The sequence below is a fragment of the Schistocerca cancellata genome, chromosome 3 (assembly GCF_023864275.1).
Source record: "Schistocerca cancellata isolate TAMUIC-IGC-003103 chromosome 3, iqSchCanc2.1, whole genome shotgun sequence".
Taxonomy (NCBI): domain Eukaryota; kingdom Metazoa; phylum Arthropoda; class Insecta; order Orthoptera; family Acrididae; genus Schistocerca; species Schistocerca cancellata.
The window spans coordinates 772,361,758-772,433,846 of record NC_064628.1 but is presented as its reverse complement, the minus strand read 5'-3'; positions in this window follow the sequence as shown (position 1 = coordinate 772,433,846).

Genomic DNA, 72,089 nt, shown 5'->3' with positions numbered 1-72,089 from the left:
AACACTGCATAATATAGTAAAATTTTAGAACCAGAAAATCTATTGAACTGATAGTTTCACGTTCTCTACTGATATGGAAAGACCATGAATACATAACAGTACACTATAATGTATACTACAAAGCTTCGGACTGTCTATTGATCTGATTAAAATCGGGCATAGGTTACCCAAGAAATAGCACTTTCGAGCCACACACAAAATGTCAATTTTGATAAAGATAAAACACTAATAAATTTTGACTTATATATTAACTTTAACTTTTGCTAGTGAAACCAACGTGGAACACTTCAGAATTCAAATGAATAAAGGGGGGGGGGACCCTGAAACTGTTATGATCACTATATTAACAAAATTGATTACTGAAATTATCATGCGTTCAAGATTTCCAGTATATGAGTTACTACTCTTTTTATCTTATTTACTTCTCATTTAAATACCTTTATATCTGTCTCGAAATAATTAAACTTCATTACTATATCAATATTAAAGTTATCTTTCAACTTCATTAGAACTTCGTTATTCACTTACGGGTTCATTAACAGAACAGTTCTTTAAACACCATTCTAACATAGTTAGTTCTGCAAGTAATTATTTGTAACACAAAATTTAATTTTTCATTTCGGGACACTCGGATTGCACAACATTTGGAAAGGACCCTGTCAAGGTTAGTTGTGAGGATAATTAAATGAGGGGAAAGTTCTGGTAAAATTTAGGTTATTATTGAACAGTTCACTCTATGGTCCATACGAGTACAGTACTAAAAGTTTCAACCTGCTTGTATCGATGCGGCGGATGGCGGGCGGCGCGATGGCGAGGCACAGAGCACACATACAACCACAGCTATGGCTCTTGACGTATCGGCACTTTAATTCTTCTTAGCGTCGCAATACTTTTCCATTTAGTGCCTATGGAATATTGCCATGCTGTGTGGGCATTGGAACAGCATACCCGAGGCTCAGTGAAACTACGTCTTCCAGGAGAGCCTCCTCGCTCCAGAAGGTGTTGCTCAGACCAATGCCAAACTCCAACTACTACTGCTGAGCACGTTGTGCCGTGTAGTGCCAGGCGCATTTTCCCGCGCTCGCCTGCCATCCACTTTTTACCGCTCCCTTACAGGCCGGGTATTCACCCGAGGTTTTGCATTCTACATATCCTAACACATTGTCTACGTATGGACCAGACGCACAATTACAATTTTAAACATCTTACAACAGTCTCAACATTTGTTACATTTCATTTCTATTACAATATTGCTTGACATTTGACATAAATATTAAAATTCGCATTGAAACTCGTTTACAGTTTTCTTAACACAGTGACACGAAACAAAAAAGAAATGAAATCAGAACATCAATTACACTAGTTTATCGAAAAATCAGATGGAAAAAAAATTACTTAAATGTACAATAGTACAGCGTCGTTGTTGTTGTTACATGATGACCTCAGATGTTAAGTCCCATAGTGCTCAGAGCCATTTGAACCTTCACCTACAACTGCATTCCAGTCCCCCATGACTATGAGATTTTTATCTCCCTCTGCATGCTGTTTTACCCTTTCAATATCCTCATACATTTTCTCTATCTCTTCATCCGCAGCTTGCGACGTCGGTATGTATACCTGAACTATTGTTGTCGGTGATGGTTTGCTTTCGATTCTGATAAGAATAACCCTAACACTGAGCTGTTCACAGTAACACACTCTCTGTCCTACCTTCCTATTCATAACGAATCCTACTCCCGTTTTACTATTTTCTGTTGCTGTTGATATTACCCTTATACTCATCTGACCAGAAATCATGGTCTTCTGTCCACTTCACTTCACTGACCCCTACTATATCTAGATTGAGCCTTTGCATTTCCCTTTTCAGACTTTCTAGTTTCCCTACCATGTTCAAGCTCCTGACATTCCACGCCCCGACTAGTAGAAAGTTATTATTTCGTTGATTACTCACTTGTCTGTCCCCTCCCGGAGATCCGAATGGTGGACTATTTCGGAATCTTTTGCTAAACGAGGAGTCATCATGATACTTCCTCATTTACAGGTCACATGTCCTGTGGATACACTTTATGTGTCTTTAATGCAGTGGTTTCCATTGTCGTCTACTTCCTCATGCTGTTGATCTTCGTTGATTTTTCGGCCTTCAGGGGCAGTTTCCCACCCCTGGGACAAGAGAGTGCTCTAAACGTCTGTCCGCTCCTCCGCCCTCTTTGACAAGGCCGTTGGCAGAATGAGGGTGACTTCTTACGCCAGAAGTCTTCGGCCGTCAATTCTTGATTATTCATCAAAATTTAAGATGCGGAGGGATTCGAAACCGAGACCGAGGACGTTTTCATTACGAATCAAATATGCTTTCCCAATACCACGGGTACGAATGATACTCCATTATTGTCATAAACTAAATGATGTCATTTCACCTGGTTAAATTAAGAAAATTTGGTAAAATGTGCTTAAGATGACTACGTAAGATTTTTGATGTTAAGTCCTTCCGAATTAGAATCGGCTGTCTTAAACATCACGCTACCGAAATCAATAAACACACCAGAACTTCTCATTTTCAAGCCAACAAAACATCACAAATACCTCTGTCAAGGAGAGATACGGAATACCGAGTTATAACTCGTCAGTTTAGATGCCGGCCGCCGTGGCCGAGCGGTTCTAAACGCTTCAGTCTAGAGCCGCGCGACCTCTGCGGTCGCAGGTTCGAATCCTGCCTCGGGCACGGATGTGTGTGATGTCCTTAGGTTAGTTAGGCTTTAGTAGTTCTAAGTGCTGGGGGACGGATGACCTCAGATGTTAAGACCCATAGTACTCAGAGCTATTTGAACCAGTTCAGACGTATAAGGATAACGTCTACCATCTCGTGACTAATACAATAATTATTTGAAGTATTTTCTGAGTGAAATACATAATTTTCCTGGATAATTATCATGTTTGCTTCTCAGTTACTGACTGACACAGCATTTCACGTATCTGAATGGTGTTAACCTATATGAGTAAAACACAGCGTACAAAATTACGATAAGCAAAAATGTTTTAAATTTACACTTGCTGCTAAAATTTCTGTAAGTGCTCAACATGTACGTTGTGAATCCTTTTATCAAATATATCTTATTGGAACTCTAATACCGGACTGTTTAATTTTCTACGATAACGCTTGAAGCTGATGAAGTGAATTAAAATTTGCGCTGCGTCCGGGACTCGAACTTGGGTATTCTTGCTTACTAGGAAGGTATGCTGACCATCACACCAGCACACCATTATTTAACTTTCATTCGTGTTATATATTGCAGTATTTGTCAGCCAAGTGTTTCTGCTACACCGACACAAGAAGAGTAAAGCAATTTTTGGTTCGCTTAACAGTTCCAACTTACAGTGTTAGATAATCCTAATTTATTTACAGGCTTACGACTATATTCCTTGCAGCTTCTAATACTTGCTTGATAATATTGTTTATAGCGACACTCGACTCTAAATATTTACACGAATTCATTATCTATGCAAATATTTTGCGCTTTGGTGCTTTAATCAACATGAGAAGTTACTAGCCCGGAAGAATAGGTGTCGCATGAGTGTGTTTCTGCGTTCCTATATACAAAACACCGTCTTCGACATACTATCTGTCAGAAATCTTTAGTGCTCAATGGTTTGGTTGAAATTGTAAAACTGCTATTTTCACGATGTGTTACCCACTGGGAACATATCGTATCCAAGTTTGTTTGTAGTGGTGATATTCTAATTTAGTTTTTAGTGTCATGTGCTTCCTAATACTGTGGCTACTGAGAACAGATCACATATCTGAAATGTTGATCGTTAGTTTAGTTTCCATTTAGCCTTACGGTGGGTGAGATGTTAATAACGAATTGTCTCGCTAATGATTTGAATAATGTTCTGTTTTTGCTGTATGTAATTATCTTGTCAAGGCAAGCACTTGTCATTCTCTGTCAGTCGTTGTCATCCAGCTTGACAGACAGGGGATGCGATAGCTGATCACATAACAGGAAATAATATACACTGCTATGCTGCGGACACTTGGGAATAGTTACGTGTATGACTGATAGCTTACAGATAACGCCACCCGAGGTAGCTCGTTTTACGTCACGTGATTGTTCTTCGGAATTACCGTAGTAACGAAGCTACATCTGTTATTCATTTCAGTGGTTTGTTACTCTATTAACATTTAAAATGACATGAGAATGAGAAAACACTGAAAAATGAATTATCTTTTTCCCATGATTTCAGTGTTACAGACATACAGGGTGTTCGGAAATTCCCGCTACAAACTTATAGGACTTCCAGAGGTGAGTGAGTATACACTTCTAATATTTTTAATAGAAAACTATGTCCGGAAGCGTCATCCAACGACGCTATAGGTCATCAAAGTTATAGGCGTCAGCGGCTTAAATGTATGTATATACAGGCTGATTCCGTGACAATGTTACATACTTTCTACGATAGTGGAGAAGGATTAATGTATCGGTCTGATGTAACGGTCTCTGTACAGGAAACGAACGAGTAGAAAGATGATACCTCTGGCAGTGGAATACGTGTACCAGTACTGTTGTTGTTAAGAATGTAGGGTGGGAAATTTTGAGATGTGGTAGCACGGACCAAAATAAGAAAAATATGTCAAATAAACATGAGCTCCAGTTTAGGTCTATGAGCACTTGTCCAATAGATTAGATGTGTTTCGCAATAGCGGAGGTGGACAAGGGCTAATAGTTCTTAAGACATGACTTTTAGAGCCCACGTTTACTAGATATTTTTTCTTGTTTTGGTCTATACTACCACCTCTGAAAGTTGCCTACCCTACAGTCGTAGCAACAACAATACCGGTACATGTATTCCATTGTCAGAAGTATCAGATCGGTTTTCGCTTATAACTTTTGGCACGTTTGTTTCCGGTACAGGGACTCTGACTTCGAACTGATACAGTTATGCTTCACCATCATCCTTGAAAGTTTGGAACATCATAGGATCACCCTGAACATACACTCCTGGAAATGGAAAAAAGAACACATTGACACCGGTGTGTCAGACCCACCATACTTGCTCTGGACACTGCAAGAGGGCTGTACAAGCAATGATCACACGCACGGCACAGCGGACACACCAGGAACCGCGGTGTTGGCCGTCGAATGGCGCTAGCTGCGCAGCATTTGTGCACCGCCGCCGTCAGTGTCAGCCAGTTTGCCGTGGCATACGGAGCTCCATCGCAGTCTTTAACACTGGTAGCATGCCGCGACAGCGTGGACGTGAACCGTATGTGCAGTTGACGGACTTTGAGCGAGGGCGTATAGTGGGCATGCGGGAGGCCGGGTGGACGTACCGCCGAATTGCTCAACACGTGGGGCGTGAGGTCTCCACAGTACATCGATGTTGTCGCCAGTGGTCGGCGGAAGGTGCACGTGCCCGTCGACCTCGGACCGGACCGCAGCGACGCACGGATGCACGCCAAGACCGTAGGATCCTACGCAGTGCCGTAGGGGACCGCACCGCCACTTCCCAGCAAATTAGGGACACTGTTGCTCCTGGGGTATCGGCGAGGACCATTCGCAACCGTCTCCATGAAGCTGGGCTACGGTCCCGCACACCGTTAGGCCGTCTTCCGCTCACGCCCCAACATCGTGCAGCCCGCCTCCAGTGGTGTCGCGACAGGCGTGAATGGAGGGACGAATGGAGACGTGTCGTCTTCAGCGATGAGAGTCGCTTCTGCCTTGGTGCCAATGATGGTCGTATGCCTGTTTGGCGCCGTGCAGGTGAGCGCCACAATCAGGATTGCATACGACCGAGGCACACAGGGCCAACACCCGGCATCATGGTGTGGGGAGCGATCTCCTACACTGGCCGTACACCACTGGTGATCGTCGAGGGGACACTGAATAGTGCACGGTACATCCAAACCGTCATCGAACCCATCGTTCTACCATTCCTAGACCGGCAAGGGAACTTGCTGTTCCAACAGGACAATGCACGTCCGCATGTATCCCGTGCCACCCAACGTGCTCTAGAAGGTGTAAGTCAACTACCCTGGCCAGCAAGATCTCCGGATCTGTCCCCCATTGAGCATGTTTGGGACTGGATGAAGCGTCGTCTCACGCGGTCTGCACGTCCAGCACGAACGCTGATCCAACTGAGGCGCCAGGTGGAAATGGCATGGCAAGCCGTTCCACAGGACTACATCCAGCATCTCCACGATCGTCTCCATGGGAGAATAGCAGCCTGCATTGCTGCGAAAGGTGGATATACACTGTACTAGTGCCGACATTGTGCATGCTCTGTTGCCTGTGTCTATGTGCCTGTGGTTCTGTCAGTGTGATCATGTGATGTATCTGACCCCAGGAATGTGTCAATAAAGTTTCCCCTTCCTGGGACAATGAATTCACGGTGTTCTTATTTCAATTTCCAGGAGTGCACATACATCTGCAGGCACCGGCGCCTGTAACTTTAACCCTCTGCAGAGTCATTGAATGACGTTTCCGAGCATAGGATCCTGCTCAAAGTATTATGTACTCACTCGCCTCTACAAGTCCTAAAAGTTTGTAACGAGTATTTCCGAACATCCTGTATACAGCGCTACTCCTGAAGGAACTGTGAATTATAGAAAGTGATATTGCAAATCATCATTGTAGCCCATGTGTAGTTACGTACTGCTTTAATTTTCAGTGCATCAAATCACCTTATTGGACTCGCATTTGGGAGGACGACGGTTCAATCCCGTCTCCGGCCATCCTGATTTAGGTTTTCCGTGATTTCCCTAAATCGTTTCAGGCAAATGCCGGGATGGTTCCTTTAAAGGGGCACGGCCGATTTCCTTCCCAATCCTTCCCTAACCCGTGCTTGCGCTCCGTCTCTAATGACCTCGTTGTCGACGGGACGTTAAACACTAACCACCACCATCAAATCACCTTACAGCATTGTGTATGCCGACGACATCAGTTTGCCTAGTTGCAGAACGTCGCCACCAAGGCTACGTGATAGGTGTTACAGTTCCGCTACGAACTAAGAGGTTTTTGGTAGTGGTCTTCGTTCTGAAACCATATATTTGGCAGTATAGCAGCCACAGTATACATACGAGTACTGAATTCAATTACAGTGAACCAAAAAAATTTTTGGTTAATTTTCAGTGTAGCCTACCATTGTATCATAAATGTCTGTTACTTTTCATTGTAGTACTGAGCCTAGTCCACAGGCAAAATTTCGTCCATTACATCTCTTTTCCTCAGTACTCTAGTTCACTGGTTGCAGAGTTATAACATACGTAGCTAACAATAGTTTTGTTTTATGACACGTATTCATGGTGTATTTTTTTTGGTTTAAATGTTTTCTAGTTACAAATAGAAACTTGTATTTGTGTTTTAATAGCTTGATGGAGAGGGAGAAGAAAAAAGGAAGTCATCAGCATTTTCTTTCAGCAAGCTTTCAAGAGATAATGCGTGAAATTTCAAACATGTTGTTGTACTTTTAAACTTGTGCACTGGCTGAATTGTAAACATCATAATGGTCGTTACTCTATTACAAGTTCAGTTTTCTAACCTGGAAATAGGACCTATGGATTTCACGTTCCTAGAATCTCGGTATTCGGTCACGCCTAACGATGATGACTTCGTGTACTCGAAAACGATAATAGAATGAAATGGTACAGTTCCATACAAGAGGAATGGATCAAAATGATATTACCAGTGGAGACAAATAAGCCTAAATTAGAAGCTATTTTTAAATGTTAAGAAATGAATTTTAAGGATTAAAACTTCGAAAATCTCCATAACTACCAACAAAGTGGACGCACAAGAAGTGCTTGTCAGCTGTATTAATATATGGAGGCTGATATTTTAGATAAACTTGCCTTTAACGATTAACTTCATGCAGCTTCAGACGAACTCTGGTATTGCTTTCGAAAGACTTATCTGCGAAAGAAAGTAGAATGAAGGCGTCTGCAGGCTTTAACAAACGTACATCAAGATTTTTTATATGAGTCTGGGAGAACAATGTGTAAGCAAATGAAAAACCGTATGAAATCACCCTTCCACGCATGCCACCAATATATCACGAAAACTGCGAAACTATTCCATTATAGTTGAACACATCTTCAGAAAAGTAGTTTTGCAGGACAGGCTCATGATGACATTATTTATGACTACATTGTTTAGAAGTAATTTTCCACTCATTTTTGACAAGTTTAATAATTCTTCAGGCCCTATAGGCACCGCTCCTACAAGGATATGAGCGGCCTGTATTTTAATATAATGGGAAATAAAAATGTATGTTTTGTGACATAAAACCAATATTAATAGTAAGTCTCATGTCAAACAATTTCCTAAAAGCTTCAAAAGGGAAGTGCACAAAATCCCCTACAACTTTAAATCCTATTCTACTTACCAGTAACTTTATTGGCTTAATGCAGGACTGACGCTGTATTCAGCACGCAAACGTATTGGACATGTCATTTTCTAAAACTCGGTAAGGGCTATACAAGGGACCAATAGAAAAATGATTAGAGGCACCATGTTCAAAGCTTATGTAGACCAAGAATCAACCAGACTATGTCTCCGAAATTAAGCGACAAAAACCTGACCTGCTGGCAATACAAGAAAAAATAGCTGGGTAAGGGTATTCACAAAGACGATGTACACGTACTATTTTGTGGTGGATGTATAGATAAACAAGAATTCGTCACTAGTTTTGTGATACATAACAAGGCAGCAAAATTGATTAAATGATTCAAAGCTGTTAACAAAAGAGTATCCTACATGGTCCCCAGAAACTGACAGACACGTATTTATCGATGTTCGTGCTCCGGCACCAGATAAAACACACGAGGAGAGGAGGAATTCTATGAGGAATTAGAACAAACATTTGAAAACACACCAACTATAAATAACAAGATAGTTCAAGGATATTTTAACAGAAAAGCAGAATTTATGTACCAACTATAGGAAGGCGCAGCTTGCATGATGAGGCCAATGAGAGTGGTCAGAGGATCAACTTAACTATCTCAAAAAACCTGAGAGTAAGTTCGACATAGCACAAGAGGATAAATAATTGAACCTAATGCTCACTGGAAGGAAGAGTTACCGACCAGATAGATCTTAGTGGGCTAGAGTTATAGCCATAGAGTCATGACCATCAGGTGGTATAGAGGCGCCGGCAGTGCAGCAGACCACTTTCTCGTTGTGTGTAGGCTTAAAATGATGTTCACCTACATTCATAAGCAGAAGAAGGAGACATTAGAATCTGCTTTCAATGTTGGGAAACTGAGAATGTGCAATTAAAGAACAGTATGCTACAGAACCAGGAACCGCTTTCAGGTCCTAGAAAACCTAGAAGCAAGACAGAAAGTGGAGCAAAAGTGTAGAGAATTAAAGGCCACTGTAATAAGAATAGTGGACGATACATTCGGAAGAAAGAAGTGAATGAAGAAGAGAAAATTATTCAATGAGACCTGCCAGGGGGCTGCAGAAAAGAGTAGGAAAATAAGAGAGGAGTGACTAGCTGACAGAAGAATCAGCATAAAAGACAACCGTTTCTCAACATCAGGAGGAGGACGACAAGAACTGTGAGGAAATAGAATAGAATATGTCCAACAAGTTTATTGGAACAAGTTGATCCACAGAGCCACAACAAGAACAAAAATTTTTGTAATGTATCGTAAATCACAAATGGGGATTTCAGAGACCAACCTTTTCAGTTAGAGATAAAAACGGCAACTTGATAAATGACAAGGAAAGTATTTTAGAGGGATAGAGAGAATAATTCTCAGAACTCTTGAGTCGATCAGACGCAGATGAGATGCCATCTGCAGACACCACAGAGAAAATTACAGATGAAGAAGAGTGGGAAGTGACGGAAGGAGATGTGAAGACTGAAATCAAAAAAACTAAGAAACAACAAGGCCGCAATGGAAGTCAGAATAACAGGAGAATTAATAAAATAATGAAGTGAGAGATTTCACTTAGAGGTATATAAAGTGATCCAAGTGATATGGGAGATGGAATGTGGGAAATGAGCCCTTGCCAGAAGAATTGAACCTAGTCCAAGAGTGCCTGATGTACACGAAAGAAATCAAAATGGAATGTAGAACCTACAGAAGAATCAGCTTGTTGCATGTGGTGGTGGTGGTGGTGGTGGTGGTGGTGGTGATTAGTGTTTAACGTCCCGTCGACAACGAGGTCATTAGAGACGGAGCGCAAGCTCGGGTTAGGGAAGGATTGGGAAGGAAATCGGCCGTGCCCTTTCAAAGGAACCATCCCGGCATTTGCCTGAAACGATTTAGGGAAATCACGGAAAACCTAAATCAGGATGGCTGGAGACGGGATTGAACCGTCGTCCTCCCGAATGCGAGTCCAGTGTGCTAACCACTGCGCCACCTCGCTCGGTATGTTGCATGTAACTTAGAAGAGACTGACTTCATTATCTTCAGAAAATTACAAAAATTCATAGTCAACAACTTACAGGAACACCAAGCAGGTTTACGATCATACCGATCAACAATAGATCATATTTTTAACGTTAAGACAATTGTTTGAAAAACACTGGGAATACGATAAAAATATGTATAGTCTGTTAGTTGATTTTCAACATGCATGCGACAAAATCGACAGGAATGTCCTATACAGTGAACAGCGTACTTCAGAATTCCTGAGAAGCTAGTGAGAATGGTGCAAACTTATATGGATGAGTCAAGGGCAACAGTACATTTGAGACTGGGACAGGTCTCATACAAGGAGATGCTCTGTCCTGTATTCTGTTCAGTGTGGTCTTAGAGTAGTACGGGAATGTAGACAGCAAGAATGGGCTGGAGTAAAGATGGCTCGCAGTAACAAAAAAATGGTTCAAATGGCTCTGAGCACTATGGGACAACTACTGAGGTCATCAGTCCCTTAGAACATAGAACTACTTAAACCTAATTAACCTAAAGACATCACACACATCCATGCCCGAGGCAGGATTCGAACCCGCGACCGTAGCGGTCGCGTGGCTCCAGACTGTAGCGTCTAGGACCGCTCGGCCACTCCGGCCGGCTTCGCAGTTTCAACAGTCTCTCATATGCAGAGGATATGGTACTGTTAAGTGAATCAAAACATCAGTTGAAACAAATGTGTGCGCAGCTCTTGGTCGTGCGGTGGCGTTCTCGCTTCCCGCGCCCGGGTTCCCGGGTTCGATTCCCGGCGGTGTCAGGGATTTCCTCTGCCTCGTGATGACTGGGTGTTGTGTGATGTCCTTAGGTTAGTTAGGTTTAAGTAGGTCTAAGTTCTAGGGGACTGGTGACCATAGATGTTAAGTCCCATAATGCTCAGAGACATTTGAACCATTTTTGAAACAAATGTATCAGAAAATGGACTGCTATGTACGTAAGGCTGGGATAAGGATGAATGAAGCCAAAATGGAGGTCATCTAATTAGGGAGAAGGCAAAAGTAACAACAATGCACTGAGGTGCAGAAGTCACCTTCTAATGTCTTGTACGATTTCTTTTTTCCCGGTGTAGTGCAGCATCTCGACGTCGCATGAACTCAGTAAGTCGTTGGAGGTCCCTCGCAAAAATACTGAGCCATGCTGCCTCTGCAGCCATCCATAATTCCCAAAGTGTTGCCCTTACAAAATTTTGTGCACGAATTGAGTCAATTACGTCCCATAAATTTTCGATGGAATTCGTGGCGTACGATCTAGCTGGCCAAATCATCATCTCAAAATATCCAGAATGTTCTTCAAGCAAGTCGCACAACTGTGGATCGGTGACGAGGTGTATTGTCATCCATAAAAAAGGAGTCCATGAATGGCTACAAATGACCTCCAGGTATCCGAACAAAACCATTTCCAGTCAATAATCGGTTCAGTTTGACCAGAAGATCCAGTCCATTCCATGTAAACACGGCCCACACCATTACAGAGCCACTAGCGGTTTCCATTATGCCTTGTTGACAACTTCGGTTCGTGGCTTCGTGGATTCTGCGCCACACTGGAACCGTACCATCAGCTCTTACCACCTGAAATCGAGACTCGTAAGACCAGGCCACGGTTTTCCGCTCGGCTCGGGTCCAACCGATAAGCTCACGAGCCCAGTAGAGGTGCTGCAGGCGATGCCGTTCTGTTAGCGAATGCACTCGCGCCGTCCGTCTTCTGCCATAGTCCACTAACAGCAGATTTTGCCACACTGCCTTAACTAATACGTTCGTAGTACGTTCCACACTGCTTTCTGAGGTCATTTCCCGCAGTATTGCTTGTCTGTTAGCAGTGACATCCCTACGCAAACGCCGCTGCTCTCGGCCGCGAAGTGAAGGCATTCGGCCATTGCGTTGTCGGTGTAGAAAGGCAACGTCTGCAATTTGAAATTCTGGACGCACTGTTGACACTGTGGATCTCATAATATTGAATCGTTAATGATTTATGAAACTGAATGTCCAATATGTGTAGCTCCAACTATTATTCCGCGTTCTAAGTCTGTTAATTGCCGCCATGCAGGATAAGGAATGTGTGGGGACCGATCTTCAAAAAATGGTTCAAATGGCTCTGAGCACTATGGGACTTAAAAGCTGAGGTCATCAGTCCCCTAGAACTTAGAACTACTTAAACCTAACTAACCTAAGGACATCACACACATCCATGTCCGAAGCAGGATTCGAACCTGCGGCCGTAGCGGTCGCGCGGTTCCAGACTGTAGCGCCTAGAACCGCTCGGCCACACCGGCCGGCGGACCGATCTTCGATGAAGGAGAGTGGAGATAGAGGAAACGAGGAAAACTTCCTCCTGATGCAATAAACAACACCACTACAGAAGCTGATGATCAGAAGTATTCAGTGAGTAGGCCATGTAGCCCAAATACCAGAAGAAAGGTAGGCGCAGAAAGCACTCGATGGGAAACCAAATATAGACGCCATATACACTCTTGTGTTCAAAAGTCTTCTGACATTCCCAGAAAGATACGTTTTTCATATTAGGCACATTGTACTGCCACCTACTGCCATGTACTCCATATCAGCGACCTCATTAGTCACTAGACATCGCGAGAGAGCAGAATGGGCCGCTCCGCGGAGCTTACGGACTTTGAGCGTGGTCAGGTGATTGGGTGTCACTTGGGTCATACGTCTGTACGCGAGATTTCCACACTCCTAAATATCCCTATGTCCACTATTTCCGATGTGATACTGAAGTGGAAATGTGAAGGGACACGTACAGCACAAAAGCGTACAGCCCGAACTCGTCTGTTGACTAACAGAGACCGCCGACAGTTGAAGAGGGCCGTAATGTGTAATAGGCAGACTTCTATCCAGACCATCAAACAGGAATTCCAAACGGCATCAGGATCCACTGCAGATGCTATGACAGTTAGGTGGGAGGTGAGAAAACTTGGATTTCATGGTCCAGCGGCTGCTCATAAGTCAAACATCACGCCCGTAAAAGCCAAACGACGCCTAACGTGGTATAAGGAGCGTAAACATTGGACAATTGAACAGTGGAAAAACGTTGCGTGGAGTGACGAATCACAGTACACAATGTCGTGATCCGATGGCAGGGTGTGGGTATGGCGAATGCTTTGTGAACGTGCTTTGCCAGCATATGTAGTGCCAACAGTAAAACACGGGGACGGTGGTGTTATAGTGTAGTATATAGTGGCTCTTGCACCTCTTGTTGTTTTGCGTGGCACTATCACAGCATAGGTATACATTCATGTTTTAATCACCTTCTTGCTTCCCACTGTCGAAGAGGAATTCGGGGATGGCAATTGCATCTTTCAACACTATCGAACACCTGTTCATAATACACGGCCTGTGGCGGAGTGGGTACATAACAGTATGATGCCTGCAATGGACTGGTCTGCACAGAGTCCTGATCTGAACCCTATATAACACTTTTGAGATGTTTTGTAACGCCGACTTCGTGCCAGGCCTCACCGACCGATATCGATACCTCTTCTCAGTGAAACACTCAGTGAAGAATAGGCTGCCATTCCACAATAAACCTTCCAGCATCCGATTGAACGTATGCCTGCGAGAGTGGAAGCTGTCATCAAGGCTAAGGGTGGGCCAACATCACATTGAATTCCAGCATTATCGATGGAGGGCGCCACGAACTTGTAGGTCATTTTCAGCCAGGTGTCCGGATACTTTTGATCACATATTGTAGGGTGACCAAGGAAGCGCTGGATGAACGACCCAGCAAAAGAGCTAGCAGTCCTGAAGTTTTAAGGCACCTGAAAAACCGAAAACAAAACTGAAAGTAACGTAGTCAGTATGTGGAAGCAGACCTGTGAAGACACGACTGGAAAATAAGGAGCTGTAATGGACACACAGCAACATAAGTTAAGTACATGATATCAGCTTCTTCTGTCATTATCTTGTTAGAGAAATAACAAAAATGGAAAATTTATTACTTGTAGTACTATCTTTATTGCTTGTGAATGGATTTTGCTAATGAAGTTTGGTAGTCAAATTTTCAGAATGGCACTAAAGAAAGAGTAAAATCTCTCAAATGACGACAGTTTTGTGGTAGACAACTCAGGATTAGGAATTCGGAATCAGAGTCAGGAAACAAACCATCGTTAAATCAGATTCTGAGATAAATGAACTCAGTTATAAATTTTGTAGCAAGAAACAGTAACACTACAAGCAAATAAATGTCTGATGCCAGTGAAACTCTGAACAGCAAATATCTGATACCAGAGAAACTTTGAACAATAGAATTTCTGAAGAAACAAACAAAATTCCTATAACAGCGAAGCTTTGATAATCAAGTTAGGATGTGAGATTGCTGAAAATTGTTATGCTGTTAAATTGGAGGTAAGAAATCAGATTCTAGCAAACATAGATGAACTGAAAATACAAAGTGAAACTACGAATTCCAGAATCACAAGATAAAATGACATAGTCGCAAACACTGATTCCAGTGCTCAGTTTGTTAATCAGAAAATAACTGATATGGAAAAAAAATTTGAGGCAATATTTAAAAATGAGAACGTAATTTTAATAGTGAAGTTGTGTCTGTTAAAAATACTCGTGAAACAAAATGTACTGAAAGATCGTTTCAGAAAATGATAATGAATGCAAAATTAGTGTGATGTGTTTAGACAGTAATTCATTAATGTTCAAAAACAGGCACGTTGATTACAGGAAGGTATGTCGACAAAAACACTTTTCATAGATATTACAATGGATTGTTTTGTATGCCAGCGATAAGTTTTTGTGCAGATGGTTGTTAGCATTCTTTGATTCATTACAACACTGTAAATACAAAATTAATTTCTCACTGGATGAAATTACAGAGGACCCAACTGTGGAACAATCAATTATGAAACTTGTTCATTTAAACAAACCTATCGACAAACTGACACAAATTGATATTTTAAATCAGAGGTCTCCTGATTATGTGCAGTAGGGATTAGTGTATTGAAATGATTAATCAGATACCTTAGGTAGAACACTTGACAGAAATAATAGTCATGGTTTTGGTTCAAATCATTTCAGACAGGGGGGTTATAATGGAAATTATAAAAACAACAATTATGATAGGAGAAATGATGATATTAATCGTAGTTATGCCAGAAGAGGACAACCAAGAGATATTGATCACAGAGGGAGATACTACGGTGTATATATATATATATATAAAGAAGAGTGTCCATTCCTTTGCTTGTTTATATTTCAGACAAATCTACTCTTTTATTCCGACCTTGATGAAATTTTTCACTCTTTACCTTCAAGACAAGGGAGTGATCACTGCCTGCATGAGATTCTGTAATCTGATTTGAAACAAACATGTATATAATATATAAAGGGGCAGCTTGGTACCAAAACTCTCTAAAATTACTTGACCGATTTACTTCAGATTTCTACACGATCCCCCAATGAATATTTTGGCCGCATAGGTTATAGTTTTTGTAACATATATAATATATAAATATGTATAAAATATCTAAAGGAGAAACGTTGTTACCAAACACCTCAAAAGGTATTTGACCGTTTTACTTCGTAGTTCTTGGCCGATTTACTTCGAATTTCTACATTCTGACGAAACAGTGAAGAAAATTAATGGAAAGTGAAATGCTAAACTGACGAAATAGTGTCAAAGTTACTGTAAATCCTATTGGAAAATAAATTATAGTAGCAACACCAATCTTGGGGATAGTATCATCAGATGTCACTAGATTACAGAATTGGAGAGAAACGTGATTGCAGACTGTTGTTTATAGATTAATTTCTGTTCTCACATTTGACATATACCATAGAAAATATATTTTAGTCTCTGTTTTTCAGTTCTTTTTATTGTTAAAATCCACAACACCATAAAAACGCTAGGGCAGGTTGTGAGTTGAGTACCAGAAAACTCACTATATCACTGCCTGATCAAAAGATCGAACAGAACTCAAGATTTACGGAACTGTGACGTAAACTGTTCGAACAGCCCTACTTGAAACAGTGAAAACTGACTTGAAACAATACAAGTTACATTTAAAGTGGCATGCGGCTTGCATTGGCAATGAACATCAACAAAGCAGTTGTTAAATATCCTCTTCAATGCTTGGCACTGCAGCAAATAGGAAATATGAACGAAGTAACAGAAACTGGAACCATAGTCAACATCCACCTCAACATTTCAATCAGGGTGCGAAAATCACTGAACAGTACAACTAAAGGTCGTTCCAATGGAGGTCTTCATTGTTGGAATGGGGGTAATGATTATAAGGATCATCAAGGGTAACATAATGGCTACACAAAACCGTTGCCACAGCAGAGAGATAATTTCATAAAACTGTAGGAGTACATCAGGAGCTTTGGTTTAGTATCTGGCAAGACAGAGTTGAAAAACAAAATGCAACAAACACTAAAAATCTGAAATATGAGTTACAGAAAGGTGATTTAGGAAACTTCTACATTTTTGATGAGGGAGAAAACAAGGATGAGATTAATGATGATTGCTTAAATATTTGTGAGAACTTTTCTGATTTTAAAGAAGAAGTAGAATATGAATGTAGTGGAAAGCATATGCTACATGGAGATGGAACAAAAGTTTGTGATATTGTGGATTAGGAAGGGATTAATGGCAAATTGGATTATTTTGCTGGATATGAGGATGCTCTGTTAGATGAGGAGGAAAAGGAGTGTCTGTTATTCATGAATTTGACAAGATAAAACTGAAATGAAAATGAGTTGCTAATGAAGTGACTAAATCTATTATATGTGTAAATATAAATGATGCTCATGACTCAGTTGAAATTATTCAAAAGAAATCTGTGAGATGCCTAGTCAGTCTTTAATTCTAAATGGTGAAGTTAGTAATGAAGATTTTGGTACACATAATAGCAAATGTTTGGGAGTGTCACACACTTAATAAAAAGTCAGAAATCTTGTGCAAAGGAGTCTACCCTTATTGCTAAGGCATTTATGAATCATGTAAAAGATATGTAGGTGTAAATGGTGTTTCAATTGTGATTTTAGGGAACTTGTGTAACGACCACTATGATATAAATAGCAATGATGACTCTGACATAAACATCAATTGGATGAAGAAGGTAAGTGATGTATTGAGAAACAGGAGCATTGAAAATAACAAGTGTAAGAAGTTCAGTAAAGATAAAGAGATCAGTGTAATTGAAAAGCACCCACTGGATGAAGACATTGATAGAAAGACAAGTCATGAAGCAGGGAACCCATACACTCATGTTAAAATAGGAAACTGGAAAGGAAAAGCGTTACTGAATTCAGATAGCGGAATGTCTGGAGTATCAGAAGCTTTAAGTAATGAAATTAGACACAATAATAATTATATTGAGATGCCAGTGATACGAATTATGATTAGAGGAGCAACTGGTAGACACATAACTTATCTAAGGAAAAAAAATCATCTTGAATTTAATTTGGATTCAGTTAATCTTGCAATTTCAAAGATAATGTCCTAACTATACATCTAGGAATCAAAACTGCTTGTAAGTAGTGTTTGTTAGATGTGGTATGCGTTTATTAAGCGGCACGTCTTCCTGGTACTTCTGCAGCTCTAGGAGATGGTCATACTCATATTCGGCCTGACATCATGCTGCTAAGTTCGTTTCAGGTTACATTATTACAGACCGGATTCTGATGAGCACTCCCCATCCTACAAAAACTTCGAAAGGGGAAAAAACACATTTGCAATGAATAAAAATTCTCTGAGAAAGGAAATGACCTTGTGGAGGCTCTTAGATTGCTACCAAAATCCATCCATCTGAATGTCTGTTTTGACGAGGAACACGTCAGGATTCATATATACCAGGTAACTTGCAATTGGATCAGTTACCTTTCACATAAAAAAGTAATATTTTTTTTATGTATCTCATACAGTGAAAAACCTCTTTCATATCAAACTTATTTGGAATTTAGCAAATCATTAAATTCTCTTAGTTGCAAGGTTAACAAAATGGCTGACTTTCTACAATGCAGTAAATTATCTTTAGGTTAGAACTCATTACACATCTATTCAATCAAAGACTTGCACCAGAGTGTCCTTTCGTAATTGGTTAATCACTTGTTAGCAAAATCCAAAGAGCAGTGTCGCACACCACAAGGCACTTGGCTTCCCTTTTGCATTCAGAAATCAGAGGATTTCCTCTATGTAGGAATTTTATTTAATGTTTATACTATTCTCATGACACTATACATTTCACATTATCGAAAAAATAACACATTATCCCTAGAATCTAATTCATAGAATGAAAACACTAGCACTTTAAGTGTGGTAGACGCTTAAATTGCTATGTCACACAGAGTACATTGATGAGATGTGTAAATTTACTGACATTTGAGACAGTGGGTGCAGAATCAGAAATTGGTTGTTTAATAATTTGAGAATTATGTGATGAATTTGTTTCGGTACTGACTGGTTACATAACATTATTGCATACGGAGAGAGAAAACATTATATAAGAGAGACAATAAAGAGAATACAATCCAAACAAAATTCGTGGAGGAAATAGGAGATTATTATAAAAGCATGAACAGGTTGGCATTAGTGAAAGACAAAAGCTGTGTAGTATAGTATAGTTTAGAACTAAAATTTGAAGAGAAGGCCTAGTGAATGTAACTGAGGGGAAGGTATCTGAACTGCAGGGCTGAAAGCTGAAGAAAAACATGAGCTTGAAGATTTATTATGAGACTACGTAAATGTGTTCACTGATGTACTACGATTTGTGCAGAATTTTGAACGTGTACTAATATTGAGATTCATGAACCATTCTTTAAAAAAGCTGTTTGATGTACAAATCGCAAGAAGACTACGTGTTGAAAGAAAGAGTTGCAAAAGGTACGGCAAAATTCAAAGAAGTAGTAGTGATAATAATAATCTTTTGGTGATGCAGTTGTTCATTCTTTTAGACTCTAGACTTCTGAACAAGTGCGCGTTAGGTGGAACAGCCCGCTGTGACTAATGACGTGTTTACACTGTATCCACTCTTCACCAAACAGGAACTAGTTGCTAGCGGAATACCGTGCCTGTGACAGACTCCATATACATTCGTACACATTACGATTTTCTTTTTGTGTTAGACTAAAACAGTGAGGTAGACGGATGGCACACACACAAACGATGAATATGTGGTATGTGAGTGTGCTTCTGGTCCTTGGTGCATCTGATAACCAGGCTGGTGTAGCTGCTCCTGAATATTCTGGTAGATATCCTAGCCGACGTCATCCAAATAAATATGTGAGTCATTGTCTGGAGCTTCACTTTCGGTAGACAGGTTCTCGCCTTCACCACTGCTTGGCAGAGGTCTTCCATGAACTTGTGATACTCCAGGTAGTGAGGAAACTATTCTGGAGATCATTCACTAAGAACCTTAATGAAGTACACATATCGTAGCAAGGCAGCTGTGTGTCTCACAAGTGCTACACTAGCATGAGCTGCACCTCTATCATCATTCTTCAACGCAACGCCTGCATCCTGCAGACTTCTGTCTGTGGATAGAATTCTGTGAATGCTTAAAAACAACACGAAGCCGACGGCGGCTTCATAAACACTGTAATATGATCGCATGAAGCAGTGTTCACTCGTGAGGATGTCGTCAACATGCACAGTACCCACCATTTGTATGACGTTAACCCACATGTCACCAGCGAACATGGATATCAAGTTAGATTTGGCAACAACGTCTGGGCCGGAATGGTGGGAGGAAGGAGTTTGGGACCCTACTTGTTGTCTGACTGGCTGATTGCATGAAGATATAATGCATTCCATTCAACTGTTTTTACTGACTCAGTGGAAGATGTTCCACTTAATGTTCGGCAGAGGTTCATGTTCCAACATGATTGTGTATCTCCACACTTTGGAATAAATGTGTGACGATATTCAGACATAACGTTTCCAGTGAAATGCTCGGATAGGGAGGTCCAGTTCCATGGTCACCACTTTCACTGTACCTAAATCCCCAGGATTTCTTCCTGTGGGGACACTTGTAGGAGCACACGTATTGTACTCCAACGACACACATGGAAGAACTTACAGCGTGTGCCCAGGCTGCTCTAGTATCTGTGGATGCAGCCATGTTGCGAAGAGTCCAGAGCTATATGATGCAGCGGGTCGTGCAATGTATGGAAATGCAGTGGAGTTGCTTTGAGCATCTGCTCGAAGGACAACGTATTCTTTTGTGAACGTCATGTGGTCATTAATATGGAAATTATTATTATCACTGGTTGCTAATGTGTTACAACTGATGAGATGTACTACATGTAGTGTAATTTACTCTTAGTTGTTGTGTTATTTAACTGTGCAGTCATGTTTAGCATCTCGAAACTGACATTGTTTTTATAGTTATTCTGTCCTATGACAGGCCATTTCTTTCAAATGTCTGTTTCTGACTTGTCTAACCACGTTACTTTCACCGTTACAGAACACTGTACTGTATAAATGAAGGACACATGCGACCTAAGAAACAGTGTATACTACAGTACTATACAGCAGTATGAAATTGGCAAATAAAAACAAATACACTTCGACCCAGAATCGAACCCTTGACCGCCTTCATGCTAACATAAAATGCTGTCCACTGCATCAACTGCGCAGCACTACTCGTATTTGTTGACAGACGTAATTACTGTACATACGATTACTCTGTTGCCATATTGCTGTCACATTGCCAATGTTTAATTGCCAGAAATATTCTCTGAATGAAATTTTGTGATAAATGTTTTTGATTGTTTGTATGTGAGGCATCGCGGTGGGAATTCCGAGTGTAAAGCAAGGGGTGTCTATTCAGCAGTTTCTAGAATGGAGAAAAGTGTGTGTGTGTACTTCTTTGTATGTACAAGAAGAAAAACAATTATTTTCGCTGATGATTCAAGTATCACAACCTAGCCTAAAGGGAAAGTCTTAGCAGTTGCAAATCCAAACATTATTTTTGTAATTTATTCACTGCAAACTCTGATCTTAGTCACAATAATTGCTGTCTGCGCTACACAATGTCTAACCACACCGTAGAAATGAAGCATGTGATAAAATCAATAAATTCAATAAATGAAATACATCTTCTTGAACGTCAAAGATTTTCAACTTTTCCTGTACTGGTAATAATAGAATTTGAAGACGATAATCCCCAAAAAAGTACTTTCCCTAATTTTACTTAATGGCTTGTGCATTTATTTTTAGGGTTACTCTTAATCGAAAACGGAAGTATGACTTGTATGAGACCGTGTAATCAGGATGACAGATAGTGTCGCTCTAGAACCACTTGCAAATAGCTCGCCAAACAGCCATTATTCCTGCGCATTGAGGGCAGAATTTTTCTGATCAACAGCTTCATATAACATTTACTAGCTTATGAAGTTCTGCGTCATCAATCAAGAAAAATTCTGAAATAAAAGTACGGTTCACGAATACAGGGTGATTAGAATTAAAGTTAAACTTTCAAACCACTGTACGAATAACACCATTGGTCAGAATGACGTCATGTTGCAAAGGAATATTATCGGAGAAGGGGGAAAACGTACGGCAGAAGGAAAATAAATAGTTACAAAAAACAGCAATAGATGGCGCTGTAAGCATCATAATATAATAGTGGTCGACTGCAACTGACAAATGAATCATGCAACAGTGCCTATGTTGTACGTTTGACGTTAAACAACTGTGCTACTCAGCGTGCATAGGTGTACAGGTGAGATACTATTAGTTACGTAAGCCCATCCATCCTGGCAAGATCATATCACAACGGATGGGAAAAATCAGTTTTTAATTGTCCTAAGCCAAAAACTGGATAAATACCATCAATCAAAATCAAATCGGATTATTAATTTTCGCGTGACTGGCTCATAACATGTTCAATATGCTGTCCATCGTTTTCTGAAATAAGTTGAAATCAAGAAACAGCATGTTCCACAACTGATCTAAGTGTTCCTGTGGTCACGTTCAGAGTGTGTTGCGCAATGCGTGCTTTAAATGCAGCTAAGTTTGCAATTTAACAGTGAATGCGTCATCTATCAGATAGCCCCACAGCCAGAAGTCACACGGATTAAGATCAGGTGATCGGGACGTCCAGGCTGTAGGGAAATGGGGGCTGATAATTCTAGTATTTCCGAAATGGCCCTTCAGCAGCTGCTTAACTGGATTTGCAATGTGCGGAGGTGCGCCATCTTGCATAAAAGTGATCCCATCCACACATCCACTTTATTGGAGAGCTGCAATGACGTGGTTGCGTAAAAGACACTCATGGCGCTTACCAATGACGGTACAGGTAACAGGAACGGAAGCACCTGTCTCTTCGAAAAAATATGGCACTATGATAAATGATGCCGTAAACCCGCATCACACTGTGACCGTTTCAGGATGAAGTGGTACTGATTGATTTGCGTGTGGATTTTACGTTGCTCATATTCGACAATTCTGTGTGTTGCCCACTTCCATCCTGTCAGATGGAAGTGGGCTTCGTCTGTCAACAATAAGTTCCACGGCCAATCATTGTCCACTTCCATGCGACCAAGAAATTCTAAAACAAAGGTCTGTCTTGCTGGCAGGTCTACAGGAACCAACTCGTGCGTATGAGTAATTTTGAATGGATAGCTAAGAAGGATGTTTCGTAGGATTTTACGCACCATGCTCACGGTTATGTCCTATGTTCGGGCAATTCTTCGTGTACTACTCGTTTGCACACCACCACTCGTCTCCTCTTGCATTGCTGTAGCCACTGCTTCCACTGACGTCCAATCAATTCACTTCCTCCGTCTACCAGGTTGCACATCAAAAGAACCCGTCTTTTTGAATTTCCGTATAATTTTCTCCAGACCCATGGCAGTTATCGGACCAACGCGTTTTTCAAAACTCTTCAGTGCAGAGCGACGTGTGCACAGTCATCATTTCTGTAACATAGCTTTACAAGGAGACCGCGATACTGCATTGAGACAGCCATGGCAGACATCGAAGGCGCTAAAGGAGGAAAAGCCGTGTACCCAGCGTGTTTATACCAACTTCAATGGGTCGTGCACATGACAGGTGTTTCCATTTACGTATTCTGACACATATAGTGCCATCTACTGAACAATTTTCACACCGTTTCCTTTCTGCTGCCATAAGTTTTCCCATTTCTCCAATAATATTCAGTTGCAATTTGACCTCATTCTGATCAGTGGAGTTATTTCTACAGCGTTTTGAATGTTTAAGTTTAGTTATAACCACTCTGTATATCTCTGGAGAAAGAGATTGTTGAGCCTCAGTGTGGACATATAGAAGTGAGTAACCCAACAATAAGAATTTTGCTCAGTTAGTCAGTGACAAGAATGTGACATGTAGCAAAGTTAACTTTGAACACAAATAATAGATATTTGCTTCACAACTCCAGCTCCATCGAGGAATATTTTGAAACGGAATTCCATCGAGAAACGTTCAGAGATGGTAGTATGGACCAAAACAGATAAAAATTTATATTGGACATGTGCTCTAATATGCCTACCTTCAGAACTGTGAGCGCTTTTGCAGCGGAAGATATGTGTTTTCAAATGACTTAACTTCTGAGATCATCAGTCCCCTAGAACTTAGAACTACTTAAACCTAACTAACCTAAGGACATCACACACGTCCATGCCCGTGGCAGGATTCGAACTTGCGATCGTAGCGGTCGCGCGGTTCCAGACTGTAGCGCCTAGAACCGCTCGGTCACACCGGCCGGCAGATATGTGTTTCACAGGAACGAAATTGAACAAGTGCTCACAGTTATTGGGTCATGTTTACTTGACTTTTTTCTTCTATTGGTCCACATTAACACATCTCAAAGTATGGAAAGCAAAGAGCTTTCGGTAGAAGAGTTGGGTCTCAGAGCATCAAAGTTGAAAAAGTGCTCAGAGCTTTTAAGTTAATTTCGAGCCAATGTATACCAAATATTTTTCCTTGTTTTGGCCCATACTACAATCCCTTTAAGGTTGTCGGTGTTGTTCCGGTTCGCCGTATATGTACAGGATGTTATAGGTAAAAGTGCTGCTATTTCCTCCGGTGACTGAAGACAGAGTTCTGAATAACATCACATCAGAATTTACTGCATTTGTAGGCAGGTAGTTGTAGCCATTACGAGTAGCTTGTTTTTAGATAGTTTATTACCTCCAAGTGCGAGTGCACAAGCAAGCCATTGATATTAATTTTTCTTGGGCAACAGGTCAGGTACTGAAGTGTGGGCACATGGACACGAAACGGAAAATCTGTAATGTGTGTGTGCGTGCGTGCGTGTGCGTCTGTGTGTGTGTGTGTGTGTGTGTGTGTGTGTGTGTGTGTGTGTGCGTGTGCGTGTGTGTCTGAGAGAGACAGAAAGAAAGGAGAGAGAGAGAGAGAGAGAAAGAGAGAGTGGGGGAGGGGGGGGGAGAGAGAGAAGCAGACATTGCACATAGAGAATTAATTATTACCATGTGATAAAGCTTATAATTATTGCAAATGACTATCATGTAAATGAGCAGCATTTCTGCATATTGTTCATTTGGAAATTGTATGAAATTTGCAATCTAAATAACACGTTCCACATGACAGTGAGAGAGCGTAGTAATGATCTATGGAACACAAATAACTTAATGAACAGTGTGTTTCAAGTGACAGAGTGGTTCTAGGCGCTTCAGTCCGGAACCGCGCTGCTGCTGCGGTTGCAGGTTCGAATCCTGCCCCGAGCATGGACGTGTGTGATGTCCTTAGGTTAGTTAAGTTTAAGTACTTCTAAGCGTAGGGGACTGATGACCTTACATGTTAAGTCCCATAGTGCCCAGAACCATTTGAACCATTTGAGTATGTTTCAATGATAATATTTAACGGGACGAAATGAACTCTTACATTCGAACAGACACTGATTTGTTGCAAAAAACACAGTGTCACACTCATTTACTGATGGTGGTATGTTGATAGCTAATGACACTTGCAACCACGACAAGTCATTAATGTACGGCTCGCTACACCGCAAGATTATCCCCGTGAAAACTCTGATTACCTGGCGGAAGGAGTCCCGTCCGTTGAGAATCGTATTAAGTGGATGAATCAGTCTGTGTCACCTGGCCGCCAAGAGCTGTTGCAGGACAATTTGATTCACGGATCCAGTTATATGGCTTCTTCCGTGTATAGCGATTTTACGACTATGACCAGTGGGGCCTGAAGATGGCATCAATGTAATGCCGAAACTGGTAGCTCATAGATGTTCACAAAATAAAATAAATTTCTACAATACATACGGCTGTTGGTAAATTATATCAAGAAAATTTTATTTTTGAAGGTGTGTTCCTTGTATGAGACGTCAGAAGTTCCTGCAGTGTTCCTCCGTTTTTTCCATGAAATAAGCAATATTTTCGTCAACTACATTTTGCAACAGCATTGAGTTGTGCCCTCCATATCAAGTAGTCACTGGCGGAGAGAGATCTTCACTCCGTGGTTTTCCTGTCACTATGTGACATGAGAGACACACTTCCCCCAGCCACCACTAGTGCTAATGCATAGATGTTTTACTGATTTTTGGCATATGTAAGTGTCGCTGTAGCAGCACACAGTCCATATTCTCAGTAGCTCACTACTTGGTTACTTTTCCAATGACGTTCTGTTGCTTAATTTGGTTATGATTTGTGGTACCTTGTAGTATCACTGACATTCGCGAGCTGCCCCCATGACCAGATGTCATCAGGCTATCTTCATACAATCTACCATTCTTTTTTTGTACCACCTCAGAGTGTGTCATTTTGTAATGTGAGGCGAGTTTGAGATGACTTTGTTTTATGTTAATTAGGGTTCCATAGCTCAGTCTATGAAAACAAAAACGGATCTCCTAGAGGATGCCTTTGCTGTCCGTCGAGCTGTTTGTCTCTCTGTCTGTGATTACAAGGAACCGTTTTCCTCAGGAACGGGTAGACGTGTAGAGTTCGAAGTTACGTCACATATTAAAGTCTATAATTCTTTGTAAGTGTAACAATTTAAGCTTCTAAGTCACTTCAATCACAAGATACAGCCATTTATGTAACATATTCTGATACTATAAAAGACCTATAGGATGCTCCCATTGACATAGAATCATGAAATTTGGGACGAAGTGAAGTTCCATAATACAAGTAAAGAAAAAAAGTCTAAAATTATTAATCTGTAATTATATAATACGAAAAAATATTTTTCGTCACTTTTTATGCGTCAGTATAATCTACGCATTGGTTAAGGCCCCTTTTCTCTGGAATAGTTTGGCATACCAGGTTCAAATTTCCGTTATCTTCTAAGGTCCATGGTAAGTTTTCGGTGTAAAAATTGTAAGCTTCTAAGTCACGGCAATCAAAAGATACGGCCATTTATGTCACATGTTTTGATAGAAATTCACTCATCGAAACCTACAGGTTGCTTACCGATGACCTAGAATTATTACACTTGGAAAGAAGCAAGGTTTCATAGCGCAAGTAAAAAAAAGTCTGAAAATTGGTAATTTTTAATTGCATCACACAACTTTTTTGCTTTTTCTTGTCAGCTTCTATCCGTCTGTATTTTTATCCCCCTTTTAAGTTACATTTTTCTCTGGGACTGGTTGAAGAATCTAGTTCAGATTTGTGTCACATGCCAAATTCGATGGCGGTGGCGGTAGTGGTGTAAAAAATGTAAGTTTCTAAGTCAACGCCATCAAAAGATTCGCAAATTTATGTCAGATATTTTCATACAAGCAAACTCACTAATTGGAATGTACTTCCGATTGACCTAGAACCACGAAATACATCAGTTAACAAGATTAACAATACAAGTATAGCAAAAAATTCGGAAACATGTTAAATTGTAGTTATATCTTATAAAAATCTATAAAATGTATATATGAACCATCAGCTGTTTTTATTTTAAATCGAAATTCTACCGGTTTCGGTCATAGACTATCTTCATGGATGTATACAGAGCAGTACTAACCTGCTCTGTATACATTTAGAATTCGGATCTTTGCTTTAAAGTCTTGTCTCATATATTTACATTCATGGTATGCACTACACATTTGAAGTAATGACCAGTGCAACATGGAGGCTTAAACCATTGTAACCCTTCATCCGTGAAGAGAGTCCAAGACAAAAACTGGTACAGTTTTATTTTAAAATAAAAATACAGGATGGTTCAAATATGTATCTTATACATTATTTTACGGCTGTTGGCAGTCATCTTTCAAAAACACATAAAAATATCTTTTGCCATTGGAATCGCACATTGCATTTATCATGTGTCAGAAACATAACAGATGAACATTATTATATGAAAAAAGTAACTTATAGTCATGTTTTTGTATATATATCAAAAGCTTTTTATCAAATCTTCTCTCACTACATATATAAACTGTAGACACCCACTCGCTTCTTTTTGCATGACCCAGCTAGTCTGAGGAAGTAGTGTAGAGATTTTGATATGGACTTGGAATTCCCAGGACCAATATTAACAGTTGAGATTCTCGATTCCTAGGAGAGATATATATATTCGTACAAACTTTATATATAAGTTTATACAGAACATTCGGTGTTTCGACTCCTACTCGAACCTGTAAATTTTTTTTATTGTGACTTTTGTCATTAGAACAAATACATGTCTGTTACACTCAGCTCTAACTTGAATCCCAAGATCCTTCACGTTCTCCTACAACTTTTCCATTTTTAGATGACACACTAATAATAAATATAAACTGGTGCACACTAAACTTGTTGTTCTCACTTTGACGGAGTTATCGTTGTGCACAGTGGCCCAACTCAACGATCACTTGTATTCAGAATTCAGAGAAGGGAACGAGGACTGCAATCGCTAGTCATGTGTGATCGAAAGTTTGTCTTATAGTTGGCTCTTCGGCTCCGATCTAGAGCTGGAAGCCAGGTTTTATGGCATACGAAACTTGACCACATTGCTGAAAACCAGAGAAACTGAGTTTGAGTCACAAATCTAGCACCGGGTTTTCCCTGTGCAAAATATTTCAGAAGGTATGGATGCTTCAATTGATTGATATTAACGAATTACTTGTATCGAGGTATTTAGACATAGAGCATTCTACATGGTTTTTCAAGGAAAGCGTACACTGAGCAGCGTTTTCGTATTGGGCGTGGATGCAGCTAGTTTGTGGGTGGTATCCAATTCAGAGGCTATAACGTGACTATAAAGAAGTGGTTCCGGCTTCTACATCTACACTGCTGCTCTGCAGTTCACAATTAATTGTTTGGCAGAAAGTTCATAGAACCACTTTGACTATTTCTTGACAGTTCCACTCTCGAATAACAAACGGAAAAATGATACTAAAAGGCTTTCGTGCAAACTCTGATCCCTCTCATTTCATTACCATGGGTATTTACACCTATGTAGGTGGGAGCCAACAAAATATTTTCCCATCTGAAGGAAAAGTTGATGGCAGCTTCATGAAAAATCTCGCCACAATGAAACACCCCTTTGTTTCGAATACTGCCACCCCAAGACGCGTATAATATTCGTGTCCCTATCTGTCGTATTTCGCGATAACAGAATGCGATCAGTCATTCTTTGAACTTTTGAGACGTCTGCCGTCCGTTCTTTCTCATAACGGCCCCATACCGAGCAGCATTATTCCAGAAAAGGACGGACATGGGTAGAGTAGGCAGTCAGTTTAGAAAAACCTGTTCTAAGTGTTCTGGCAATAAAACGTAGTCTTTGCTTCGCCTTCCTCACGACATCTTGTATGTGATGTATCCATTTAAGGCGATCATTGCTTTATTCACTAGATAATTAACCGATCCGACAAACATTAAACTGGTGTTATATAGCTTTGGACAGAAATTTAAAGGATTTGCTCAGTATTCATGTCTAGGTCCAGGCACTTTTTGTTGTTCAGATTCGGTTGCCACTTTTCGCTCTACATAGATATCTTGTCTAAATAAATTTGGGATAAATTTTCAACTTCTTTTGATTTTAATACACCATAAACGACAGGATCTTCTGCAAACAATTGGCGAAAGGTGCTGAGATTATCTGCTAAATCTTTATATAGTTTAGGAAAACAGAAGGCCCATAACAGTTCCTTGAAAAACCTCATATATCACTTTTATTTCATTGGATGGCTTTCTGTCAGTTACCACGATCTATAATATTTCTGAAAGGAATTTAGGAATCAATTCGTACAACTGGGATGACACTCTATAGGCACGTATTTTGATTAGAGGCCGCTTGTGAGGAACAGTGTCAAAAGTCTTCTCCAGAAGAGTCTGTCGAATCAAGTTCAGATTTGTGTTACATTCTCCTCAACCGCCTCGTCTTCGCTCTATTTGTCTATGGTCCCTTTGCTCCGTAAAAATTTTAAGGTTCTAAGTCAAGGCAATCAAAATATTCGCTCGAAATCTAGAAATACGGAATCTTTTTGATATCCTCTGCCGATACCTTGTATGAATTAAGAATCAGACGTCTTTCACAAGAACTATATTTTCTGAGTAAGTTACATACTGATACAGAGCTTGCTTCGAGGTATTTCATTGTGTTCAAAGTCGGTGTAGTTCTAAAATCTATTTAATAACTGTTAGAAACGTCGGGATAATTTCTAAAAGTTAAACGAAATAAGCAATCATTAATTACATGTAGGATGGTAGTGAACCGTATACAGCAAGCTATCGAGTATCTAGTTTAATGTGTACCTGAGAGTGGATGGATAATCCGAATTACATTTGTTTTCACCGATAACTGCTCTTTCCTCTATTTACGAAACGCCTTACGTGATACATGAGAAAATTCACTGCTTTAGTTACACCATAATCGCTAGATACTGACTATGCATTTACAAAATTGCGTACTGTACTTCAGATAACTTACTTTCAGGTCACCTTCTCGATATAACATTTGACACTTTCATTTTGTTGAATTTCGTTCAGTTTTTGTTGACGGTGGTTCTCATTTTGTGGACAGTCAAAAGATCAGTGTAGCCATATGAATTTTTACCTTCATACTCGGAATATCAATGCATTTCAGTGCCTCAGTGCTCCTGAGAAAGGGCTCCTCAACCGCCTCGTCTTCGCTCTATTTGTCTACCGTATACAATATGTACGTAACATCCTTGCCACTCAGCAGCTCAAACCCCAGTTTATAGGAATCGCCATTTGGCGACCAACAGATGTTTTCGTCGTCTACATCCTGTGATGTAATCAGACCTTATGAATGTTGGGACCCCTTCAATCGTGGTGGCTATCGATCATTTTACGAGGTATTTATGAAGAAAGAATAAATCGATTTACTTATTAGTGGAAAACTCTATGAAATGCTGCTTCCATTTGATATGAATAGAGCAGTTTTTTAAGTTAATTAACAAGCGACATGTCTATGTAAATCTTATAAATTTGACAACCTTAGTTCCACTGAGTTTTATTATACTTAGGTAAAATATGTGTAAACTCAGTATAAATACTTCTGTTACTAGCAATTTAAACTGTTAGATTCTGTGTCAACAGCAATAACCACTCATTTGGCTGGAAGAGATGATCTAACAGCAGATATGTTTGGGTAGTCACAGCGAATATTTGGAGATTTGTAGCTCATGTGAAAAGTTGGGTATTGTATTGCTGTGGAAGCTGAACGATGTTTGTAAACCGATCGTCTGAATGTTAAAGAATACAGAATCTAAAGTGGATGAAATTTCATTATTTCGTTGGTAAAATCACCCATATGACTGTTATAATTTTTGGAAAGTTTCAAGATTTCTTTGTATAGGAAAATTTGGAAACAACGCTCATACATGAAGAAGGCAATGAAGCAGTTATGTAACGCGGTAACCACGAAATTTAAAGCTACTCAGTGTGGGCAGGACTTCTTTTAAAACTACGAAAGTTAGCTCACAGCAGTAGTTTTCTGGGTCAGTGGAGGTATGAATTTATTGAAATTAGCATGTTACCGACCATAAGGTGGGAACGTTGTATCCTGAAAGAGAATATTTCTTGTAATTCTATCAGAATACTTCAGGCTCGGTTCTCTAGATTTTTCAAAAGTGTCTAACCGTGCGCGGATAGTTCACAAACGGGAGAATCTGGACCCGCATAATCTCGATATTCCTGAATAAGTAAAATAACCGATAATTGCACGCAGTTTTACGATGTAGACGACAATGTCCGTTATTTTACTATGTTATGAAACTGCTACGCGATAATTTAGATTAAAGTGAATAAAGGTTCTGGTCCAGTTCGGTGGAGAGACTGGAGTTAGCGCGCGCTATGGGATAGTAGGCACACAGCTTCTATTTTCTGCCACCGTGGAATTACAGAATTGTGCTAGAGGGGAGTGTATCTGATCGTGCACCGCCCACCGTAATTTCAGTCTGCTAGGAAGCGTCACGGGCGAAGAGACTCTGTTTCATCGCCTGTTTCCGACTGGTGAGTACATTTTTTGTCGTAAGATTTTTTGTTCTGGCGAACTTGTAGATCGAATTGAGAAGATACTGAAGGCGGCTTTCGAAAGAGTGGGTATCTGTGGTTGCCTGCATGCATCATACTCTTTTGTTTCTTATATCTTGGATTGCGCATTATCCATTTCGTTTCTGATATCTCGGGGAGACCTAGTTGGCATAGTTACATATAGGATCAGTTGGTATGCGTATGACAACTGGCCCCACACCTTTGTCAACTAAAACCTCCGTTACTCTTCGTTAAAAAAGAAAGAATTTCTGTAAACCATGAATCAATGCACATCAACCCAGAACAAATTCAGTCTTTGTCTACAGCCGGGCCGCGATAGCAATACAATAATGGAACAAAACGAAGCGTTACAGTTATTTTAATAGGTCCCATCAAAGACAGAATCGTAGCTAATAGGGCCAATAAGAAGAAAAAGCAACGTATAGTCAAAAAGGGTGTCATATCTAAGGTTCACAAACCCAACATCGATTTGAATTTTGTTCTACGGATTGTTATGACGGGGAGTCAGATATTATCTACGCAGGAATGACGACAACTTGGCCTTCCTTAGTGATTGTTCAGAGGCTGAAGAACGCCTCCGTGGTGAAAAGCTTTCAATCCCAGCCTCCTGCCTAGGCGACTGCGAAGGTTTTCGTTCGACAGTTCCCACGAGTATTGAAGAACCTCAAAAAGATGCCAACAGGTCACATAGAACAACACCAGCAACAAGTCCCTCCAATCTCAACGGCCTTCTGATCACCCTGAATTCCATGTAAACGACTTGGGTTTTGCATGGTATCATCCCCGGCAGCACCCTGGGAATGTTATCGAATCCTGGCAGTGAGATTCGCATGCTAACCATTGTCAAAAAGGGGAAAACTGGAGGCCAGACAAAAATGATTCTGTCTGATATTAAAAAGTAAAATCATGCGGAAATTGAACTGACCTACTGAAATAAACGAACTATATTTGTGGCTGGTTTGAAATATTGAGATAATTGTCTTTGAGCAACTATAGATAGTTGTAACAGCAAAGAGAATTTATTTTCCTTGAAAGATTTATTGGTTACAGACACTAGGCAATTAAAAACATTAGCTTCCTGTGGGAATTGTTTATATCAACAGGATAGGTTGAAAATTTATGCCAGACCGGGATTCGAACCCGAGTCTCTTGTTTATTAGTCACATGCGCCTATGACTACGCACACAGTGGTCACCGCAACTGCACGGACTACCCTAGGGTACGTCTCCCGTCAGAACCAAATTATCAGCTTATACCACGCACTACTGATGTGGTGCCCCGTCTCGTTAGCCTCATTACGTCCGAAAGAGCAGACACCATTTTGGTCCTGCCAGGATAGTCCGTGAAGTTGAGGTGACGGCGGTGTCTGGATGGCGCAGTAGTCAACGCTTCTGTCTAGTAAGGAGGAGACCCGGGTTCCACTAGCCACGTTGATATAAATCAATGCCCACTGGCAGCTAATGTCCTTAATTCTTTGGCATATTGATTCATAGTCGGTGCAGGATGAAAATGTGTCTGTTCTCTCCGAAGGAACACTAGTGTTCAAAGGAACAGATCTACAAATATATATATTCATTGTTTGTTCACACTTTTAAGTTCATACTGTTTTATACACTTTCAAACATCGTTTGTTCATGAGGAATTGTTTTTTCTACAATTTACTATCTGAAGAGGTAATATAACACAAGTTGTGATAAGATAAAAGGTTTTTCCTCGAAAACTGCTGTGTTCTGCCTAAGAATCCTTGCGCTTATCAAAATGGTTCAAATGGCTCTGAGAACTATGGGACTTAACATCTGAGGTCATCAGTCCCCTACAACTGAAAACTACTTAAACCAAACTAACTTAAGGACATCACACACATCCATGCCCGAGGCAGGATTCGAACCTGCGACCGTAGCGGTCGCACGGTTTCAGACTGAAGCGCCTAGAACCGCTTGGCCACTCTGGTCAGCCTTGAGCTTATCGATTTATGCCAAATCGCCCCAAGGTTTGCCAGCTAACGCAGTACCTGGGGTTAGTTGTCATATTTGCCAGCTTATAGGGAAAGTGGTTTTAATGTTTCCTAGACACGTATTTAATTAAGCGGTAATACTCGATTTTGTAGCTAAAAAGTTAAGCTACAAGGGATGTTAAATAAGAAAAGCAACACTTTATTTGTGAAATCAGTTTCTGTTTACTCCGGATTCCAATATACCATATTATTCTACACTATTTGGCCTACAGATCCTTATTTTTCAACAATTTCTGTTGAGTACGACAGTCTTATGCTCCCTTACTGCGAGGGTCTATATTTTAACAGGGATCACTCTAATGGTCGACGTTGGAGCCAACGTCTTGCTGCATCAACAACCTCCCCATCACCTACAGGTACAGTTTCCCACGGAGTGCTTCCTTCATTGGACCAAACTAATGGAAGTCGGAAGGTGCGAAATCTGGGCTAGGGACTGGATTACAGAGAATATAATGTATGAACCTCATTAGTATATGATCTTTTGAGACGCTCTTGACTGATTTTTCTCAATTTTTAATGAAGGTTTGTGGGCTCCCCTCAGGTGTGCTGACTTGTGTGAGGTCTTACGTTGTCATGGAGAAGGGGAAGTTGGTTCCCATTATTGTGGTGACGAATACGCTGAAGTCCTACACTGCTGGAGTCACAACTGTGTGCAGCCAACCTGCAGGCGGGAGATATGACAGGTTTGTGTGATCTCGTTGCAAATATGATAGACTCCTTCCCGAAAGACTCACCGTGCTTTTCTTCACTGCCACGTCTCCGTAGAGTCTTCAAGCACCTATGAACGTCTGCGATGATCTGGTTTTCCGCCAAAAGAAACCCAACAGCTTTCTGCTCTGAACTCACCTCCATTACAGATACCATTTTGAAGGCTACACGTGGCGCCGTCACCTATCGGAAATTCATGAAACTATAGGAGCTGAAGCGGGAATGTTCCACGGCTAATTCCACATTTTTCACCGAAATTGTGGGGGAAAAAGTGTGTTGCATTGCTTATTGAATGCTTCTCGTACTGCCCCATTCACCAGAATCTCTACACGTATTTCACAATACAATAGGATAATCAAAAACGAAAGTCTATGCCAACTAGCCCCAGTCTCCCCTAAAGTTCGAGTGCTCTCAGCGGATTTTTGACTTACTAAAAGAGCGTAGAATTCAATACAATTGCATCACAACGTTGATGCAGTAACTGACTTTCCTTAACGTGTATTTTGACACACAGACAAAGATTTGCGCTTCCTCCGTAGCAGCTCTTATGCGACTTCTGTAGGCGTAGCCGCAACAGCGTGGACGCCGGCGGGGAGCCTGGCGGGGCACGGCGGCACGCGGGGAGCAGGTGTCCGCAAGGCGGGTTGCAGCCGCACCAGGGGTCTGGCTTACGCCGCGCCGCCTCCTACTCGCTAACGCGATTGATTCGTAATTGGCGGGAACCGGATTACGCAGAACCAATTTAATAACGTGGCCGTCGAGAAACTCGTGCTGGGGGAGACGACTCTAGGAGGGCGGCGGTCCGCTGCAGCTGGGGGATTGGTTTAGTGGCCGGCGGGCGCAGCGCGGGAGGACGTCATTACTCGCGGACCGCCGTCCTGCTGCCTGCAGTACCCCACGGTCTGCTACACTCAGCTGCTCCAGGTCGATATATCGGAAACGTGCTGTCCAACTTGTTCGCAGTCACTGGCAACGAACTCAATTTCGACTGAGAATGCGGGAAGGACCAGGAGGAAGAAATACAAGTACGTCTCCGGCTGATGAAGAGATGTCGGTCGGAATCTTTGCATGCTGAATGGGTTCCAAAGATAGTACATTGTCTGCAGAGATGAGATGCTAACGAGAAGCAACAACTCTGCTCACAACTTGGGTTCCAAGGATCGTATATTGTCTGCAGATATGAGATGCTAACGAGAAACAGTGACTCTGCTCACAACAGCGAGACTTAAAAACGGGACTGGCTATATGTTTTACCTACATTTCGAGCAGTTGAATTTTATATACCTGCCTAGTAGCAGTGTGCTTTAGGGTCGTGGTGGGTATGCGTTAGTCCGCAAATCCATAATTCTGGAGATGAATCCCAGTCGGTCCTAGGATTTTTTTCTGCCACAACTTAATCTTTGGCAATGATAAGTCTGTGTAAAAACTGCCAAGCTGTTCCGTGGTTCACTTTCAACTATGCCTCTCTACACTGAGGTGACGTAAGTCATTGTATATCTCCAAATATCGTGTTGGACCTCTTTTTCTCTGGCTTAGTACAGCATCGACTTAATAAATTGTTGGAAGATCGGTGCAGAAATACTGAGCCACACTGTCTCTACAGCCATCCATAACTGCGAAAGTGTTGCTGGTTCAGGAGGTTTTGCACGAACTGACCTCTAGATTGTATCCCATGAATGTGAGATGGCATTTATCACTGTTCTTAAACCAATGGCGAACAATAGTGGGTCGGTGACATGGCGAATTACCGTCCATAAAAATTACGTAGTTGTTTGGAAATATAAACCCTATGAATGACTGAAAGTGGTCTCTAAGTAGCCAGACATAACCATTTCCGTGAGTGATCGGTTCAGTTGCACCAGAGGACCGAATCCATTCCATATAAACACAGTCCACACCATTATGGAATCACCACAGCTTGCACAGTGCCTTGTTGACAACTTGGGTCCATACCTTCGTGGGTCCTGCACCACACTCAAACACTGCCATCAGCTCTTACCAACTGACATCGAGACTCATCTGACCAACTCACGGTTTTGCAGTCGTCTAAACTCGAAGCGATGTGGTCACGAGCCCAGGACAGGCGCTGCAGGCGATGTCGTTCTGTTAGCAAGGCACTCACTTCGTCGTCTGCTGCCATAGCTCATAAACACCAAATTTCGCCGCAATATCGTAACGGATACGCTGTTCGTACGTCGCATATTGATTTCTGTGGTTATTTCACGCACTGTTGCTTGCCTGTTAAGTGAAGATCGTCGGCGACTGCGTTGTCTGGGGTAAGAGGTAATACCTGAAGCTTGTGGTATTCTCTGCACACTCATCACGGTGTGGACTTCGGACTACTGACTTCCCTAACCGTTTCGAAATGGAATGTTCCATCCTTCTAGCTCCAATTACCATTCCGTATTCTGTTTTGAGGAAGCTAATCTCCTCCAAAATGTCCATACATGATAAGGGACTATGGTGGTCTCATCATTTTTCTAACTGATCACAGCTTAATCTTCCTTTTAATGCTGTATATGAGAAGCAAATACAGGGTGTTAAAAATTATGTATGTAAAATTTTGGTGTGTTTAGAGGAAGTTAAACGAAACACTATTAATGTGACAAATATGTCAGAGGTGCTCCGTTTTTACTAGGTGTCTATGAAGGTTTTCGCACTAGTGATGTTCATAGACAGTGTTCAAATGCTGTGTGAGGAAAATTATTTTAGAAATATTGCTGAAAATATTGTCCGTTTATACTAATGCACAACTGAATCTACATGCTAGTGGCTGTCTAACGCGCTCAAAACAATCAGGTGTTTAACGAGTAATGGCTGCAGATTCAACCAAACAGGCGACAAGTACTTCTATCTGCGTGATAGCCAGTCGTTAGCACACTGCATTAATGTACACGGACGACGTTTTCATCAACATCTCTATGACTGAATCACACAGCAGTCTGAACACAGTCTCTCAACATCACTAGCGACAAACCTTCGTGGAACCTTTGTGGGGAAACGATACACCTACGACATTTTTGTCACACACAGATGTGTCTCTTTTGCCTCCTGCAAACACTTCAAATTTTGTACATGTGGTTCTTTTTCACGTCCTATATAATAACTAACAATTCGGTTTCTGTAGATTTAATATGCAGCCAGTCCTTTTTTGTAATTTGGTACGATTGACTGTATCATTAACAAGTTTTCGAGAAAATCCATCATCAGATATATGTGCTACATAAAGATTATTTTCTAATATGTGCAGCTAGATGCTGTTGACGTGGTATTACTGGAAATAACCGAATTTAGTTAACGAAATGTTTACTAAACGAAAATATCATAATGTTTAAGGATACTTATATTCGACTGCTTCATCGTATCCATGACAATATTATTCTGATAATGTGCATTTAGCTAACTTAAACATTTACACAAGTATACAGTATTTAGATCTCTTGGTTCCACAGTGAAAGTAAATAACCTGAATTACGATGGAAGGCCTGTAGGTAATGAACAATTCTGTTTCATAAGAGAGTACTTCCGTCTGGTAAAGACATGTTTAGGCCCTAGAAGATTGTGTGAGAATGCTACAGCAGACTGAGTAGAAGAATTTCCTTACCCTAGTGTCGACAACTGCCACCTATCTCTAAGTGATTCAGAAGACACCTATTACGTAGTAAACAACGTCAACATAAATATTTGACTTTTCGTCTCTCGTATCAATTTGCGTGGTATCTTTCTGCGTGACGAATAAATGTGAAGTTCTTCTCAAAGATTCATATATTGGTATTATATAGCTTTGAGTAGAATTATCAAGCCCTCGTTGACAACGCACATGGTACGTTGCTCTGATTGTAATAGCGCACATATAGCAGCCTTTTTGTTACCATATGTTCACTCTGAATCGTTCGTTCCGAATGCTCGGTCCGTTTATAGATTATTTGTTTTTAAATTGTGCGAAAATTAACATTCTTTGAGATGCAGTATAGTAAATCGTCGTTCATGCATCTACAGCTGTTGATACATTAATCTCAGTATGTGAGCTGTTTTACTTTCCTGTCTCCTGTTGCCTTCATTACCCTTGCCAACTCAATTATATAGCGAAATTCCTTACTGCTCTGAACTCTTAGCTTCTGTGAAAAATAGAATCCGATTCGTTAGAAATGTGGTAACACCTGGGAAGACAATTAGACGTGTACTACAACAATACAAAAACACAAGTGAAGGAAAACATCTAAAGCCATAACTGAAAAATAACAGTGGAATGTCTAGGAAAAATGGGGATGTAAACACGTTCTTAGGTGAAAAAAAATTACATCTGGCATCAGGAAGAGACCTAGCACGTTTTCTCCGTAAAGGTACATTTTTACATCCTCAGTAAATGTGGGCGAGCACCACCGCGGGTATTGCCGAACTGGGGGTCCCACAGAGGCCCTTTGTCGTCCTATTCACGCGTGTGACGATGTCGCACCTCCTTGTGAAAACACTATAGCAAGGCGCAAAACAGGAGGGCTGAAGAAGCTTAACCAATTTTCGCTGTTTCGGATCGCGTTCAGATTTCGTCGAATGATTTTGAGCGATTCCAGATGGTTCCACCCGGTACGCCAGAGCAAAAATTGCGATCACACTGCGCACTAAGAGCGTCAGATGACTTTCAGTGGGGTCGCAGGCCTATGGTAGTCAAAATGACAACTTGATGTATATTAAAAATTCGGCATATCGCCAAATATACATAGGAATTACTGGGATCATTGACGGGTATTCTTATGGTGATGTTAACCACTTGCATTCACGTGAAAAAATTTTGATTAAGGCAACTTTCTTTATACTATTCTATAAATCTTATATAACTATTTACGAATGGGTTTATTAATAAATGTGACTGGTTCTCTTCATTAATAATATCAAAAGGTTTAAAGTGACGTATTCCAATTCCTTCCCTCTCTTGGGTAAATGGTTAGATGTTATTTGCTCCATATCATTAGCGAAAAAGAGAGAAGTTCGACTTATATTTATGACGGGAATGAAATTCTTTTGGATCAGCACGATATCTAATAGTTGTTCTGCTAATAAAGCGATGCATGGTCATGGAAAGTAATGTATGTACTTCAGCGCTAGTATAAGGGCAGAAGAGCGATACTTCTTTACGTTTATCGGACTTCGGAAACCAAATTTTGAGAAAAAAACCGCAGGTTCTTTTACTGATCATGCAGTATGCATTGAAGGCCGTACCAATGGCTACTGATCAGTAGCATCACTGTGTTAGTAACAGCAGTGGTGTTTTCTCTCCTCATTAAATCTCTGAAAAGTAAATTCAATAACAAGGATAGGACAGGAAATGTTAATAACACCACACCTCGTTAAATCGAATTGAAATCAAATGTACAGTAGCTTCACCTTCTGCTATTCATGCTGACAGATGTGGAGCCAAGAGACAAGTGATACAAGAAGAAGTAAGTTAGGAGTATGAAATGTTTTCAGACAAAAATATAACAAAAAAATTACAGAGAATATTATGTCTGAATGACCATAGTATCTGATTCTGTGGGAGGCTATTAATTCATTTTTCTCAATTTTTTAATGTCGTATTATAAAGTTTTGAACCTGGCTGCAATCAGCAACCGTAATTAATTACAATGTCACATATTTCCAGCCATCCGTTTGCAAATAGAATTTAAAGTTATTTAACTAGTTTTCAACGCCAACTAGGGGCGCCTTCTTCAGATAAACTGTTACCTTACCTAACAATATCACAGGAAGGTACATTAATAGCAGGTATGCATTAGAACAAACACTTAATTTTTACAAATTAATTTGCATAAAAATACTCATATGTGGTTAAAAGGAAATTTGAGCGACAACGCTCTAGTCAAAACATTTACACCACAATTAAAACATTTTCCACCTGAATAGATAAGAAGTATAGTCAAAATGTTAACATAATATATAAATAAGCCACTAAGGGCTCTGCAGTGGTAAAGGACACGAGTGAGTAACAGCGACTGTGCCAGCGGGCCGTAGCAAATGCACTGTGAAAGAAAACGTTTTAGACTAAACATTTTGAAAGAGTTACAGATCTTAAAACATTTTTCTCTAAATGATGGCCTCATATTAAATGAACAACTACATTCGCGTATTAAAAATTTTTTCAGTGGCTTAAAGCCGTTACATAAAGATGTCTGATAGCTAATGTCCGTTATCCACTTTCCTGTTAGGTCCTTAAATACTGTTTTCCTCTCCCTTGCTTTTATGATTTGCATGCTGTTAATTTGTCAATCACTATTATATTAATTTCGTATAGATGTTGTTAAAACTCTGTAAATTCTGCAACTAGATGGCGCGAGCTCTATCATGTTCACGTCGTCATTTCCTACGGCCCGCTCGCAAGGTCGCTGTTACTCACTCGTGTCGTATACCACCGTAGTGCTCGTAGTGACATATTTATATATTATTTTAAAATTCTGACTGTACCTCTTATGTATTCAGGTGGAAAATGTTTTAATTGTGGTATAAATATTTTGACTAGAGCGATGTCGCTCAAATTTCCTTTTAACCACATGTGAGTATTTTTATGCAGTTTAATTTGCAAAAATTAAGTGTTTGTTCTAATGCCTACCTGCTATTAATGTACCTTCCTGTGATATTGTTAGGTAAGGCAACAGTTTCTTCTGAAGAAGGCGCCGCTAGCTGGCGTTGAAAACTAGTTAAAGAATTTTAAATTCTATTTGAAACCGGTTGGCTGGAAATTTGTGACACTGGTGGTATTATATCATCATATGCATGCACTGCGTGACTATATTAATTAATTACAGATTTTATAAACAGTAATAATTTCAAGTCATCTACTTTTCATCAACTTTATGAAGAAAATGTTTACAAGCAAGGTATTATTTTCAGTGGGGTCTTCCCGCTGCCCTGAATCAAACGCTGTCTTTAGAATTTTAGTACCAGGTCTGCAAGCAGTTTTGGTATTTTCAGTAAATATATCAGGCTGTATTTTACACACTCAATCACATGGCCATCTTGCTCTACTTTGCAAGCACGCCGCCTCCCCCTGTATCTTCCTACCATTTGAGATTTCGACGCTGCCAATTTCCTGTAACCAAGCAGGTCAAGGCTTGCACACAGCCAAGCGACCGTACTGCTCAAGGCCACACCTGTCTTACCTACACCAGCTAGACCACGGCAACTTCCCGGCCACTAACATCTCAGCTGAATACCATAAGATGATACTACTCTAAACAGGTTTTGTGCTCCTACTGAGACAGCATTCGAAAGGACGACAGTTCAAATCTGAGTCCGAGTATCTAGATCTAGGTTTCCTGTATTTCCCTACATTGCTCCAGTCAAATAAAAGGGCACACCTGATTTCCCTCCCAGTCCCTAAAAATGTCGAAGCCTGTGCTCCGTCTCTAATGACCTAGTTGTCGACGGGAGTTTATACTCTGATCTCCTTCCATTTATTTCGTGACATAACAATGTCAAGCTCGGCATGGCCACAGATTGAGCACTGTGTGAGATAACCTAGATCTAACAATTACAACCGTTTACATTTGAAAATGGTTAGAAATGGGACGATATCAAACGATCCATGGATCAGATGGGAAACGTCGATTTTATACTTCGATGGTGCAGGACTGGAGTCTGTGGGAGGGACGCTTACAAAATATTTGCATGACGAATACTAGAATACTGCTCAGTGGTGTGAGATAACTGACAGATCGCATTAACAGGGAACATCGAGGGTATAGAAGGGAAGGCTGTGTGTGAATGGCCACTTGTTTGACTCGTGAAACTGTATAATATACACTGAAGAGACAAAGAATCTAATACGCTTGCCTAATATCGTGTAGGGCCCCCGCGAAAATGCAGAACTACCGCAACACGATGCGGCATAGACTCGACTAATGTCTGAAACAGTGCTGGACGTAATTGGCACCATGAATCCCGCAGGGCCGACCATCAATCCGTAAGAGTACGAGGGGTTGGAGATCGCTTCTGAACAGCATTTTGCAAGTGATCCCAGATATGCTCAATAATATTAATGTCTGGGGGGTTTAGTGGCCAACGGAAGTGCTTCAGTTCAGAAGAGTGATCCTGGAGCCACTCTTCAGCAATTCTGGACGAGTGAGGTGCCCCATTGTCCTGCTGGAATTACCACGTCCGTCGGAATGCGAAGTGGACTTGAATGGATTCAGGTGACCAGACAGAATGCTTACGCGCGTGTCACCTGTCAGAGTCGTATCTAGACGTATCAGGGGTCCCATATCACTCCAGCTGCACACGTCCCATATCATTCTAGAGCTGCCACCAGCTTGAACAGTCCCCTGCTGACATGGGGGGGGGGGGGGGGTCCATGGATTCATGAGGTTGTCTCCGTACCGGAACGCAGCCATCCCCTCGATAAATCTGAAACGGGACTCGTCGTGCAGGCAACACGTTTCCAGTCATGAACAGTCCACTGTCGGTTTGGAAGGGCAAAGGCGAGGGGTCAAGCTTTGCTTCGTGCAGTTGTCATGGGTACACGATTGAGCCTTCGTTTCCGAACGTCCAAATCGCTGATTTTTCGCTGAATGCTTGGTACGCTGGCTCTTGTTGGTGGCCCAGCATTGAAATCTGCAGCAATTTGCGGAAGGGTTGTACTTCTGTCACGTTGAACCATTCTCTTCAGTCGTTGTTGGTCCTTTCCTTGCAGGATCTTTTCCGCCTGCAGCAATGGCGGAGATTTGATGTTTTACCGGTCTACTGGTGAAACGGTTGTATCGCTACGTCGGAGATGCTGTGCCCCTTCGCTCGTGCACCAACTATAACACCACGTTCAGTCTCACTTAAATCTTGATAACCTGCCATTGTAGCAGCAGTAATCGATCTAACCACAGTGCCAGACACTTGTTATGACACACACACACACTATATATATATATATATATATATATATATATATATATATATATATATATATATGCCCTTGAAGATCGTATTTAGACTAAACTTCATCTCCATTTCCCTGTAGTTTTCTCTATACGTTCTACCCAAACTTTCATCATTCGTGCGCTGTGTTTCTGCTTCCGTTCTTCGGTCCACTTTAGATCCTGTGTTCTCTTCGGCTACTCTTTTTTCCTGTTCACCCAGTGTTCCTTCATCCTCTGGCTGTGTTCTTGTCATCTCTGTTCGGTCCATTGTGTTCGTTTGTTGTGAGGTGTCTCTTGTACGATTCTTCTGATCAGGTTTTCTAAAGAGAGTTTTGTTTTGTGTTGTTTCCTGTGTGATGTTGAGTTGTTCCATGCCATTTCTTATTTCATTCATCCATTTGTTGCTGTTGCTTGTGCTAACCCAGTCCAAGATCTGTCTCGTTATCCTATGTGGCGCCATTCTGCTAAGGTGTCCGTAAAACTGTAGTCTTCGTTTCCTGATTTGGTCTGTTATTTTCTTTGTGTGTTCGTATAGTTCTTCAGGTGGCCTCTTTATCCATATCCCGTCTTTTTGTGTCGCCCCGAATATTGTCCTGAGTATTTTTCGTTCCGTCTTCTTTATCTGTTTGATTCGTGTCTGTCCTTGTACTACTGTGGTCTCGGCTGCGTATAGTGTTTCCGCTAGCACCACCGTCCCGTAGTGTCGTAGCTTGGCCTTTCGTGAGATAGCTTTCTTATTGTAGTGATTCCAAGTAAACTTGTAGGCCTTCCCTAGTTTCGCTCTTCTCTCTTCATTAGACACCTAATTTCTTCCTGTAATCTGTATTGTTTCTCCTCGGTATTTGAAATTTTCTGTTCTGTGTATTGTCACATATTTTGTGTGTACTGATGGGTGTTTTTGGGTGCTCATGAACTGTGTTTTCTCGTATGATATCTGTAGTCCAGTCTTGGTTACGATTTCGTGTAGTTCTTGTATGGCTCTAAATGGTTCAAATGGCTCTGAGCACTATGGGACTTAACTTCTGTGGTCATCAGTCCCCTAGAACTTAGAACTAATTAAACCTAACTAACCTAAGGACATCACACACATCCATGCCCGAGGCAGGATTCGAACCTGTGACCGTAGCGGTCGCGCGGTTCCAGACTGTAGCGCCTAGAACCGCTCGGCCACCCTGTATGGCTCTAATTGTTCCTGTTCCTCGTGCCGTTACGATGGCTAAATCGTCTGCGAACGCTAGGCAGTTGACTGTTACTTTTCCTAACAGGACTCCTTTCTGTGTCTATTTCGATTCCTTAACTATTTTGTCCAGAACTATGTTGAACAGCAATGGCGAGAGGCCGTCTTCCTGCCTGACTCCTGTTCTGATTTCGAAATGTTCTGAGAGCTCTCCACAGAACTTCACTTTAGATGTCGTGTTTGTTAGTGTTTGCTGAATTATGGTTACTGTCATCCTATATACTGTGTATTCTGTCTGTATTTTAAAGAGGGTTCCTCTGTCTATTGAGTCGAACGCCTTCTTGAAGTCGGCGAAGGTGATTTCTATGTTCTATTTGTGTTGTAGTATCATCTTAAGGTTCCATATCTGTTCAGCGCACGACGTGTTTACGAAACACAGCCTGGTATTCGCCAATCAGGTGGTCTGTTTGCATCTCTAATCTTTTTAGCAGTGCTTTGGAAAGTATATGTGGCAGGTGACAGTGAGATACCCATAATTGGGTCCGACTTAGCCACTTTCTTTTGTAGAGGGTGTATCAGTGCTGTGCGCCATTCTTTCGGTATCTGTTCTGTTTCCTACATCTGTTTCATGATGTTCTGTATGTGTCCTGTGAGATCCGGATATTGTAGCTTCCAGATTTCCGCGATGACTCCATCCTCTCCTGGTGCTCTATTGTTCTTGAGGTTCTTGATGATTTCTCTTTCTTTATATTAAAAAACTAAAAACCCGCCTCAATTGCAAAAAAGCACCTAGTGTTAAGTGTTAACCCCGGTTTCGGCGTAGATAACACCACCTTCTTCAGAACAATAATAAAACCCACAAGTGCCTAAGAAGACCTTTGTCAATGATTAAAAGAACACCATAGCTATACATTTATCAACGAAAAAGAAAAGGAAAACACAAACAGTACATATGGACAAAGTGAGGTGGAGCGTACACCATTAAGTTAAGTAGTGGTTTTGACTTTGTACATATGTACTGTTTGTGTTTTGCTTTTCTTTTTCGTTCAAATGGTTCAAATGGCTCTGAGCAGTATGGGACTCAACTGCTGAGGTCATTAGTCCCCTAGAACTTAGAACTAGTTAAACCTAACTAACCTAAGGACATCACAAACATCCATGCCCGAGGCAGGATTCGAACCTGCGACCGTAGCGATCTTGCGGTTCCAGACTGCAGCGCCTTTAACCGCACGGCCACTTCGGCCGGTCTTTTTCGTTTATAAAGGTATAGCTATGGCGTTCTTTTAATCGTCTTAGGCACTTGTGGGTTTTATTGTTGTTCTGAAGAAAGTGTAGTTATCTACGCCGAAACCTGGGTTAACACTTAACACTAGGTGCTTTTTTCGCAATCGAGGCGGGTTTTTAGTTTTTTAATATATTAACCAACGTTTGCTGCCGCGCTGCGATGTTGAAGGTCCTTTCTCTTTCTTCTTCTATCAACGGCGGTTCGCTATCTGGGTTTGGTGCGGGCTCCTCTGTGTCCAGTTTGTCTGTTAATGATCCTATATTTTGGAGTTTCTCGAAGTACTTCGATAGGAGGTTACAGTTATTCTTGGTATTGGTCTCTAGTGTGCCGCCCCGTCTCTTAAGGCAGAGGTTCCGTGCATGCTATTTGATCATGTTTTCTCTGAACGTCCTGTAGAAATTCGTCGTGTTGTTTCCTGTGAAGTCTGCTTCTATCTCTTCTAGTTTCTGTTTGTCGTTGTTTCGCTTTTCTTTACGGATAATTTTACTTGTCTATTTCTGCGTTTTGAGAAATTCTTGCCAGGTTCTTGGTACCTTGTTGCTACTAAACTTCTTCCACGTGCTGATTCGTCCTACGATTTCTAGGACATATGGGTGGTTCCACTAGCGGTGTTTCTTAGTTCTCGGTGCTTCTACTAATTTCATGGCTTCCTGAAGCCTTCCTGATAGCTGTTCCCATTTTTGCGTTGTTCCTATCTTAATTTTGTTCAATATTTTCTCTTGGTTGAGTGTTTGTTATTCTAGGTCTGGTTGAATGATCTTAGTTTTCTGTTGTTTCCTCTTAGGGATTAGGCGTGTTTTTATCTGTAGTAGTTGGTGATCCGAGTCAAAGAAATCCTTTCGTGTGTTGATGATCTGGATTTCCCTCTGTGCTTCTCTTTATATTATGACGTGGTCGATCCGTAATTCTCTCTTGCTATTCGGGAGTTTCCATGTGGTTAATTTTTGTGTGGGTTTCTTGAAGTTCGTTGACATGACTTTGAGGTTATGGGCCTCGCAGAATTCTGTCAGGTGTCTCCCGTTCAGGTTTCTGCCACGGTGTGGTGTGTATTTACCTGTGATGTTCTGTATTTTTGCTCTTTTCTTAGTTTTGTGTTGAAGTCTCCTAGAACAATTTCAGTTCTATGTGTAGGTATTTTATTGATTGTCTCCTCCATTACTGTCCAAAAGCTCTCAATGGCGTCGGGGTCCTTCCTGATGTAGTCGTTTGTTGGTGCGTGTGCGTCTATGATCGTGTATGCCCTGTTTGCCGACTTGTCGCTGTACTGACTCTTTCGTTAGGCGATGTGAAGTCCATTACTGCGTGTGTGATCATCCTGTGTACTGCGAACTTTGTGCCGCATAGCCTGGAGTTCTTCCTGTGAACTGATGGTTTTCCCTTGTATATTCTGTAGTTACCTGTGTAGAAATGGTCTTCATCTGGGAATCTTATTTTCTTGTAGTTTCTTGAACCTGTCTAACGTATCTGTGAGCTGTTTCGTCTTGCCCGTCTTGAGTAGTGTGTTCACGTTGCGTATTGCGATGTAGTGTTTCTGTTTTGTCTTGAGGGAGTTTGAGAAGCTCCGATTCTTCTCATAATGTCCGTGAGTGCCCGGAGACGCATGCTCATGACTGTTCCAGTCTGTTGACTGGGGCCCGAGGTAGTGAGATTTTCCTCGTTGTTGCATCATGATGTGTAGTGGTTGGATATGTAACGTGTTGCCGTGTAGGACCTGCTTTTCCGGATCAGGAGGCTGGTTGAGGCCGCCACTAACATGTGATGCAGACGCCTTTTGAAGCCGCCGACTGCGCGAACCGACGCAACTGATAGTTTTGGTTTGACCCGAGTATTTCATTTCCTCGGTACCACCTATATCTAGGAAGCATTCCCTTATCTGCCACCTGGTTCCGGGTCTATCAATTTGAGAAACTAGCTTTCAGGGCTGAAGACACCAATATTTTTCAGTACACCATGTGTCTATGCCCTATAGATCACGAAGATAGATTTAGATTAATAACAGGTTACACAGAGGTATACAAGCAGACATTTGTCACAAAATTAATCCATGAGTTGAACAGGGAGGAAACCTAATATATGGCACTTCAAAATGTACCCCATACACACTTCATTAGGTTTAGTATAGATGATAGTATTTTACTTTTGAGGGGAACTAACGCCAAATATAAATACCAATACATAAAGGATGTTACGGTATACTGATAATTTTTACTTATGGAACGTCTGACAACAACTGAATGAAACACAATTTTAGTGCCATACGCGTTTCGCCTTTATTTTTTTGCAAGGCATCATCAGTGGCCTTGAATATGTACATATGTTTGCTATTTAATTTACATTTTTGCCACTGTACCTATAGGTTATAAACAGTTTTGGTGGTTGGTATTTCCTAGTAAGTATTAATGTTTTGAACTGTACTTACAGGTAGGTAGTGTGGATAATTTCTTACATATTAGGCTACGCTCCTGTTGCATTTTTGGTGTTATTCTTCTTCTTATGAATGCCAATTTGCGATTTTTTCCCACATTCCACAGCACTATGAACTTAACGCTTGTTTCAATGCAATATTTTGGTTTCTGTTGCTGACTGTCAAATGTTTTTGCAAAAGATCGTGTTCGTGTATGCATTTGTGTGTGTGTGTGTGTGCGTGTGTGTGTGTGTGTGTGTGTGTGTGTGTGTGTGTGTGTGTGTGTGTGCAGAAGGTGAAGGGGGAAGAGTTTTTTTATCTTATCATTTCCTTTATTAAGTGTAGTAGGGAGCCTGTGGTGATGTGTGTTTGTTCATTTATCACATGTTTGTTTTCTGCCAAGGCTTTCTGGATGTGGAAGTTTTCTTGCGTTTGTATAAGATGTTTGTCATGTTTGCTTATTCTCATTATTTTCATTTCTTGTTCCATGTTTGTAGGATGATGGTTATGGTGTTTTAAATGTTCTGAAAATGTGGAGTGGTTTGTTTCATACTTCCAACATCTGATATGTTCTTTGTACTGTGTTTCAAAATTCCTGCGTGTCATGCCTATGTATACTGCATCACAACTTTGACATTCAATTTTATATATCCCTGATTGTTGGAATTTGTCCCTCATGGTAGCTGGCTGGCTTAGGTGTGATTGGAGGGTTTTCCCAGGCTTATATGCTATTTTGAAGCCCTGTCTCTTTAGGATGTTTGCAACTGTGTGTTAGTTTATGTGTGTAGGTCATGGTGTAACATCTGGTTCTTTTCTGTGTGATGTTGTCATTGTGTGTGTTTGTAAGTTTTCAGCTTGTGAGTTCTCTTGTATTCTGGAAATACTGTGTTTGTTTTGTATTTGTGTTTTTATTTTCTGATTGAGCCTGTGTACCACATTGTGTTTTATTCAGTTGCTGTTAGACGGCCCATCAGCAAAAATTATCAATATACCGTAATATTACACGCAACTGAGGAAGACAGGTCTACAAAAGTTAAAGATGACATAAAGGATGATTTTAGAAATCAGGCGTACTAAGCAGCATAATAAATTATCTTTGGTTTCCAATTGATGGATGAACCATTAGTATGTTGATTGATTAAATTTGCATAAAGTATAATATTAAACATTATTTGGTACCTTAAAAACGCTGGTTTTAACTGTACATCTGGCTGGACACACATACTGATGCATATAACGTAGAAAAACTAAAATGAAATTTGTTTTGCAGTTACGGTGCGTCAGAGGTAGCTTGTGAAATTTCCGTTTTTTGTTACTTCACGAAATTCTGCCGCTAGAGGTTTGCAAATTCGCTCATTTATTTTACGACTAGAATACTTTTTTCTCGTGGTAGTTTGTACGCCAATACCCCCCGGCTGTGTGTTGTCTGGTTCGACGCACTACAACAGGTTTTTTTTGTCATAAACTGCTATACAATAACCTCATTAGTGTGCCGATATTGGGAATCAATACTGTGTCCGTCAGAGATAGGTTAATTATAACGAGGGCAGCTCATATAGATGCTGCATTATATATAGTTTTAATGCCCTAGTTGGCGCAACAACTACGCATAATATTCTTGTCCTTCTGTTGTTGGGTGGCGTAACACCAGTTTGTAATTTTGTCATTGCAAGTGCCCTTACGGAGTATTTCATTTGAAACTTAAACTGAAATCAAATAATCAAATACTCCAATGCTGCTATTTTACGTGGAGAGTTATGTCTGTGACTTAGACGGCGAAACTGCTTGCTGTGATTTACCTATACAAATCTCTGCGACATTTGTGTAATCCTACCTACATCTACATCTACTTGATTACTCTGCTATTGACAATAAAGTGTCTGCCAGAGGGTTCAATGAACCACCTCCAAGCTTTCTCTCTACCTTTCCACTCGCGCGGGAAAAACTAGCACTTAAATCTTTTTGTGCGAGCCCAGCTTTCTCTTATTTTATCGTGATGATCATTTCTCCCTATTTAGGTGGGTACCAACAGAATGTTTTCGCAATCGGAGGAGAAAACTGGTGATTGAAATTTCATGAGAAGATCCCTTCGCAACGAAAACCGCCTTTGTTTTAGTGACTGCCACTCAAATCACGTATCATGTCTGTCGCACTACCTCTCCTATTTGGCTATAATACAAAACGAGCTGCCCTTCTTTCAACTTTTTCGATGTCATTCGTCAGTCACACCTGATGCGGATCTCACACAGCTAGACTCCAGAATAGTGTAATCACTCGGAAATATGCAATATCTGCTTCTGCACCATCAACCGCATCTGTTCTCTCCAAAAAAATGCGAAGTGCGTAGTAGAAGGTAATTTCCATTGAACCCAAGACTGTAGATCTTTCTCGTTCCATTAGCGCATGGAGCACGGGAAGAATGAAGACTAGTATTCTGTAGTTAATTAGTCTTATATTGCCTTCGCGATCTTTGTAGGAGCGATGGGTAGTATATCACTACATTTTTCACTTAATGCCGCTTCTCGAAACACTATAGTTTGCCGGCCGCGGTGGTCTCGCGGTTAAGGCGCTCAGTCCGGAACCGCGCGACTGCTACGGTCGCAGGTTCGAATCCTGCCTCGGGCATGGATGTGTGTGATGTCCTTAGGTTAGTTAGGTTTAAGTAGTTCTAAGTTCTAGGGGACTGATGCCCACAGATGTTAAGTCCCATAGTGCTCAGAGCCACTATAGTTTGGGGCAGACAACGAGGAGAGTGGTAAGTGTCTGGCAGTTTTGGACTGTGGTGGAGCAAATACTTGTAAACTTAGATATTATTTATTTATAATGCAACCCAGATAATCATAGCGCAACAGATGAGACAAAAAAAAGGTATTTTAGCCCAACTCAAACGAACAAATATGCCCAGTTTATTTTATATTAGACAGCAATTTGAAAAAATCTTGGTAGATAAAATAAATTTTGCGTTAACAGTAAAATCAGAAAGCAGTGCTAGTTATCAAGCCTAGAACTAATTAACTATACAAGCTGGAAAAGCGCAATAATGAAACGAGATTGTTAGGCCCAAGTACAGAGCACTATTTCCCAAATGAAATAGTCTGTAAGAGAGAGATGACGGAAGACGTGCAAGAGATTATGTTATGCCCTGTGAAGTTTGAGGCGCAATGACAACACAGCCCAGATGAAAAATGTAGACCACGTTTACAATAAATTATATGAGATTCAATTATAAGAACTGTTTGCGTGGGCAGATGGCCAATGACGAACAAAGTCTTAGAATCACTTTAAAAAGTAGAACAATACAGGTCCTCTGTAGTCTCCGATGTAGAGGCAACGTCCAATGTCCCAGCGCTGCCTGAGATAGTCACTGGCAGTTCCCATGGTCGGCAGCGACTGGCGAATGGCATGGCGTCGAACTTTCAAATGGTTCAAATGGCTCTGAGCACTATGAGACATCAGTCCCGTAGAACTTAGAACTACTTAAACCTTACTAACCTAAGGACATCACACACGTCCGTGCCCGAGGCAGGATTCGAACCTGCGACCGTAGCAGTCACGCGGTTCCAGACTGAAACACCTATAACCGCTCGGTCACAGCGGCCGTCTGTCGAAAGTTCCATACATTTCCTGCGAGAGATCTGAATGATGTAGTGCGGGTGCTGTCGGCAGACGATCTGGGGAAAAGTCTGCCTGAAGCGGTACTGCGCTGGCCTAAATAGCCTGACGACTCCAGGATTCAGAAGGAAATTTGCGGCCACATATCCCGCTGAAGTAAGCAGGTTCGTGGGACCAGTGACCTCTGCTGGTGCTCACGCTGCCGCCCGTCGGCTTGCTGAGCATGCACAATCGTTGAATTCTCTACAGCTGGTGTGACCCCTGTCGGATAGGCCACTTGCACTCCACAGGTGTGAGAGGGGCTAGGGATTACTGTTTCACAGGGGAAATGGCCCGTACACAGCATCTTATTCAAACCGAAACTAAAAGTAGCAAGAAATAGTCAATTTAAGCAGCACAGGGAAACACCTGCACATTGCTGGAATATGGGGAAAGATAAGACTGTGCTGCCGGGCGGATTGAGCTCTCACTGATCTTTAAACAATCAGTCCAGGTTGTCTGTCCCTTCACAACGGGATGGTAGATACTGTTTTAGCCAATAAAAGTAGCGTTGACAAAAGTCAGCTAAATTCCTACCACGCAAAGGCCACATAACTCCAGTCGATGGGCAGCATCTGAAAGTTAGTTCAACTATCGGGTGTTCGGGATTATTGCATGGCTCGTTTGAAAATTGTCTAAAATTTCCTGTAAGCTGTTTGTTGTCTTTAAAATACAGAAAATGGTTTTCAAGCCCTTATTTAATATCCAGACACTAATTAGGCAATGTTACTGATTGTCTCTGTAACAAGTTCACACCCAAAAGCAGCCAGAAGGTATTTACTTCTTGATGCTATAATTTACCAACAGCCGTATGTGTTGTAGTAATTTATTTTAGTTTATGAACTTGTATGTGCTACCAGTTTCGGCATTACATTGATGCCATCTTGTGGTAGAACATACAAGTTCATAAAATAAAATAAATTTTTACAATACATACGGCTGTTGGTAAACTACTGCATCAAGAAGTTCATGCCAGCCGTCGTCCCACGATCCATAATGGAGCAACGAAGAAGGTATTTAGTCCTACCCGATATTTTAAACGTCGTAAAGAGTCACTGACCCATGAGTACTTGCGAGTTAACACAGTCAATCGTTCAGTAGTCTTCTGGTGCAGAAGTACCCGATATAATGTCTCGTAATTTGCTCGAAACCAGCCATGCGGAGTTTATTTACGACTTGAAAGGTTCACACGTGAAATCTCCTAAAATAAATTACTCATAAAGCTCAAACTTCCTCAAAATACTCAACTTTGTAGTCGGTTTTCATCAACTACACGAGAACCGATCAAAAGCGAAAATTTCTTCTTTTTGGTACAAATTTTAACAACGCGATTTAACATTGGTGTTTACTAGAAGACGGCTCCTGGGCGACTATATCGACTCATAGATCTAAGGCACAAAGCCCTATTTAAACGAGTGGGAAACGCTGAATTTCTATTGGCTACTATCTCAAGCAACCAATTAGATCATCCCGAACGCTTCTATACTCTCGATATTTCTAATGTCAGCCAATCAGATTACCACACGAGACTAGACGATGCGTAATTGCGAAGAAGATCAAATTTAGTGTAAACAAAATGCGATTCCTTTCCATAAAATAAACTGCTAATAAATTTAATACTCAACGCCTCTTCTGGCAGCCCTTCTCACTCGGACATATGTCACAAATTCCACTATTACACAGAGCTTACCACTGAAGATAGATTATTAATGTGCACGATTGTAGTGTTAACGCCTTCAGATCTGGCATTTAGGTAAACTGGCGACTGCAAGCAATGAAATATGCTTGAGAAGACAACCCATGAGATGTCATGACATGCAAAGAAGACAATATAGAGCCCATAACTGACCTCTTTGGCAGTCCTGAGGGAACAGGACTTTCTATTCCCATTACAAAAGAGGTATGGAAAGTTTTTTAAAATGTTCAGAAACTTAAATCTGCATACTTCACTAATTGCATAATATGGTATCCTATGACTGGAATATCAGTGAAACACTATCGAAATCTGTGAGATGGTAGTAATATATGGATGTAGCAATTTGTGTGGTTGTGGAATGGAGTTAACACATAAGCACAGTCGTAGATAAAGCAAGTTGCAGGCTTTGCTTCGTTGGCAGGATACTGGGAAAATGCTGGCAATCAAAAAAGGAGACTGCAGCCGGAACGTTAGTATAATCCATCCTGGCATACTGTAAGAGGGTGTGAGACTTATATCAACTAGGTCTATCAGAGGATACTGAACATCTACAAAGAATGGAAGCACAAATGGCCACACTTTTGTTGATCTGACAATGGCATAACGCCCGATTCCCGAATCAGTAGATCATCAATCCTGATGTTAAGTCCCGCTCTCTTCTCATTTCTGCTACTTCTCATTACTTTCTTCTTTCTTCGGTTTACTCTCAGTCCGTATTCTGTGCTCATTAAACAGTTCATTCCGTTCAGCAGATCACGTAATTCTTCTTCATTTTCACTCAGGATAACAATGTCATCAGCGATTCGTATCACTGACATCCGTCTCCTTGAATTTTAATCCCACTCGTGAACCTTCCTTTTGTATCCATCACAGCTTCTTCGATGATCAGACTGAATAGTAGGGGTGAAAGGTTACATCCTTGTCCTACAATCTTTGTAATCCGAGCGCTTCGTTCTTGGCCGTCCCATCTTATTATTCCATATTCTCTCTTGTACATACTATATATTACCCGTCTCTCCCCACAGCTTACAGCTATTTTTATCAGCTTTTCGCACATCTTGCGCTACTTTACATTGTCAAACGCTTTGTTCAGGTCGACAAATCCTATGAGCATGTCTTCATTTTTCTTTAGTCTTGCTTCCATTATCAACCGCAACGTCAGAATTGCCTCTCTGGTGCCTTTACCGTTCATAAAGCCAAACTGATCGTCATCTAACACATCCTCAGTTTTCTTTTCCATTCTTCTGTACATTATTCTTGTCAGCAATTTGGATGTATGAGCTGTTAAGCTAATTGTGCGATAATTCGCGTACTTGTCTGCTCTTGCAGTCTTCAGAAGAGTGAGGATGGTTCAAATGGCTCTGAGCACTATGGGACTCAACATCTTAGGTCATAAGTCCCCTAGAACTTAGAACTACTTAAACCTAACTAACCTAAGGACATCACACACACCCATGCCCGAGGCAGGATTCGAACCTGCGACCGTAGCAGTCCCGCGGTTCCGGACTGCAGCGCCAGAACCGCTAGACCACCGCAGCCGGCAATTGTGAGGACGATTTTTCCAGAAGTCAGATGGTATGCTTCCAGACTCATACACTCTACACAACAACATGAATAGTTTTAAAAATTCTCGTAGAATAGATATTAAAACGAAGTTCAAAGAAACATTCCATTGCTAACTGTGCAAATGTTAGTTCTTCCTGGGTCGCATACCCGACCGGTTTTCCTTGGCTGATCACTTTATTTTGTCGGTTCCACAACGACAGCACCGTCGCTCATCTTTCCGCACCCGGCACACCTTAAATACAGTATATGGTGGGTCCGCAAAAACCGTTCCTACGAAATTTGCATACCATCGTTGTAACAGTATTGTGCGGCCATCTTGCAAGTGTTGTCAGTAATCCAGTTCGTTCAGTACATTCAGCCGTGTGTCTCTATATATGTAATGGACCGTCATGCCTGCGATCTACGCCACTGCGTTCACCTTATGACGCGGAAAACACATTTCCTCTGGAAATAATACTATGTCGGAAGATATTGCTGTATATACAGGGTGAGTCACCTAACGTTACCGCTGGATATATTTCGTAAACCACATCAAATACTGACGAACCGATTCCACAGACCGAATGTGAGGAGAGGGGCTAGTGTAATTGTTCAATAAAAAACATACAAAAATGCACGGAAGTATTTTTTTAACACAAACCTACGTTTTTTTTTAAAATGGAACCACGTTAGTTTTGTTAGCATATCTGAACATATAAACAAATATGTAATCAGTGCCGTTTGTTGGATTGTAAAACGTTAATTACATCCGGAGATATTGTAACCTAAAGTTGACGCTTGAAACCTCCGACGTTCAGTTGCGTGTTGTAACAAACACGGGCCACGGTCGGCGAGCCCTCCTGATCTTACACCTCTGGACTTCTTTCTGTGGGTTACGTTAAAGGAGAATGTCTACCGTGATGTGCCTACAACCCCAAAGGATATGAAACAACGTACTGTGGCAGCCTGCGGCGACATTACACCAGATGTACTGTGGTGTGCACGACATTCATTACGCCAGAGATTGCAAATGATGGCCACTACATTGAGCATCTGTTGGCCTGACATGTCGGAACACACTCTATTCCACTCCGTAATTGAAAACGGAAACCACATGTGTACGTGTACCTCACCCCTCATGGCAATGTACATGTGCGTCAGTGAAAAAGACCAATAAAAAGGTGTTAGCATGTGGACGTAATGTGCTGTTCCAGTCTCTTCTGTACCTGAGGTCCATCACCGTTCCCTCTGGATCCCTACGTAATTCGGTGCTCTCCGATACACACGATCGAACAGCGGAGGAGTGGTACTCAAGCGTCAACTTTAGGTTGCAATATCTCCGGATGTAATTAACATTTTACAATACAACAAACGGCACTGATTACGTATTTGTTTACATGTTCAGATGTGCTAACAAAACTAACGGGGTTCCACTTAAAAAAACGTAGGTTTGTGTTAAAAACATACTTCCGTGCATTTTTGTGTGTTTTGTATTAAACTATTACACTAGCCCCTCTCCTCACGTTCGGTCTGTGGAATCGGTTCGTCAGTATTTGATGTGCTTTACGAAATATATCCAGCGGTAATGTTAGGTGACTCACCCTGTATATGTAATGAACCGCCATACCTGCGATCTACGCCACTGCGTTCACCTTATGACTCGGAAAACACATTTCCTCTCGAAATAATAGTATGTCGGAAGATATTGCTGTATATATAGTGTACAGCATGAACGCCATGATCGTCCTTGCCAGAATACACACAGCCACCGCCTCCCGCAGACCAGCCGGTGGTCTCCCGAATCCATCATGCTGCATTGCTAACACATGGGCGAATCCGCCAAATGTATTGCGTACTTTTTGTCATTTGTCTGGTATCTCCGGATCACTTGCAATGTACCATGTGGACCTGACTGTTGTAGGTAGGTAGGAGAGGCACACCGTACGCCACACCACGTGCCAATTAACGGCTGGATGTTTCCGTTCCACCATGATCCGGGCGATCTGTCGAAGAAGCAGATGGTACACGTCCTTCGATGTCGACTGTCGGGACGTCGGTAAATGCTCTCGAACGTAACTGTGTTCAGAGGTGAACGTGCGCACATACGTTAACGGGGGCGATATATGGCCGACACTGACCGGGGAAAGATGCGATGTTGGTACTAGTTTTTCGATGATCGTCCCCGTAAGTGAGTGATTCCTGTTGGGTCACCATTTTAGCATAGTGTTAATATACACTCCTGGAAATGGAAAAATGAACACATTGACACCGGTGTGTCAGACCCACCATACTTGCTCCGGACACTGCGAGAGGGCTGTACAAGCAATGATCACACGCACGGCACAGCGGACACATCAGGAACCGCGGTGTTGGCCGTCGAATGGCGCTAGCTGCGCAGCATTTGTGCACCGCCGCCGTCAGTGTCAGCCAGTTTGCCGTGGCATACGGAGCTCCATCGCAGTCTTTAACACTGGCAGCATGCCGCGACAGCGTGGACGTGAACCGTATGTGCAGTTGACGGACTTTGAGCGAGGGCGTATAGTGGGCATGCGGGAGGCCGGGTGGACGTACCGCCGAATTGCTCAACACGTGGGGCGTGAGGTCTCCACAGTACATCGATGTTGTCGCCAGTGGTCGGCGGAAGGTGCACGTGCCCGTCGACCTGGGACCGGACCGCAGCGACGCACGGATGCACGCCAAGACCGTAGGATCCTACGCAGTGCCGTAGGGGACCGCACCGCCACTTCCCAGCAAATTAGGGACATTGTTGCTCCTGGGGTATCGGCTAGCACCATTCGCAACCGTCTCCATGAAGCTGGGCTACGGTCCCGCACACCGTTAGGCCGTCTTCCGCTCACGCCCCAACATTGTGCAGCCCGCCTCCAGTGGTGTCGCGACAGGCGTGAATGGAGGGACGAATGGAGGGAGATGTGTCGTCTTCAGCGATGAGAGTCGCTTCTGCCTTGGTGCCAATGATGGTCGTATGAGTGTTTGGCGCCGTGCAGGTGAGCGCCACAATCAGGACTGCATACGACCGAGGCACACAGGGCCAACACCCGGCATCATGGTGTGGGGAGCGATCTCCTACACTGGCCGTACACCACTGGTGATCGTCGAGGGGACACTGAATAGTGCACGGTACATCCAAACCGTCATCGAACCCATCGTTCTACCATTCCTAGACCGGCAAGGGAACTTGCTGTTCCAACAGGACAATGCACGTCCGCATGTATCCCGTGCCACCCAACGTGCTCTAGAAGGTGTAAGTCAACTACCCTGGCCAGCAAGATCTCCGGATCTGTCCCCCATTGAGCATGTTTGGGACTGGATGAAGCGTTGTCTCACGCGGTCTGCACGTCCAGCACGAACGGTGGTCCAACTGAGGCGCCAGGTGGAAATGGCATGGCAAGCCGTTCCACAGGACTACATCCAGCATCTCTACGATCGTCTCCATGGGAGAATAGCAGCCTGCATTGCTGCGAAAGGTGGATATACACTGTACTAGTGCCGACATTGTGCATGCTCTGTTGCCTGTGTCTATGTGCCTGTGGTTCTGTCAGTGTGATGATGTGATGTATCTGACCCCAGGAATGTGTCAATAAAGTTTCCCCTTCCTGGGACAATGAATTCACGGTGTTCTTATTTCAATTTCCAGGAGTGTACATAATACGTGCCTTCTCGTGCACGTTCACTAAACCAACGCCCGAGAAGACGTGTCAGGCGGCACATCATGGGCGCGAGATAAAGGTGGAAGAGTGACACTCGCCGCAGCGCATCTATCGACCGTAGGGCGTTTAGTCGTACTGACGTGCGGACTCTGAGCGACAGCCGTCAGTAGTTGTCCGCTGCCGGTCCCGCCATCTCCTTGTGAGAGGTGATACTCAAACTTCGGTTTACACCACATGTTACGGTCCTTCCGTTCCTGGTTCTAGTCCACGCCCCGCATGCCGGAATTGTGATTTTGGGAAGTTGACCTCGCTGACAGCTGCCATCCCATACGTCTGTAGACAGTCCAATGCCGATCAAGTCTCCCGCTCATTCAGGACGAGGAACACAATGTTGGCTGTTGATATACTTTCCGGGATGTGAGGTCGTGGTCCAAGAACTTTTCTGATCTTTACGTTTCGTCCAGGACTGCGCTGGACTTCCTCAGAGGCGCTGCTCCGCTGACTCTTGCCGACTGACTGGTCGGGTGTCTGAGAGCGACTTATATATTGTGAGAAAGGGGGGCGTGGTTCAGGTGTTTTATCTACAACGTCAAATTACTATCCACGGCTATATAGAGAAGATATTGAAATTTATAAACACGATAATTTTAATAGGAAAGAGGAGGCTATGAAACTAAGCGATATATGGACAGTGGCTCTACAAAATTGTTAACAATTTTTATCTTTGACAAGGTGGTAATCGATAGTCAACCTTACCTTTGCTATGGATTATCACTGCTCATCACGTGTTACCTGAACCACGCCCCTCTTTCTCACAATATATAAGTCGCTCTCAGACACCCGACCAGTCAGTCGGCAAGACTCAGCGCAGCAGCGCCTTTGAGGAAGTTCAGCGTAGTCCTGGACGAAACGTAAGGAGCAGAAAAGTTCTTGGATCACGACCTCACATCCCGGAAAGTATATCAACTGCCATGTCACCCGGTCGTGAAAGCCTTCATTCTACGAACACAATGTTATCCGCGCATGCGCTACATTTGAATGGTAGATGCCGCAGGGAGGTCCCGGTAAGACGGAGGCGAAGGCCTACGAGGCATGGTTCTAAGGCGATCGTAAATAGGAGGACCGATAGGGGGATACCCTGTCTGACTGATCTTAAGATCTTAAAATACACTGTCCTCCCGCAGTTGTTTACCATCGTTGATCTGGCGCCATGCAACAGCCACATTACTGAAGTGGTCAATAACAGCGAGACACCCATCCTATTCATGACCGCCGCGAGCTACACGTGATCCACCCGATCAAACGCATGATCGAAATCTACAGCAACCAGTGCCCAACGACGCGGCATCCAACGGCGAGGGCGACGACACCGCGATAGTCACCCAAGGATGAGTGGATATAACTGATGTGGCCAAGACAATTCTGATCGGCATGTATTCTGTCCGTTTTGATGCGACTGCCCAATATGCGCATAAAGATCTTGTAGTCGCTATTAGGAGGGTTAAGGGGCGGTCATCACAAGGTCGTTTGCCTCCATGTGGCTTGGGTGTAGGGATCATGAGCCCTTCTACGAATTTTATGGGAATCGGTACTTTTTGCCGCAGAAGCTCATTAAACACGCATAACCACATCTGTGTGATAATCGTCACAGGCACGGTAAAATTATAACGGGAATCCCTCTGGACCTGAGGACGTATTGGAGGCACCTCGTGTAATCGCTTCCTCCAGCACCTCACACGTAATTTGAGATAACACGTCCGCTTCCTCGTTCACACGCATTCCCAGCTCCCTCTGACCTCGTACCTCGCATATAATCTGCTAAAATGATCCGTGAACGCCGCCTGTGCTATGCCCCTTTGTGCTGATAAACGACGGCCATCGCGATCTCATGAATTAACGTCCTTCGTCTTCTTCTTCTTTCCTTTATCACATAATGCACCGAGGGAACTTAGTTGGGCAGGCAGTCCTGAGACCCCGCGCGTATCATCGTACCCGCCACCCTTAGTTTCGCAAGTTGCGCCAGCTTCTTCTTGACTCGGTGGACGGCGGTCTGGCGTTCTGGTGTAAGTGGTTGAGCGAGCAGTCCCCGAAGAGCCGTAAAGTAAAAGTCAGAGGTCGTGCGCTGCCATCGAGAAACCTCCATCCCACAACCTATTGTCCTCCGTAAACCTGGATTCTCCCACTCGATCCACCACTGTAGGACAGGACCATAAGTATGTCGTCGACGGAGCAGCCGTGCCATGCGTCCTCCACCATGCGTCAGCATTCACGCAGGTGGGAGACGTTCATCTTCCAATTGCCGTCCGTCTCCATACGTGCTGTCCAGCAAGTCTAACAGTACAAATAAATGGCTCATGGTCTGTAAACGCGGTCGGCCAGATTTCTGCGTCCACCATCAATGTCGCTAACGCCCTTAAAATGTAGAACCGCTCCAAACCGCTCGCCGAGTGGTTCGTAAAAAAATGAATATCCTGGTTGTTTGCGATACTTCAGGTCCCATGTATCGACTAGTTCTATACTGTTGGCCAGCACCAGAAATTCTTGGATAGCAGTATAGTTAGGATGTTAGTCCTTTCTATCGAGCACACAATTAAAATCTCCGCCGAGTATGCAAGCATCGTATTGTCCCCGGAACAACGGTGTAACCTCATGGGCGTAAAAATCTGCTCTGTCCCTTCTCTTATCCGGGCCTATCGGTGAGTATATATTGATTAATCGTACTCCGCCTATGGTCACAGCCGTACTACGGACAGAAGGCCAATACTCTACTTCGTCTGCACGTTTCCCTTCTGTCAAGTATCGCAGTGCCAACACCTCTCTCGTCACACGGGGAACAGTAAACATCGTAACCGTAAAAGTCCTACGGGGGAAGCGCCCTAACGTTCTGTAACAGCGCTATGTCTAAATCTGTAACCTTTATCATGTCACTGAGCATCTTAATTGTTACCGACGTCCCAATGCTACTGATGTTAACAGAACCTATCCGATAAGGTTGTTGCATGGCTGTCAACACATACAGTGCACCTTACAGTCACTAAATCTTCCACACAGGTTTCTTTCTTGCTAACGTCTCTCGCCGTCCCCTCACATGGTCTGCCGTTATTCCGTGCACTCTTCCGGTCTTCCAAAGAGAGAGTGTGTTGGAGTAGTCCCTCCAGCGTCATCTGTTCCCTACGAGGGTGGATTTTCTGATCAGTCCCCTAGTGTCCCATCGTTGTTGTGCCTTTTAGGCGCCGTAGCCTCTTCAGCAGCATGTTGCTGTCGATCAAACTACTCCGCTGTTTCTGGATCATCGTCATCGGATGGTCATGTCGCCGTCCCGCTGACAACCCTTGCATCCACGCTAGACAGTTCTTCTGAATCCGTGGTCGTCTGCTCTCTACCCAAAAACACCGCAGCATTGCCAGCTGGACCTGGTTGGTCGTTCTCCACCTGAGACGGCGCTTCTTCCGGCGTTTTTGTGACCGCTCTTTCCGTTGCCGAGCCTCGGAATCAGAGGTCAGCATGACCTCTGAATATTCGTTGGGGACGTCGGAATCGTGCGCCGTCGAATTATCGACGTCTGTAAGTGCCTTATCTGAAGGGCACCGAAGAGAGGGCGTCATGTGAGTGCTGCACTCGGTCCAGCGCAACGTCATCCTTCCGTGGCTCGCCGTGACCTGCCTCTGTACGTTCCAGTAGGTTTCTGTCGCGCGGCCTACGTCATCGCGTAATGCGGTGACATAGATCATGTGGAGCATTGTCGGATGCGGTTTGAGTGGCGTATCATTACGTGTCAACTGTAACAACCTTTGTTGAGTAAAGTCAGAGCGTACGTGTCCCTCCTTCCCACATCCAGAGCACGTCCTTGGTTGTTCGTCGTAGATGGCAATCGTCCTACAACCGGCGATGTATAAGTACGACAGAACGTGTTCTCGGAGTTCGGTTCGTATTTGTCTGAAGCCACTGAGGACAGGATACGTTTTGAAACTTACCCATTTTTCAGCCACATGGGATAGGACCGTTCCGTAAGGAGACAAGGTATCCGTCACCAATTCTTCTGGCACTTCGAATGGAAGTTCAAAGACGCGGATCGTGCGTTGTCTCATGCCGGTGTGTTCAGCTGTAACTGCTCCAACATTCTCGTCTGAATGACAGAAATAAGTCCCTGTTGGTGTCGGAGTAGGAGTTCGACACATGCCACTTCGTTGATGAGCTTGACATAGACCACGCTATAGATAAATGTATTCCAACTAGAACGGCAAGTTCAATTTTTACCTCGTCCCGCAAATAACATTCTATCTCGTAAGCCTTCGGTCGAGCATATTCCTTAACAGAACTAAATTTCAGTGTCGATTTGCGGGACGAGGCCATGATTCGATCTATGTATTACCGCGGCACCCCATACACACTTAACGTAAACACCTCTCGCGCACGAACCGCTGCCACGCTGAAGGCTGACCGTCCGTTAACCACCGTACCTGCTAGAGACAAAATCTGTTACCTGTTTGTCCTCCCCAAATTGTCGTATCAATCAGTAGGAACTATTATTCTTGCCACTGTAGTGGGACGTGAAATTGATGCGTCCCCCATCCACCAGTGTCAGCCCAGTTTGCAGGTGAATATAAGTTTAATTTACTGTTTTGTTTATGTATTTTTGTAATATTTGTAATAGTTGTGAATTATCTAAAGTTTTGTATTTATTTTTTATGTTTCGTGTACGGAGAGGGCGGCGCAACGAACGGAGACAGCATCTTCGCTGCCGGGACCAGAGAGAAAATTGCTGGCCACTATACGTCGCCGGTCGACAGCCAAAGAGCAACAGAAGATCCTGAACCCGAGTTGTTGCGTCGTGCTTCTAAAAATTAAATAATTGAGAATTTGTAATGTTTGTACAACAATGACGTCACAGAAAGTTAATCATGTTGTAAATGGTTAGTCCTGTCTTGTCAAGGCTCAGGTTCACGTCTATATGTAGGAAGATAATAAACTAGTGGATGCTACAAAATTTTAAACACGTGTTCCTAGAATTTATTTATGAAGAATTATGTGAATGAATTAATAATATATTTGACAAGATTATTAATTTTTGACAACGTTCATCGCGAGTTTGAATCTCGAAAGTTTATTCAATGTGGTTCTAATATTTATTAAATCAGATATCGTGCATTAATATAATTTCTGAGGAGAAACAAACGACATCTAAATTGAAAAAGTTTGCGCAAACCAATTGGACTGAGTGACGTAATTCGGCGCATACGACTCAAATGATGTTTTACAGTTTCGTTCGAGAACCATTCTGAGACAATTTAAAAAGAATATAAATAATTTTGAAGTGGGTTGTAACTGACGTAGGTGACGAAGTCTACACATGGTCATATGTCAAAAGAAAATCGTTTATAAAAAACTTACGTCGTTACACTACACCACGATCAAATCCATTATATTTGTTTAGGGCCTCACGTCAGCAGTAGTGATAGCATCGTGCTTTATAACAATTTCTAAACTCGGTTACCATTTGCATGTATTATCACCATGGAACCATTAATTATGTCTTTCAACACTGACCGTTATAAGCGTGTACTGTTTAGTAAGTATAGGTTATTACTATTTTTGTTATTGTTGTTGTTACCCTCGATGGAAATGTGGAATCATCACGTCCATTACCGTTAGAGAAAAAGTTTAATTTCAAAACGAAAGTTTCACAGTTAGCAGTGTCGGGGTGAATCATGCAGAACAAAAGGTATAAGAGAGATGATGCGCGTTAGTTGGAATAGCTCACTGTGACTAATGACGTGTTTATACTGTATGATCTCTTTACTAGACAGGGACTAGTTGCCAGCGGAGTAACGGGCCTGTGGCAGACTACAGAAACAATGAGTACGTAGTCATTGGTGAATCTGTTAACCGAGTTCGTGCTGCCGCTCGTGAATGCTCTGCTGTATGTCCTGGCCGATATCATCCAGAAATAAATGCGTTTCGTCGTTTGGAGCTTCACCTTCGGGAGACAGTTTCCCTCCTTCCACCGTTACGTGACAGATCGTCCACGGACTCGATGTACTCCAGCTAGTGATGAAGCTGTTCTGGAGGTCATACACCACGAACCCCATCAAACTACACGTAGCGTAGCAAAGCAGCTGCGTGTCTCCCAGCTCACGGTCGTCGACGAGCTGCACGAGGATGAGCTGCATCCCTTTCATTATTCTTTAACGTAACACCTGGAACCTGAAGACCGCCGCCTACGAGTGCAGTTCTGTGAATGGTTCCAACTACAACAGGAGGCCAACGAAGACTTCATAAGACTGTAATATGATCGGAAGAAGCAGCGTTCACAAGTGAGGGTGTCGTCAGTATGCACAATGATCACCACTGACGTCACGTTAACGCACAGTTCACATGCGACCGTGGATATCAAGTTCGTTGGTAGCAGCGTCTGGGGCGAAATATTGTGAACCAGGAGTTTGGATCCCTACTTGTTCCCTGACCTGTTGACTGCACAAAGGTATCGTGCATTTCTCTAAAACTATTTGCCTGACGCAATGGAAGATGTTCCGCTTAATGTTCGACAGAGTTTATGGTTCCAACATGATGGTGCACCTCCACACTTAATGTGCTACTGTGGTGTCACCGCCAGACACCACACTTGCTGGGTGGTAGCCTTTAAATCGGCCGCGGTCCGTTAGTATACGTCGGACCCGCGTGTCGCCACTATCAGTGATTGCAGACCGAGCGCCGCCACACGGCAGGTCTAGAGAGACTCCCTAGCACTAGCCCCAGTTGTACAACCGACTTTGCTAGCGATGGTTCACTGACAAAATACGCTCTCATTTGCCGAGACGATAGTTTAGCATAGCCTTCGGCTACGTCACTTGCTACGACCTAGCAAGGCGACATTATCAGTTACTATTGATATTGTGAATCATGTACCGTCCAGACCGACGTTCACCATTAATGGATTAAAGTTAAGTATTCCACCAGCTACATCCTTTTTTTTTAATTCTAATTTCCTTGTCCTGTTCCAGACCTCACGCCAGCCTGTTTATAACATTGATAGACTTAGAGAAATCTTTCGATAACGTTGATTGGAATACTCTCTATGGAATCCTGAAAGTAGCAGGGTTAAAATACGTGGGGGGAAAGGCTACTGACGGCTTGTACAGAAAACAGACAGCAGTTATAAGAGTGAAGGGGCATGACAGGGTAATCGGTTGCTGAGAAGGGAGTGAGACATGGTTGTAGGCTACCCTCGATGTTATTGAGTCTGTTCATTGAGTAAGCAGTAAAGGAAATCAAAGGAAAAGTTAGAGTAGGAATTAGTGTCCAGGGAGAAGGTATAAAAACTTAGGTTTGGTGATGACATTGTTATTCTGTTAGAGACAGCAAGGGACCTGAAATAGTAGCGTAACGGAATGTACAGTGTCTTGAAAGGAGGATGAGCAATGTACAACAAAAGCAAAACGAGAAATATAGAACGAAGTCACAGTAAATCAGGTGATGCTGAGGGAATTAGATTAGGGAGCGAGACCCTTAAGATAGTGAATGAGTTTCGCTATTTGAGCAGCAAATTAACTGATAATGGCCGAAGTAGAGTGGATATAAAATGTAGAATGGTAAGATAAACTTTTCCGAAGAAGAGAAATTCTCTATCATTGAATACAGATTTAAGTCTTAGGAAGTCTTTCCTGAAAATATTTGTATAGAGTGTAGCCGTGTATGGAAGTGAAACACGGACGATAAACGGTTTAGACAATAAGAGAACAGAAGCTTTTGAAATGTGGTGTTACAGAACAATGCTGAGTATTAGATGGGTAGATCATGTAACCAGTAAGAGGCTACTGAATAGAACTGAAGACCAAACAAATTTGTGGCACAGCCTGACTTGAAGAAGGGGTCAGTTGAGAGGATACTTTTTTGAGACGTCAAGGGATCGTCAATTTAGTATTGGAGGGAAGAGTAAAGGCTAAAAATTGTAGAAACAGACAACGAGATGAACACGGTAAGCAGATTCAGAATTATGTAGGATGCAGTGGTTATTAGGAGATGAAGAGTGTTGCAAGGGATAGAGTCTTCAGACTGAAGACCAGAACAACAACAACATTGCATTATCGCTTTGGGTATCATCTGCAACATGAAGTTTACACAAAAGCTACAGTGTTTGTAAACGTTTATTATTTAAGGATTAGAACGATCTTTACTACTGCGAACGAATTATATTCTTCTCAACATCCAAGACTAATGGCGGCCTGTACTCTCGGATATTGTGCCGTCCGCTTTCTTTCAATCGCTACTGTTTACGGGTAGTGACGTACAGTTCTGTAACCATGCGCATACGATATGTGGTTGTTCATAATGGACACAGAATCTGCCACGCTCCTGAAAAATGAATCTAATTAGGATTTCTTTGAAACTGAATTACTAAGAACGGTAGGGTCTGAAGGAGGTGTCAAACAGAGTTACAGAAAGCGAAAGTCCTGCTTTATCTCATAGGCACTAGTATCACAGAACCCGCTGCAAAAGTATGTATCGTTTTGAAAATGAACTGATCAGCTTAGTTAAATTTCCTTACACAAAACGAGAGCCATATTGTGGTATTTTGCTGATCCTCGTTGAGCTGTTATCCTACGTGAGTGTGCAACATCATATGATGTTTGCGCTGCTATGGATAATTGGAGAATTGTAGGACTGTGAGTGAAGAGCAGAATAGAGCACCTGGGAATTTTAATGTGAAAATGTACGCCGCCCCTTCTATGTACCCCATCACACTTCGAAGATGATGTTTCTCTCTATCTCTCTCTCTCTTTTTCTTAGTGATTCAATTGGTCGTGTTATAATTGGGTTTTATGCTCTGTACCAATGAGATAGGTCTGGCCGCAATAACTGAAAGCTTCTCTTTAATCCTCAAATGAGCGCATACCACTATATTCAGAAAATCCCTGACGATATATAAGCTTAAGAGTTTTTTATACGGTATGAATTCAAAGACAAAATGTAAAAGGAAAAAAATCTAGGTTGGATGTTTTACATCAAGCATTGCATCGAGAGAGATGTTAACCGTTACCACAGCTTCAGTTTATACGAAACGTGTGAGCTAATAGAAATAAATTACAGTAAGCTATTTAGAGATCCGATGTGGTCAAAATGAATGTATATTACATCATTTAACCCAGCTACTTTTCCACTAATATATGTCTATAGTCACAAGAACTATAATGCATTGATAACTGTGTATGTTATTGATGACACTTAAAGATCTCAGTGCACCAAACGTATTCAGCTGGACGAACGCGAACTTCTTATCTATGCTCTCGACAACGCTTCGGGCCGGCCGCGGTGGTCGTGCGGTTCTAGGCGCTCAGTCCGGAGCCGCGTGACTGCTACGGTCGCAGGTTCGAATCCTGCCTCGGGCATGGATGTGTGTGATGTCCTTAGGTTAGTTAGGTTTAAGTAGTTCTAAATTCTAGGGGACTGATGACCTCAGATGTTAAGTCCCATAGTGCTCAGAGCCATTTGAACCATTTGACAACGCTTCCTGAATAACCTGTAAGGGTAGATCGCGCTCTCAACCGTTACAATATGTTGCACAGAAAATTTTGTCCAGTAAGCATTTATAGAGGCGTGAACAAAATTTTAGTTTGAACGCTGAATATACAACTGGACGAGACAATCTCTGGCAGTGAATGGGAATTGTCATTGTGCACCGTTATACCAAGTGGAAAGGCGCGTCGATCTTAGAGCATGAGATATGGTAACCTTAAGTCATTGACAACACACAATGGTCACGGTAGCACCTGATTCCAGAACAGCTGTAGTGGTTACGATCAACGTACTACCCCCTCTTCTCCAGATCCCCAAAACTTAAATCGTAACGAGAACCCTTCGAAGCAAATTGTCATAACGATCGTCTATAAAGGCTTCGTACAACGATAACAAATGTTACAGTCCATGGAATAATAACAGATACGACCGAACTGTCTTGTTTCTTCTGTTTCATTTAACGTAACTTTGAATGAGTGCTGAATGCGAAATAAAACTGTGAACACACTCTGATGTGGAGTATATGCGAGTGCCTGAACCCTAACTCCCAAGTTCCATCGAAACCCTTTGATGAACTGTTTTCGTTGCTCGACACCAACAGTCAATGATAATGATACAGTTTTTCTCATTTTCATAAATTGGAGCCCGCTCTCCGCGATATAATTAAAAAAAAAAGAAAAAACGGTCTCAGTACCGCGTCCCTCGTGAGATGCGAATAGATTTATCCCGGAATTGACCACCCTGTAGATGTACTCAGTGTCATGACCACACTTCGCTATCCGCGATTTCGTGTAACTAAATGTCCTTTTGTTACTCTGATTATATACCGTAGTTATTTAAAACTCACCTCTATATTTTTTCACTACGCACAATTAGCACTTCTTTACTTGTTTATTTCTAAGAGTAAACGAAAAAAATGACGCCGTATCATCGGCTTCGTCGATATATAGCAAAACATCTCAATATGCCCAATTTTACCTCTTCTCATAGGATCGGCTACCTTGCTCATTAATTTACTACATATTATTTCCAATAACACTAAACAGGTATCGCAGTTATATTTTAATTGTATTCAAATGTATGTTATTATTATTATTATTATTATGATCGACCAAATCGTAACAAATCGCGCGGCGTGCCTTTTTAACGATAGCTTTGCATTCGCCCAGCCTTTACTCATGCAATATTATATATAAATACATAGACAGGATCGAAAGATCGATCTCTCTACCGTAACCAATAGAGGCAGTTACGCTATTCAAGTTCCGTTACATCTATCTTGACTCGTATTCTTACAAAAGGAAACTTCAGTACCTTTAAAATCAGTTAAAACTGCTGGTGTGAGCTTGCATTCAATGGAAACCAGATTTCCCGAGAAACGAAAGTATTGTGAAATTCGCTGGTTTAACCGTTTTACACATGTAAAATATCAGTTATGGGAGCGTGACTATGTCATTATATAATAATGGTAAGATTCCGACACTCACAACATAAGTTAACAACAGATGAATCTTGTATACTATTAAAACGTTAACACATGCACACCACTTGGTTTAAAACAGGAAAACGAAACTTAACTTTACAACATTCCTCGGTAATCTTGCAACATTAGTGGTGTTGTGGATAAAATAGAAAGTACTGCTAGGTATAAATGCGCTCTAAAAGTCCTGATGACGGAGAAAATTTCTCTCGAGGAATGCAGTGTATTCCAAAGTAATGTTACTGCCTGTTATACGAATGCACCCTATCTAGTTTCTAACGACTGATATTATTGTTGTATTTCTCTACATCTTACTTTCTTGCCATTTGCGAGCAAAATAATTTTCTTCGTTGCCTCCTGTGTTCGTAGGACGTCTTTGTTCCTTATTCATTCATATTTTTTCTCCGGAAAAGAGAATAATACCTGTTGTAGAAGATTGAACTTAGCGCTCCATTTTCCCGGAGTACATGAAAAGATCCGGCCATTTCTCTCGGGAGCGCGGAGCAGCAATGCACCGTTCTCATTTCTTTTCTTTATTGCTACTTCAATACCCCATAAAGTAGCGAGCTCTCTGCGGATAAAACAACTATTTACTCATATTGTTTACAGTTGAGAAAAGTCCAGTGTCCGATGTGATAACTTTCGCTTTATAATAATTCATACTTGTGAGATCGTGGTGCGGGACAAGACTGTTTCGCGATGAATTACATTTGCGCTACCAGGACATTTTATATAACGTGTGAAAGCATATAGGTATGATACTGTTGCTGCTATGGTGTAATGAGGATGACGATGTACGGAAAAGGTCATAGAATTAAATATTTACTGTTGCAACTAGACAAAAAATGGTTCAAATGGCTCTGAGCACTATGGGACTTAACTTCTGAGGTCATCAGTCCCCTAGAACTTAGAACTGCTTAAACCTAACTAACCTAAGGACATCAGACACATCTATGCCCGAGGCAGGATTCGAACCTGCGACCGTTGCGATCGTGCAGTTCCAGACTGTAGCGCCTAGAACCGCTCGGCCAACCCGACCGGCGCAACTAAACACTGAAAGATCAAAACCGAAAACCATGAATATGATTGTTCTCTGGGTTTTGTACGCATTCACAGTTATCTTGCTCTTCACAATACTTCTCACATTTATAAGAAGTTTTCTCTCAACGATTTCTGAAGAAAAATAATATATGAGAAGTAGACAGACGCAGGTGAAGAAAGCTTTTGCTAAAAAAAGGAGCTATGCTGAGATATTGATATGAAAATAAGGAGCAAATGCGGAAAATCAAATCCACATCATTGTTTTGACGTAACATGGATCATCATAAATCTGGAGATGAAAAAAGTGAAAGAATATTGAAAAACGCAGATAGAGTACAAAATGCGCTACTGAAGAAATAAATGAGGAAAGAAGACCTTGAAAGATCTTTCAACTACCTTGGTTTAATGCATTGCAGGCAGTATTTCCGTAACAGTCTATCGATTATTCCCGGATATTGACCGAACTTAGGGAAGATGAATGATTATATTTTCTACTTTATCTCTTCCCGTTTGGTCCCTTCCGCAGACAATGTTCATTCCAATCACTACACCGGCTGGGTTTGCCGACCTGACCATTCATTTCCTAGCGATACTTTTTATGTGTCTTTGTTCCATTAGACTCTTCTTGTTCAACTACTCGAAGCTCCTGTAGAAGACGGTCACGTAAGATGTCGAAACACAGTAAATGGAAACAACGCATTTACTAACCCTTGCTGTCCAAGAGAAGTGACAAAGCACGGAAGCCAGGGCGGACGTTGTAGTTTAGGACTACCTGAAAGATGCAAAGCAAAGACTGCAAGATGCAGATGAACGTGGAGATACAGCTTTACAATCACAGACTGTAAGGCACTCCTTCATTATGTGTTCATTTTGGTCTTCAAATAAATACAAATTCTTAAATGAATACTCGTTGCCCGAGTACGTATTTATTCTAATCTCCTACTAGTCCTCATTTCCCTCTCTCTGTCCTCCTGCCTCTTCTGCGCCGCCTCCTCCTCCCCTTCTCTGTCCATTTCTTCTGTACAGGAGGTCGAGTGATCAGGACTTTCGAGAGGGCATCGAGGGCTGCTGTTAAATGATAGAACAGGAAATTAGGTAAAGTAAGAAGAAGATATTTCAGTGTACGGTGTACAAGAGGCACACCTAGGGTAGGAAGTTACCAGGTGCAGACCAGTCTAGGAAGTCGAACAGACGAAAGGAA